General features: G+C 32.3%; 7 protein-coding genes, 1 long non-coding RNA gene and 1 pseudogene across 13 annotated transcripts; 3 read left to right on the forward strand and 6 right to left on the reverse strand.

The window, feature by feature from the left end:
- The first annotated feature begins 1,385 nt into the window (after positions 1-1,385).
- Positions 1,386-3,271, forward strand: LOC105646627 (HXXXD-type acyl-transferase family protein). The gene has a single exon (XM_012232512.4). The coding sequence runs from the start codon at positions 1,512-1,514 to the stop codon at positions 2,898-2,900; it is 1,389 nt and encodes a 462-aa protein (XP_012087902.1). The 5' UTR covers positions 1,386-1,511; the 3' UTR covers positions 2,901-3,271.
- Positions 3,272-4,377: 1,106 nt separating this feature from the next.
- SQD2 (sulfoquinovosyldiacylglycerol 2) lies at positions 4,378-15,576 on the reverse strand. Its single transcript, XM_012232511.4, has 11 exons — positions 14,982-15,576; positions 13,593-13,659; positions 12,956-13,026; positions 12,513-12,630; positions 12,358-12,431; positions 12,169-12,224; positions 11,993-12,076; positions 11,667-11,754; positions 11,500-11,577; positions 5,273-5,329; positions 4,378-5,055 (listed from the first exon to the last, which is right to left on the reverse strand). Exons 1-11 carry the CDS (start codon positions 15,341-15,343, stop codon positions 4,560-4,562), a joined length of 1,551 nt encoding a protein of 516 aa, XP_012087901.1. The 5' UTR covers positions 15,344-15,576; the 3' UTR covers positions 4,378-4,559.
- Positions 15,577-23,743: 8,167 nt separating this feature from the next.
- LOC105646625 (uncharacterized) lies at positions 23,744-24,775 on the forward strand. Its single transcript, XM_012232510.4, has one exon. The coding sequence runs from the start codon at positions 24,079-24,081 to the stop codon at positions 24,463-24,465; it is 387 nt and encodes a 128-aa protein (XP_012087900.1). The 5' UTR covers positions 23,744-24,078; the 3' UTR covers positions 24,466-24,775.
- Positions 24,776-24,993: 218 nt separating this feature from the next.
- LOC105646624 (S-adenosyl-L-methionine-dependent methyltransferases superfamily protein) lies at positions 24,994-32,009 on the reverse strand. Of its 4 annotated transcripts, XM_020684341.3 has the most exons (13): positions 31,790-31,995; positions 31,533-31,579; positions 31,211-31,257; positions 31,028-31,121; positions 30,846-30,895; positions 30,410-30,459; positions 29,240-29,348; positions 28,633-28,693; positions 28,458-28,510; positions 27,559-27,651; positions 26,934-26,997; positions 26,333-26,440; positions 24,994-25,488 (listed from the first exon to the last, which is right to left on the reverse strand). In XM_020684341.3, the coding sequence occupies exons 3-13, from the start codon at positions 31,235-31,237 to the stop codon at positions 25,247-25,249; spliced, it is 951 nt and encodes a 316-aa protein (XP_020540000.1). In that variant the 5' UTR covers positions 31,238-31,257; positions 31,533-31,579; positions 31,790-31,995; the 3' UTR covers positions 24,994-25,246. The 4 variants fall into 4 exon arrangements, with proteins under 4 accessions (XP_020540000.1, XP_020540002.1, XP_012087897.1 ...); XM_020684343.3 differs by lacking the exon at positions 31,533-31,579 and having other exon boundaries at positions 31,794-31,995; XM_012232507.4 differs by lacking the exon at positions 31,533-31,579 and having other exon boundaries at positions 31,790-31,994.
- Positions 32,010-33,408: 1,399 nt separating this feature from the next.
- Positions 33,409-37,221, reverse strand: LOC105646623 (26S proteasome non-ATPase regulatory subunit 7 homolog A). The gene is made up of 10 exons (XM_012232505.4): positions 36,920-37,221; positions 36,169-36,261; positions 35,989-36,070; positions 35,675-35,771; positions 35,369-35,444; positions 35,122-35,180; positions 34,860-34,982; positions 33,947-34,004; positions 33,773-33,858; positions 33,409-33,688 (listed from the first exon to the last, which is right to left on the reverse strand). The coding sequence occupies exons 1-10, from the start codon at positions 37,104-37,106 to the stop codon at positions 33,617-33,619; spliced, it is 933 nt and encodes a 310-aa protein (XP_012087895.1). The 5' UTR covers positions 37,107-37,221; the 3' UTR covers positions 33,409-33,616.
- Positions 37,222-38,547: 1,326 nt separating this feature from the next.
- LOC105646622 (BTB/POZ domain-containing protein) lies at positions 38,548-41,779 on the reverse strand. Of its 2 annotated transcripts, none has more exons than XM_012232503.4 (3): positions 40,072-41,779; positions 39,913-39,959; positions 38,548-39,666 (listed from the first exon to the last, which is right to left on the reverse strand). In XM_012232503.4, the coding sequence occupies exon 1, from the start codon at positions 41,700-41,702 to the stop codon at positions 40,302-40,304; it is 1,401 nt and encodes a 466-aa protein (XP_012087893.1). In that variant the 5' UTR covers positions 41,703-41,779; the 3' UTR covers positions 38,548-39,666; positions 39,913-39,959; positions 40,072-40,301. The 2 variants fall into 2 exon arrangements, with proteins under 2 accessions (XP_012087893.1, XP_012087894.1); XM_012232504.4 differs by having other exon boundaries at positions 38,548-39,709.
- A 1,176-nt stretch (positions 41,780-42,955) lies between these two features.
- LOC149498490 (uncharacterized) lies at positions 42,956-44,506 on the forward strand. Its single transcript, XR_016319689.1, has 2 exons — positions 42,956-43,525; positions 44,336-44,506. It is a non-coding gene; the product is annotated as an uncharacterized LOC149498490 (long non-coding RNA).
- A 7,450-nt stretch (positions 44,507-51,956) lies between these two features.
- Positions 51,957-55,532, reverse strand: GPAT6 (glycerol-3-phosphate acyltransferase 6). The gene is made up of 2 exons (XM_012232502.4): positions 54,824-55,532; positions 51,957-53,005 (listed from the first exon to the last, which is right to left on the reverse strand). The coding sequence occupies exons 1-2, from the start codon at positions 55,439-55,441 to the stop codon at positions 52,109-52,111; spliced, it is 1,515 nt and encodes a 504-aa protein (XP_012087892.1). The 5' UTR covers positions 55,442-55,532; the 3' UTR covers positions 51,957-52,108.
- Positions 55,533-68,623: 13,091 nt separating this feature from the next.
- Positions 68,624-70,439, reverse strand: LOC105646619 (aquaporin PIP1-2-like; annotated as a pseudogene). Its single transcript, XR_016319573.1, has 3 exons — positions 69,664-70,439; positions 69,109-69,249; positions 68,624-68,804 (listed from the first exon to the last, which is right to left on the reverse strand). The product of XR_016319573.1 is annotated as an aquaporin PIP1-2-like (transcript).
- Positions 70,440-70,967: the final 528 nt, after the last annotated feature.

The raw sequence follows: 70,967 nt of genomic DNA on the forward strand, positions 1-70,967 counted from the left end.
AAAGGAAGAATCAATCAAATCATGCATAAGGAACTAAATAAGATGATACTAATTAATGAAATCCTAAAACCTTACTGTATCCAGCAAATGCTCAAATGCCAACCTTTTGAAATTTTTTATTTATTTCAATATTTATCAACTATAATATTAAATTTAGTATTATTTCCAAGTATTAACTTATCTTTAAAAATGTTTTCCAAAATCAAATATTTGGTAATCGCTAGTGATTGATGGTAATTAATTCGTGATGATTGACTATCAATGATTAATGGATTAATAAATATTTATTTTTAAAATTATAATAAACTGAACAATGTTCAAAAAATATATTTTTCCCTTTTGAAAAAGAATATTTTCTTACATAATGACTTAATTACATATATAATATTTTATTTAATAAATTTTTAATTAAAGTAATTCTCTTGTCACACAGTTAATTTTCTAAATTAATATTTATAGTTATAATTTTTTATTTTATTTATTAACCAATAGAATTTAGATTTAAATAAAACATCAACATTATGTTGATGAAATTAAATTATTTTTATTTTTCTCAAACAATGAAATTAAAAACCTTAATAATATTTTTATCAACTCATACATTTATTCAGGTAGTTTTTGCTAAACTCTTAATTCTCCTTCGCCATTTTTAATTTTATATACATTATAGATTCTAGATTTTCATAATAAAATGGAAGAAAAAGATTAATATAGTCAACTCCAACTAATTTAAAATCATAAAAATATACTCCCTTCGTCCCATTTTGTTTGCTTGTTATTTCTTTTTAAAATGTTTCAAAATATTTGCAAAATTTCTAAATTTGTACATTTAAACAATTATTTTTCCTATAATAACTTTTATAATTATTCATTAAATGCAGAATTTTTATTAATATCTTAATGAGTTAAAGGGTAAAAATGATAAAATAATTTTTATTGACTAAATTTTAAATATGCGTGTTTTGTCAAACCATACATATAAAAATCAGACGAAGTGAATAATTATTATTGATTGTATTATTATTATTATTATTATTATTATTATTATTATTATCAAATTAGGTTGAAATATTCTCATATTGTAACTACGATCGTGCTTAAAATATCTTCAATAATTGAGATTTTTAAAAATTGGTAGATTTTTAAAAATTTTATTTTTCCGGCCTTAAAAAAAATCTATTGAGGAGAATAACCATACTAATAAGATGATAACGGCATCGATATATGTACTCTGTTTACTTAGCATGACATTATCCACGTGTCTTATTCCTACAGTTAGTTGACTCTTCTTGAACCTTGACTCTCCCTCTCCATAGGCTATACATCTTCTGTTGATAAAAAAGCCATAAACAAATATATAAAGTGGAACAGGATCAAGTATTAACAACCACCACGAAACTACCATCCAAGTTCATGAATCCTACCTCATTTCCTTCCCTATATATGTCCCCATCTCCACCACCATTTCTCACTCACCAGACACATAAAATCTTCGAATTCTAAAGAATTAAATGAAAATGCCTTCCTCTTCTACAACTATAATCTCCAAATGCACTATCTACCCAGACCATAAGTCCTCCATTAAAACCCTCAAGCTTTCCGTTTCTGATCTTCCTATGCTTTCTTGCCAATACATCCAAAAGGGTGTTCTTCTCTCTTATCCACCATATTCCGTTGATGACTTTATCACATCTCTTAAACGTTCTCTCTCTACCGCTCTTGCTTTCTTCCCTGCTCTCGCTGGCCGTCTCTCCACCGATCCCGACGGCCATGTCCATATAGTTTGTAACGATGCAGGTGTCGATTTTATCCAAGCAAAAGCTAGACACCTCTTTATCGACGACCTTATTTCTCCTCATCTTGACGTTCCTGATTGCGTCAAGGGTTTTTTCACTTTAGATAGAATGCTTAGTTATTCCGGTCACTCTAAGCCCTTAGCTGCAATTCAGGTAACAGAGCTTGCCGATGGCGTTTTCGTTGGCTGTACTGTTAATCACGCAGTTACTGACGGGACTTCTTTTTGGCATTTTTTCAATACTTTCGCTGAAATCTGCAAAGGGGCCAAGAAAATAACAAAATCGCCTGATTTTTGCCGTGACACCGTTTTTAACTCTCCGGCGGTGCTTAAGTTCCCCGCCGGTGGTCCTAAGGTTACCTTTTCAGGTGATGAGCCGTTGCGCGAGAGAATTTTCCGTTTTAGCAGGGAAGCTATCCTTAAGCTTAAAAGCAGAGCCAATAACGGTAATTTCTTAGAGATATTGGGGAGACAATGCAACGACAGTTGGAAAGTCGTTGATGGAGACACAAACAGTTTCTTAAAGAATAAAGCGGCAGAGATTTCGTCGTTTCAATCATTGTGTGCGCAACTCTGGCGTTCCGTTACACGTGCGAGGAATCTCTCCCCTACAAAAACGACTACGTTTCGTATGGCTGTAAACTGCCGGCACAGACTGGACCCAAAGCTCCATCCTTACTACTTTGGTAACGCGATACAGAGTATTCCTACCTTAGCTACAATAGGAGAGCTTCTTTCTCGGGATCTGCACTGGGGAGCTGACTTGCTGCACAAAAACGTCGTCGCACATGACGACAATACGGTTCGGAAGGGTATAGCAAATTGGGAAAGTGAACCGCGTTTGTTTCCGCTAGGAAACTTCGACGGTGCATCAATCACGATGGGTAGCTCACCCAGATTCCCGATGTACGATAATGATTTTGGGTGGGGCCGACCTTTGGCAATTAGGAGCGGTAGGGCCAATAAATTTGACGGCAAGATCTCAGCTTTTCCCGGTAGAGAAGGGAATGGGAGCGTTGATCTGGAAGTTGTTTTGGCACCAGAAACTATGGATGGACTTTTATCCGACGGTGAGTTTATGCAGTACGTATCGGTAAGCGAGTAAGTGATTACACAGTAGTAAAAACTCGAATAGAGATAAGAAAAAATGGGCAAGGCTGCGAACATGTTGGGTGCCGATGATGTGGTAGCTGTCCAAATCTCTGGAGTGTAATGTGGTGGTGATGGTTACAGGTCAGACATGTGGGGAAATGAATTGGAAGGTTATGATTGGGTATTTGAAATTTTCATTTTTGTTTTGAATATTAGGCAGGGTATAATAGGAAATAAAAAGCACCATTTTCATTTTGGGATTGTTTTGGCATAATTAATGTGTGTATGACCTTTGTAAATGGAAACTGGCAACTTGCATTTCCTACATAATTATCATTTATCAAGCAAAGAGAATGGAAATTTTAGGCACCATTATTGTGGAAATTTCTGATTTCATGGAGTATAATATTAGTATAAATCATTTATAAACAAGGCTTGGCCCTGTTGCCTGTAAATTAACGGGACCATGTCCTGTATACTTCAATTACATATTTGCATTACGGCTTTAGTATTATTATTATTATTATTATTATTATTATTATTATTTAATTTAGCAATACTTCTTATTTTATTTATTTATTACTTAGATTATATTTTATTTAGGGCTAATAATTTATTCTCTTGAAAAACGTTGTGTTCTTTTTATTTTATCCTAAGATTCTGGGTTGAATTTTGTTTTTGAGGTTTTGGATTAAATTTTACATTTATTCAATAGGCTAATTTGTAAGGTTTTTCATATACACTTTTAAGTGTTATTTTTTTACGAATCAAGAAAGAATTTACTATATTTTTACTTATTTATCCTTATTTATTGAATCAGCTACTACAGTAGAAGATGTTGAAATTTGATAAGGTAAAAGGGTATTGAGGTAATTTAAAATGAAAATTTTATATAATTAAAGATAAAATAATCATTTTCTTGTTATGTGTGAAAAATATGAAAGTTACGGTTTGAGTGGAACAAGGGAATATATTATTTTCTTAGAAAATTTTCATTATTATCAAATACGATAATTCAAATTTCCTATGCTACTTTCGCGGAATTCTACTTTCTTAAGAAAATAATTTTGCATAGAAAAACTAAATTCTCGCAACAAAACTGTTAAATTGATTCAAATTTAGTATTTTATGGCTTATTTCTAAAATGATTTGATCTGGCTTTTACAAACTATTTTTTTAGAACAATTTACTTTAAAACAGAAAAAAACCATGTCAAATAATTTCATGACATTTTTAGTACACACAGCTATTAAAATGAGAGAAATTTACAAATCCTTGGTCTTGCTTGAAAGTTTGTTTTGATGTTATACTAATATAATATGTATATGATTTTATTAATTGATGCACAAGTATTTTTTTACAGTATCAAACTGCATACCAAATTGTTTTTAAGGGAAAAAAAAAACCCCATGATACTACTTTTTTTTTTAAGGGAAAAAAAAAAAAAAAAACCACAGGCTAAATGCTATATTTTTCTTTGAAAGATATCATCACACTAATCTATCCAAACCATTTAAACTGCAAACCAGACCATAATTGATGGTCCAAAATATACAGCAAAAGAACAAATTCACAAACAATAAATAATCCACAACCCTTTTAGGTTCGTTTTCCTTTTTTTTTTTTTTTTTTTTTCCCCCTTATATATAACACTTTTTGCAGAGCAAATCCGTCACCTATAATTAACTTCTGGAGACGGGAAAATCCGCTTTACCAGCCACTGAATAGGTCTGAGTAGCTGTGCTCTCTTCTTTCGCCAGAACCAAATCGCAGCATTGTAATTTTCGTTACGGATTTTTCTAGTGGCTGCCCTCCAGTCATACTTTTCCATTTCTTGACGTGCTGCTTTACCCATGGTTTCTCTTAGTTCCTGGTTATTTAACAATGACTCTAATTTTCCCAAGCAGTCATCAATATCTCCTGGAGTGTACAGAAAACCAATTTTACCATCCTGTTCAGGAGGAATTATATCAGGAATTCCTCCAGCGCGGGCTCCCACAACAGGAATTCCTGAAGACATTGCCTCCAAAACAACAAGACCGAGTGTCTCAGATTCTGAAGGCATCACAAAAACATCCCCACTGGCATATGCCTGAGAAAGCTCTTCTCCTCCCAACATTCCAGTAAACACCGCAGGCATGCCAGAGAACATCTTTTCCAGCTCCTCTCTGCCAAGACAGGAGTTGTGATCCATAAAGTAAGAGTAGTGAGTTTACTGTTAAGGCTTTTATTTGCATGGAAGGAATTTTTTTTTTTTTTTTTTTGGTTTAACAATCCGCTTAAGAAATAAACAGAAAGAATTCAATTCTAAATTTGCAATCTGAAATTAGTGCAGACCAAATGACTAGCTTTCTTTGACTATTTCAAGAGAGTTCAAATGAATACCTATATGGCCCATCTCCAATAAAGGCAATTCTTGCGTCTGGAAGCCTATCCATGACCCTGTTACAATAAAATTTATTAAATCTGAATGTCATAAAGCCATGCCATGCTTTATAGCCAAGTGTATTAGAAAACCTGCATGCACCCGATCCATGTAGGTTTTCTAATACACATACCTGCCTGCTAAGCTATCAAAAGATTGCTAGATGTGCAAACATACAACCACGTCATACATCAGAAATAATATTCGTTGGTTGAAATTATGACGGTTACAATCACAGGAATAAGAGGGGAAAGAGGTAGAAGAAAAGGAAGATATGGTAGAGCACGAGATACCGTTGACAACTAAGATTGCGAATGAACGAAGTACAGAAAGTTTTGGCTGCATCAGGCTTGACTCATTTATGAAATGAACCGAGCTAAGTTGAGTAAAGGACTTGATAGAGATTAGAACGCAAGAACAGTAAGCAGAAACAGAATTGATTGAAGGACAGAATTTGTAGTAGTATTAGAAGAAGAAAGTTGAAGATAACAATGGAGAGTGACAAAAATGACTGTAAAACAGCCCCCAGGACATGAGCCCGAAGCAGATACTCTGCTCAATACAACAAAAGAGAATAAAGATGCCCTATACATGATTACTGCTAACATATATATAGAATCATTCCTAACAAACATGCTGAGCTGTCTCAATCCCTTCCTTGCTGCACACCGCTCCCCTTCGTTGCAGATTTATTCCTTCTATAATAAACCAAAAACGGTTTTGCACTTGATGATGTGGCATTCCTATCATTACCCACCCCTTCTGAAAAAGCCTTGTCCTCAAGGCTGAAATTCGGAAATTGTGCCTTCAAGTCAGACTCGTTTATCCAAGTTGCATCTGTTTCGTTTTGCCCCTGCCACTGAATTAATACCTGAGGTATTGGGCCTGAAGTGGAGTGCAGAGATCGTCGCTGGCAAACTTTATAGGGCTCAACCAATGGTCCTGCTTCTATGTCGAGACCATCCGGCAACTGTGCAATGATTGGATGGTTGCCAATTACCCTCTTGAGCTGAGACACATGGAATACAGGGTGTATTTTGGATCCCAAAGGCAGTTGGAGCTTATAAGCAACAGCCCCTACCTTCTTGAGTACTTCGAAGGGTCCGTAGAATCTAGCAGCCAGCTTGTCATTGACTCTATTGGCTACGGACTGCTGCCTATGTGGCCTAAGTTTAAGGAAGACCCTTTCCCCAACGGGGAACTGAACATCATGACGTTTGGGGTTAGCATATTTGGTCATCAGCTGCTGAGCTCTATGTAGATTGTAGCGGAGCTAAAAAGTATCTTATCCCTATCTTGGAGGTGCTGGGAAAGAGCTTCAACACGAGTTTCACCCGGTAGGAACCGCTGAAGGGTGGGGGGTGGCCTGCCATAGACTAGTTCAAATGGTGTTTTCTTAGCAGCTCCTTGATAATTGGTGTTATACCAATATTCTGCCCAGCAAAGCCACTTAGCCCATGATTTCGGATGCTCGGAGGAGAAACACCTGAGGTAGGATTCCAAGCTTCGGTTTAGCACCTCTGTCTGACCATCACTTTGGGGGTGATAAGCGGTGCTGAAGGACAGAGTAGTACCTTGCAAGCGGAAGAGTTCAGTCCAAAAGTTACTTAGGAACAATGGGTCGCGGTCACTGACAATAGTTACCGGAACACCATGGAGTCTCACAATCTCCCTCATAAACAGAGTGGCTGCGGATGCAGCTGTAAAAGGGTGTCGAAGGCCGAGAAAGTGAGCATATTTTGACAATCTATCAACCACCACTAAGATGCAGTCCACCCCTTGGGACTTTGGAAGGCCTGTGATGAAATCAAGAGCTATGTCCTCCCATATTTGGCTTGGAACTGGAAGTGGCTGCAACAGACCCGCTGGTGACTTAGCCTCATATTTGTGTGTTTGACAGATCAAGCAAGCAGCGACAAACTTCTTTATGGTGCCCATCATACCAGGCCAATAGAAATTGGAGGCAACCCTTTTGTAAGATCTATAAGCTCCTGAATGTCTGCCTAACGGAGTAGAATGAAACTCTTCTATGATCTTGGGTATCCACTTAGAGGAGGGAGGTAGCACCAATCGTCCCTTATAGAACAAATTCCCGTGGATGAGAGAATAGTGAGCTTGAGATGGTTTACCCGAAGAGATTTCTGAGATAATCTTGGAGAGAGTGGAATCTTGTTGGATTTCCTTAGAGATCGCATCCCAATCTATCCATTGTGGACCCGAGATGGCTTGAAATTCAACCTCATCATGACAGCGAGACAGGGCATCAGCTGCCCAATTGGTTTTTCCGGTCTTATATTCAATATTGAAATTGTATCCCATGAGCTTGGCTGACCAATATTGTTGGGCTGGTGTGGACACATTTTGTTGAAGAAGGTGCCTAAGGCTCTTTTGATCAGTCCTCACTATAAAACACCTCCCAATTAAGTATGGCCTCCAATGCCGGATTGCTAGAACAAGGGTCATCAACTCATTTTCATAAGCAGACCTGGACATGGCTAGGTCTCCGGTAGCCTTGCTGAAATAAGCAAGAGGCCTGTTATCTTGAAGGAGGACAGCCCCAATCCCAGACTTAGAAGCGTCGGTTTCGACTACAAAGGGCTTAGAGAAATTTGGCATTGCCAGTACAGGGGAAGTAGTCATGGCATGCTTGAGAGCAATGAATGCGTCTTGAGCATCTTGTGGCCATGTGAATTTGGCTTGGGCTTCCTTCTTGAGAAGAGTGGTGAGAGGGCGAGCTAGTTGTCCATAATTGGCGATAAAGCGCCTATAATACCCTATAATACCCAGAAATCCTCGCACTGCCTTGGTAGATTTTGGAATGGGCCACTGTAGGATACTTGAGACTTTGGAAGGATCCATAGCAACTTCATCCTTAGAGATAATATGCCCCAGGTATTCAACTGATTTCCGGCCAAAGAAACATTTCTTTTGATTGAGCTGAAGTTTGTTATCACAAAGCAGCTGGAGCACAAGCCTTAAGTGTTTCAAGTGAGAATCCCAACTGTTACTATACACCAAAATATCGTCGAAGAAGACTAAGACAAATTTCCGGAGATAGGGGCAAAAGAGATCGTTCATTACCACTTGAAATGTGGCGGGCGCATTGGTTAACCCAAACGGCATGACAAGAAATTCGTAATGGCCCGAGTGTGTCCGGAAAGCTGTCTTGGGAGTATCAGCTTCAGCCACCCTAATTTGATAAAACCCGGACTTAAGGTCTAGTTTAGAGAAGACCTGAGAACCATGCAATTCGTCCAACAGTTCCTAGATAACCAGAATGGGATACTTATGAGGAATTGTAGATCGGTTTAGTTGCCTGTAGTCAACGCAAAACCGCCAGCTGCCATCCTTTTTCTTGACTAGGAGGACGGGACTAGAATATGGGCTGGAGCTGGGTTTGATAATTCCAGCTGAAAGCATATCATGCACCAACCTCTCGATCTCATCTTTCTTAATGTGGCCATACCTATAAGGTTTCACAGATATTGGTCCCTGACCTGGCTGAAGGGCGATCCTGTGATCAGTGGAACGACGAGGAGGGAGGCCATAGATTTCCTGAAAAACAGAAGCATGAGCCGCAAGAAGTTCCTGTAATTGTTGGCTCTCAGAATCATAATTCTCTACCGTGGGGACACATGACATTGGAGGAGGATCTATGGACAGTTCCAGTAGGACTGCAGAGAAAGACACATCTGTGACCTAAGAGAATGATTTGGCGGAAATCGCTCCCCGGGTTAGAGATGGATCACCACATAATTCCACCAACTGATTTTGATGTAGGAACTTCATAGTAAGCTGCTGCCAATTCACCTGCACATCACCAAGAGTTTCCAACCATGCAACACCCAATATTATATCAAGACCTCTCAACGGAAATATAAAGAAATCACCAGAAATAGTGTAGGAACCCAATTGTAATTGTAAGTTGCTGCACACGCCGGAAGTTTTCATGAGGTGGCCATCACCAAGCTTGACAAGGAACGGGTCAGTGGGTTCAACTGCCAAATTCAGTGTCGTAGCAAGATCCGAGGACACAAAATTGTGGCTAGCTCCGCTGTCCACCATGACTAATACTGAGTGAGAAGCCAGTAGAGCCATAATCTTCATAGTCTTGGGTTGAGAGAGACCATAGGCAGAACATAAGGAAAGCTCAAGCTGCTGGAAATGGGTTTCATTGAGGTTCACGGGCAAAGGTGTGAAGATATCTGAATCTAATTCGTGTAGGAGCCCTTCATCTGTGAGAGTTTCATGCTCTCCTCCTATTATTGCCCGTAGGGATTTGTGAGGACATTCATGAAGTGGAGAGTAAGGTTGTTTGCAATGAAAACAGAGCCCCTTCTCTCTTAATTCTTGGTATTCTTTGTGAGAATAGTGCTTGAATCCACGGTTTCTGGGAGAGGGAGTGGAATTTTGAGGAGCAGGGAGAAAGGGTTGGCGAGAGGGAAAATCTGGAGGTCTGGAGGAGTGGGTTATGGTTTGAGTATTGGGTCGGGTCGAGTTTTGGGTGGGTGGTAGAGTTTGAAGTGGGGCGGGTGAGAAAAATTTAGGGCCCAGACCAAACTTACCTGGAGAATCGCTACTAGATGATCGCAGCGTGGGTTTCTGAGTATATGGTGACTGCAATTCTCGTTCAACCTCCAGTGCAACTCTCATCGCGCGATGCAGTTCCTGAGAATCAGAGGAACGTATTCTAACTCGGATTTCTTCTTTTAACCCATTTAGAAAATATCCCAATAGTTGAAAATCTGTGAGGTCTGGAGTTTGTGCGGCTTGGGTAATGAATTCATCAATGAAGGTGGACACCGAGTTCAATTGTTTTGTGGCAGCAAGCAGCTCGTAGGGATTATCCGAATTTGAACCACTGTATTTGATGAGGAGTTGATGAGGAGTTCGATTTTGAGTTGGGTCCATGTGAGGTTTGGAGTGCGGCCTCTAAGCCATCGTAACCAGTGGAGAGGATGGTCCTTCATACCCACGAGAGCCATGGCAACAAACCGGTCTGGAGGGGTGGTTTGTAACTCAAAATATTGCTCAGATCTTGCAATCTAGCCTAATGGGTCAGTTCCGGTGAAAATGGGCATTTCGAGTTTTTGAATGTAGTTATGGGTTGAAGATGAGGAGTGTGGGTGAAGGTCGGTGGTGGTGAGTGGGGAATGGGAATTGATGGTAGCAGATTGGTCTGGGTTTTGTGGGTTGGATGGTGAAGGAGGAGGATGTGTTAGATGAAGAAGCAGGGGATGGACCTGTGAGAAGAAGGTGTTTAAGCTCTTGGAGACCTTGTTGAAGCTCCGAAAGCTGGCGGGAATTATCAAGTCTGATAGAAGCAATAGAGTCTTCAATGGAGGCGACGTTCTTCTAGAGTTTCCACCCTTTGATCCATTCTGGTCTTGGGCATTCAGAAAAAATCCAAAGCAGGTCGGACCAAATGATAGAGATTAGAACGCAAGAACAGTAAGGAGAAACAGAATTGATTGAAGGACAGAATTTGTAGTAGTATTAGAAGAAGAAAGTTGAAGATAACAATGGAGAGTAACAAAAATGACTGTAAAACAGCCCCCAGGACTTGAGCCCGAAGCAGATACTCTGCTCAATACAACAAAAGAGAATAAAGATGCCCTATACATGATTACTGCTAACATATATATAGAATCATTCCTAACAAACATGTTGAGCTGTCTCAATCCCTTCCTTGCTGCACACCGCTCCCCTTCGTTGCAGATTTATTCCTTCTATAATAAACCAAAAACGGTTTTGCACTTGATGACGTGGCATTCCTATCAAGACTACTCATACATGGCTTGTCGTTAAACAATTTGTACAATAAAATTGTCACAAGGATTGTAAATTGAAAAAAATACACTTCTCTAATGATTTTGTTTTAGCAAACAGCTTCAAGCATGTATGTTTATAAATATTACAAGTGAGCTTGTTCATTAATAACTAAAGACCAGAGCTTACAAAATATTTACCAGAATGAACCAAAAAGTGAAGAAACTGTAATAACTGTATTTCATGAATTCAATTGGTTTTTAACCCAGCACCAAATCAATAGCACAAAGTGCCTTTAAAGCTAATTAAGACAGCCCCAAAAGTTCTATCCATATTTTTAAACTTTCAAGAGGTTGATGGTGAAAGTGCTTTATTCTGGTTCAGAGAGAGAGAGAGAGAGAGAGAGATAATGTTGTACCTTTTCAGGAAATCCAAACTCTTCTCAACTCCCAGCCGTCCAACATGGACTATTAATGGTTTCTCAGGTTCACCATTGCTGTTCAGAAAAAAAATAAATACATCATTCAGAAAAACTCATATGATAAGGTGTTATGGCTTAGGCATAAAGAATGAGTGTTGTCTTGCCTTAATCTCCATCGCATTTCCTGTGAGCGGAAACGAGGGTGGAAACTTTCAGAATCAACACCCTTATTCCAAAGGCGAATCCTATTAGCTGGAAAATAAACAAAACTGATCTGTTTAAAATAACGTTGAAGGAAATATTTGAGCAAAGAAATATTTATAAATGAAAAAGGTATTTGTTATAATGGGTACTAAAATGCCATAGAAAATTATTGAAAAACAAAAGTAGCTGGAAATTCGCGCACAGCCATACATACTGAATTTCTCTTAGATGAGAAATGAACTGTGGAAAGATGATCAGTAATTAGGTACTAGATGTTTGTGTTCACCTGCTGTCACCCTAGCCGCTTGGAGATCCCTCCCTATGGCAGCTGAAGGCACCAATGTAAGATCAGCTGCTCTATGAAGAAATTCTGATAACAAGGCAAATTTGTTGCTGGACTCAGAAATCTTAAAGCCTTTGACAAATGCATTGAAACACAACAAAGATATAAAACTCACATACTTATGATCAACCACATGGGTTTCACCAGCCAGCTAAAAGTGTACCTTGGGATGTATCTGCAAATGAAATCAAGAATCATGCTCAGCCATGGTTCACTACATGCCTAAAGAAATCTGGCCATATGTCTAAAGAAGCAGCATAAGTATGTGCATCCAAAAGTGTTAAAGATCAAAGAAGAATCAGACTCACACAGGGACATGGGTGTGATAAGACATCACAATGGGGACGCACAATAATTTCGCAATAATGAGGGCACCGAAAACCTTCAACACAGATTGCAACTGTCAGCCATCTATTTCCAACCAATTTCTGATATTCACTCCATCTTTGAATTTAAAACTTACCATTATCCCTGGTGAAGATGCATGTATTATATCAGGCTTAAACCGTGCAACCTCCGAAATTATTCTTGGACTGAGTGCCAGAGAAAGTGGAACCTTCTGGTACCAGGGGCAGGGAAAACTGTAAAGAGGGGGAAATTTGAGTTTTGTAAGAGTAAATCTGTCTTTTAAGACCAACATTACTGACAAAATTTCAATAACAATACTAATATTTAAATCATGCAATTGTACTATGACTACACTAGAGTACTCTATACATAAGAGCAATTTGAAATAGTTAATACAATATAAATGTAGCAGTATATTACTTATATGCCAAAAGAACAAAACAACCTCCAACTTGACAATATATTATAAAAATGGATCCCTACAATTTGCACCTATAGAAAATATTTCACTTAAATTATGGGTAAAGGGGAAAAACAGCTTAAGGTTACTATAGCAACCTCCGTGATCCAATCAATTTTGCTCCATAAAACTCCTGAGGTACTCCTTCATGTGTTGTCACGACCATCACCTATCCCATACATCAACAAAACAATTTATTAGCTATAAAATGCAATTTGCAATGTCAACAGAGGAAGCAATGTTCGTCGAAACAGAAATTTGCTGCTTTCTTGATAGTTAGACTGGAAACAGCAAATGGAAAATGAGCTGAGATCAAACATTTTGCCATGGTAAGGTGATTATTTGATAATTGTTGTTGAAGAGTTTTTAACTCTGAATTAATGCTGGTAACCTAAACAAAAATAAATAGCATCCCCAAGGGAATGCCACAATGGTTAGAACATAGAATTCCAAAAGGATATCTTATGTTCAAAATCAATTGCAGTTGGGTGAGGGGTTCCACTTGATGGGAAAGGACTATCCTTTCTTATGTGACCAAGCTTTCCCAATAAACTAAAATTGAAAATACTAGAGAGACAGAATTTGTACCATAAAGTAGGCAACAAGCAAACTATCCCCACCATATACTCAAGCTTGAGAAGCAATGGCAATTTCCAGCATAGTAGGGATATGTTTGGATTGCAAGGGATTTAAAACAAGTCATGCCCATTACTGGTGAAGACATTAGAAAATTACCTCATCCCCCATTTCACGTAAATATCTGATAAAATTCTGGAACCGATTTTTATACCCTGACACATATCTGCAAAACAAAAGGAATTAGATAACAACTAATGAGTGCCCACTAAAAATATTGAGAATTCAAAACATAAACTGTGTAAAACATTAACAAACAAAAAAACCAGGGTGATATATGTGTTACACTATAAGGCATTCCTATGATTGATCCATTTCAGCCAAGTTCATGCATGTGTCTTTTTTTTTTTTCCCCTCTCTATTTCTGAAGCAACTCAAAATGGTTGGGAATCACTAATCAAATACAAGCTACAATACTATAGTATATAATTACATACTCCAACTTAGTAGTCGTAATATTTTAAGTTGTGTTTGGATATATTGAAAGCTAGGAGAAAGATCAAAAGTGCACATGGGAGCAATCATCTGTAATAACGTGGGCAGATAGCTTAAATTATGGGAGGAACTTTGTACCTGATGAATTTTAGAGATTGTTGTGTCTACAACTATATGGTACATTTTGATGCTTAAGCTAATACTAATCAAATTCCCAGTACAAACAGAACAGCTGCCTCACCATTAGGCTAATAGATCAAAACTTTAAACCTTCAAAACCTTGAAGAAAAATATAACAGAACAGAGCAGACACAAAATAATACTAAAAAGCCAATACTTAGCTGGAAAAATCATTAAAGAGGAACAAACGGGTATAGTAGAATAACATCAATCCAAACTGACCAGCTAAGAATAAAATTGACAAAATATATCATATCTCGAAACATGTCAGTCAAGCACTCCTAATAAAGGATAAATTTCACATACCAAGAACCCACTGATTACATAACAATATACCAACGAGTAAAACATTAATTTTATCATAGAGCATTCAGCTAAGTAACAAATCAGAAGCCAAGTAAATGTGGAGCATATTCCATATAAAATCACAAACCAAAAAGGCAAAGACTATAAGTGTAGATAAAACATACTTAATCAGATTATTCTAAAATTGAAGGAACCGCCTAATTAGATGGATCCATATTTAAAAACATCTGCAACTGGCAGAGCACAGTGAAAAATGCCACATTGGCAAGAGCAACCTAAAGGTACCTTTCCTATAGAAAAACATCAGTCAAAAAAAAAAAAAAAATCAAGCATATAACTTCTAATTTTACTCTAGAACCATGAAATTTATCTAATCAGACACAAGCCAGTAACAGAAAAATCGAAGCCAATGGTTGGTCATACCCAAAAGAAAGATTCACAAAAAGAATTAACATATAATTGAACCCATCACTCCAATATCTTATTGAAAAAAAATCAAACATAAACCAAGACAGCAAAATATTTGCCGGCGCTGGGGGATGGTGTTGGAGGGAAGAAAGGACTCACGCAAATGGAGAAGGTTCAACAAAGAGAGCAATGCGCCGTGGCCTCGCATTAGTCTCGGCATCAAGCAAAGGAGGAGGATTCTCCTCCTCTTCTTCTTCTTCTTCTCTAACCTCCCTAATAGTCATATCACTATTATTATCTTTAGCTCTAACAAGAGGGTATCTTTTTAGCTTCCCAGATTCCCGATTGCAAGAAATAGTAAGGAGTCGTGTCCTAAAAGAAGAAAAACTTAAAGGACAGGAAGATACAGAACAACAACAAGAAGAAGAGCTAAAAGAAGAAGACAGAGAGGGAAAAGTGACGGTGGGGAGAAAGGGAGGAGAGAGAGCAGGATTTATAGAGAGAGATAAAGAGGTTGTCATGATAAGGCAGGACAGTCTAATATAGTTGGCTTGGGTATTTGTTGAATGATTAATTTAGCAGTAGTTGCTTATTACTTGTAGAGTTGTAGTTGCGTTAAAAAAAGAGAGAAGAAATTTTTGAAAAAGGAATCTTGGAAGGAACAAACGCGATGGATATTCTCCAAAAAGGCGGGTCTCACTGTCTGTGCGAGGAATAAGAAGGCATCAAGAGGTAGCCATGTGAGTATATGCCCATTTTCCCCGTTTCGGCTCTCTGGCAATGCCTGTGCTGCCTTCTCTGTTTTTTACTGTGTGTTTGCTGGGACCTCCTTACAGGTCAAAATTTTTAAATATCTTTCTCCTTTCTGTTTATCTTTCTAATTTTTAGTGAAAATTATTAAATAATTAAATAAATACACTTCCATAAGTATTTTCTGATTTTAATAATCCATTTGGAATAAATGAATTATAATTATAGAATTCATTTATAAATGAATTTTACTTAAAATTTATTTACGAATAAAATTATTATGTTTAGTGTGCTACAATTTAAAATAAGAAATTCTTGAATTCTACAAAATTACGTTCAGAATAAATTCTTAAATAAAAATTTATTTGTCTTTATTTCTTATAACACCCTTGATATAATAATTTAATAAAAATAAATAACAAATACCAATTACATTATTATGTATAATATAATAGCTTGTCATTTTTTATTAAAATATAAATAATAAATTTCATATAAATAAATACACTAATATTCCATGCTAATTAAAATTATATAAACAGTAACATTTATCATAATAATTTTTTTAATAGATGTAAACATTTTTGTTGATTTAGTAATTAATTTGAAAATTAAAAAATATTAAGAATGTTATTATTGTTTTTAATTGCATTTGGAAACATTCGCTCTAGACTTCAAAAAGAAAAAACAAAGTCATTATTAGTTTGAAATGCATAGTAGCTACAGAGTTTCAAGTTAATCTCAATTTATGATTGTTTTTTTTTTTTTAATTGTTATATCCGTGTTAATTGATAAGCTTTTTTTTTTTTAGGATTAAATTATTTTTGTTGTTGTTTCATAAAAATGCAATTTTATAATTATGATAGATTGTAATAAATTAAATTTTATATATATATATATATATATATATATATATATATATATATATATATATATATATATATCTTTAAGTTTTTATATGTACAATATACCTAATAACATTGTTTTTTATTTTTTTATATTCTCTCACAAATAAGTTGATTATTATTATTATTATTATTATTATATATGTGCAAATATATGTTTTTTTTTTAAATCGGTTTGAAATAAATGAATTTCACAACATTTTGTGAAGTGTGTAATTAAGCTTTGTTTTTGTAAGTTCTTCTCTGCTATGAAAATCGTGCATAATAGTATACAATGCACTAGCTAAAAGATTTAATTTAAGTAGTTCGTATGTATTTAGGTTTCAAACTAAATATATATCAATTAATTATTGTTAGAACATTTAGAAGGATTATCCAATGAAAATAAAATGCTAAAAAAAAGAAAAATGTTTAAAAAATAGAAAATTAAAAAAAAAAAAAAAAGAAAAAAGGAAAGCCAAATCAGCTTTGTGATTTTCTTCTTCTATTTGCTTCGGGATTATCTATATCTATATATATATACCTAACCAGTGCCTTTCATATTACCAAAAAAAGAAAAACTTCCTTTCAAAACTTCCGTTCAATGAGAATTTTTTTTCCGTCATATACGTGAGATATGAATTTTCATCATCTATCTGTATCGTTGGATATTTGTCACAATCTAAGTATATAAAGTAAAATTCGATGGAAAAAAACCACGTGACAAGTAAAATTCCGTCAATTTAAGATTTAAGATGAGGTGAATCTGGGTTTGAAAAATATGACTAACTTGTCTAGAAATGAGAACATTTTATTCACGAGTACAAAAAAAAAAAAAACAAAAATAAATAAAAAAGGCTAAACTGAGAACAATGCTTAAAATATTTATATTTTTATTGATTTGATTGATGGACGGGTCTAAGGTCTGGTTCTAACCAAACATTATCGTTAAAAAATAAAACCTCACATCCATAACCTCTATTCTATTAAAAAGGATAAGGTGAGAAAAATATTTAAGATATTTTTATTTTTATTAGTTTGGGTCGTGGATAGGCTATAAATCGGGTCTAAGCAAATATTATGGTTGTGTCCGTAATAATTTTTTTAGATAGCTTTTAAACATTATTTTTTTATAGTGTTTTATAACATTAAGTTTAAAATGGTTTTTAAAAATTCACATAGCATTTTGTAAAAAGTTAACTTGTTTTAAAGATTAAAATAACATTTTGTAAAAAGTTAACCCATATATCATCCTTCAACCACTCAAATAACAATTCTAATTCTTCTAAAAAAAAAAAAAACAATTCTAAACATATATGGAGCAAGTCTACAATATTTTTAAATACTGAAATATACACAAAAAGAAAAAAGATAAATTTATTAATTAGATAAAATCTCAATTTGTAAATAATAATTCAAGGCAAATATTTTGTGGTAGCATAAGAATTAGGCCATATGCATATTTTGGACCCGGTACGTTTTCAAAAAAATTCTGCGGCCTTTATACTTTCTGAGGTCCTATAAGGTATCTCTATTTATTTTTTTTATATTTAATGGGTACCTATCATGGGGAGATGAAGTGCGTGCAACTCATCCCTCACCTACAAAAATGTGATGACATGTGAGAGAGAGAAACACATCATATACCGCATCAGATTAAATGGTCAAAAATATACATTTGGTCAAAGCCTTCCAAGCCCCCCTCCTTCGTTCAAACCTTCCAAAGAAGTAGGAAACTGTTACTCTCCTACTCCTCCACCACTGACGCTGCCACTGGAGACGCCACCATCTCCTCCTTCCTCCACCACCACCGCTTCCGATGTCGAGGCCGCCATCTCTTCCTCCCTCATCTTTCGTCTTCCTCTTATGCTTCTAAAACCCATCAAATTGGGAGAAAGGAAAATAAATCTTCTTTTACTTCTTAAAAGCATTTTAATTTATTTTAATCACCTCTAGAGTACAAAATCAAAGAAGAGCAAAACTTGATCTACTATAAAAAGAAAGCTAAACTAGAAAATAAAAAAAAAAGGGTTATTGTTATTCAAGATAAAAAGGAGAAGAAATGGTTTCAAGGTGCAAAGTAAGAAAGAGGTACCCATTTTTTACCATCATCACCACTTTTACCTCCCACACCTCCACCTCCTCCTCCACCGATGAGTCCTAGATCTGACATATGAACATTGATAACAAGCTTCTTCACTACCCATCCTCATCCGCCGCCACCATCTCAGTCATCAAGCTGAGACTTCTGAGATTCCTTTGTTCCACCATCTCCTTTGGCATTATGGTCGGTTACTGAGGAGGAATGTGAAGAGGTGACAACATGGCAAATAAACAAGCTTTCACTCTTTCCACACTTTTAGCGTGGCGAGATACATATTAAATATGAAAAAAAAGTAAATAAAGGTACTTTATAGGACCTCTGCAAAATATAAGGGACAACAAAATTTTTTTAAAAAAGTACATGGTCCAAAATATGCATTTAGCCATAAGAATTATCTGTCCAATTTGGACCATAAGAATTATCTGTCCAAGTCTTTGGAAGTTATGTCGCAAGATGAAAGTGTGTTGAACATGTGAGATTGAATAAATAGTACCATTTGGGCACATCGCATGCTTGTCCTTTGATGGACATTATATTTATATATCACCTTTTGGTCCGTCACTGTAGAAATGGTCCTATCCACAACTCTCCACTTCCCATTTTGGTTTTAATTATGGTATCACTTTATGTTATGTGTATTACAGTGATGAACTCGGATTTTTTATTTTTTTTCAAAAAAAAAAAAAAAAAAAAAAAAAAAAAAAAAAAAGACTGGAAACGTCAAACTAATGCGGAAAGGATTCTTAGACCCAAACAACATTCCCAGTCCAGTGCACTAACAGAAGCCCAAGGCCCAAAGTCCTGACTATAGCGTAGATTTTTTTACGTCAACTTAGGTAAATTCAGTCGTCAACTAAAACGTTATAGTCTAACATATAAATACAGCGCTAGTGTTAAAACCGTCCATGCGCGAATTTGTTTAGATATAATATTATTTAAGTATTCGTTTTCGAGCCCGTTTAAAATTTTATTATCCATATTCATCTAAAATCGACTCAAAAATACTTATTATTTTATAATTGTGCTAAACAATTTAAGAGACTTATCATTTAAGACAAAATTTTCTGCTTTTATATATTACTCTCTTCGTCCCATTTTGTTTACTTGTTATTCCTTTTTTGAAATCTCCAAATATTTGCAACGTTTCTAAATTTAGACATATAAATAATTATTTTTCTCATAACAACCTTTATAATTATTCATGAACGAAGAACTTTTAGTATGTTAATGAGTGATTAAGGATAAAGAAGGCAAAATAACTTTTGTTAACTAAATTCTTAATATGCATGTTTTGTCAAACCAAACAAATAAAATGGGACGGAGGGGTATTATATAGATTTGATGTTTGGGGTTAAAATAAATAATAAATAAATAAGGAAATGAGTTGTTTTTTTTTTTCTTTTGAAAAAAAAAAAAAGGGTGGTTGTTAATTGTTGATTTGTTAGAAAATGACAACAGAGAGGCATTCGTTTCTATAAAAAAAATCTGAGGATCAGTATTTATGCCACTGGATATACTTTTTTATTTTTAACTATTTTAATAACGTGGACGTCTCTCACTAATAATTATTCATCCAACCAATGCTAATTAGCAAATTAACTTCGTTAATATTGATAACTGAGGCGTGTTTAATTAAGTAATGAAGATTTAATATTCGCTGGCTTCATTAATTATATTTATCTAATTATCTTGATCCAGTGGCACGTGGTTTCTTTTTCCAATTTTGCTCAGAAAAACAAAAAAAAAAAAAAAAAAAAAAAAAAAAAAAAATTAAGTTTCCGTCTTTCAGATTACTTGCAAGTAAAAGAAAAGAAAAACATAATTGAAGTTGACAAAACAGGTGAGTTTGAAAGTTATTGAATCCTCTTCTTTAATGGTGGATATATTAGGAATGATACAGTCAACAGATTAAAAAAAAAAAAAAAAAAAGGCTCCCCTCAAAAACACGTTCCTAGTACTTATCTTTAAAATAGTTATATTAATTCATGTATCATCCTAAACTTGAAACGTATTATTATGGATAACGTGGAATGATCAAATGAATCGACTCGAATTGACCCGAGCTCCGACGAGCTTAAGCTAAACTAATTTAAACATAGTCAAGATTTAAATGTGAAATTAAAATTTACTTGTCATTGAATAAAATTTATCGCGATAATAATTATTTAATTTGTATGTTTCAAAGTACCTGAACTACAGTGTGCAAAACCTCAGTTTGGCGTTGCTTTATTGATTATTCAAACAATTCAAAATGTTTGTGATGTCTCAAATTAACTACTACTGGTGGCAGTGATAGGCTTTAAGGAAAGACGAAATGAGAGATTTAGGGTAAATTACTAATTTTCACTTCATTTTTCTTTTCATTTATTTAGATGGCTTTTGTTGTTCAGTCCGATCAACATATCTCTACAAAATATTTCTCTGCCTTCTTTAATAGCTTTACGTTGCATGTATGGTTCTTGATGTTTTTTATTATTAATTCTTCATTAGATTTATATATGTATGTGACGTTTTTTCCTTCATCTTCCTGTCAGATTATATCATCGGTATATCTGCAATTCTTCTTAAACATTTTCCTATCTTTTTTCATAGTTTTCTGTTCAACACTAATTGTTGGTATTCTCAATTCTTTATAAATTTTACGAGTTTCATCTTAGTTTATCATTTATCTGAAATTATTACTATTTGGTTTTATTTAGTATATATATATTTATGAATAATAAAATAAAATGTATATTACATAACCGTGCAAAAAGCTGTCTTCTTTTACAGTAAGAAATCACAATAACCTGTAAAATGAGCTGTCAATTAAATTACATAATTCCCTGAATGGAATTAATTTTTGACATAGCATAATATATTAATTTATAAATGTGTATTTTTTTTCTATATATCACTCTTGTTCTATAATATTTGGCATGTTTAGAATTTCACGCTCCTTAAGAAAATCATTAAATTTGTTTAAATTATAATAAATTATTGAGTAAATTGACTATATTATCCTTGCTTTAATTCTAATTCTCTAAAAAAAATATTAAATTAAAAGAATAATTACTGATTATATATAAAAAATAAATATAAAAAAAAATATTTATTAAAACCACAGTGTGACGAGTATTTTATAATAATCTATTTTCTCTTCCGAGATCATTGTGAAAAGAAGGTAATGTACATATTTTTCTAGGTTTCACACTCGACACTCCTGTGTAAACAGCCCCACTAACAGCTCATAGCCAATCCCTATAGGAGACAACACGACAAACAGGCAAACCTATTAATTGACGTTTTGGAGGTTTTGACAGCATATAAATTTTGCTAGAGTGATACTTTTCATTGTTTTTCATTGCCATGTGGAAAAGAAAGCTAGTTTAAAATAATGTACGTGACTTCAATAATTCCAAAGTTTTGCTGTATAGTTGATTGCCACGTAGTTACTAAGTTTGGCTCAAATACATTAATAAGGATTTCAGTTTTTCAAATTATACTATTTAGTTTTTGAATTATAATTATTATTATGAGATTCAACGATTAGATTTTGCATTGCATTAACAGACTGAAATATCAAAAGTAATTTTGAAGATAATTATTATTATATAATCCTTATCGTTTACTGAAATATACTACTAAATACCTCAATTTTCATAATTTTACATTATTCAATCCCTATATAGTAATTCTCCTTAAGGATGTTTTAAATATTTAATAAGTACTTAATGAAAAAATTAATCATTGGACTTAATAGTATAACAAAATTTTAATGTAGTGACTAAATAGTATAGTTTGAAAAATCTAGGTCTTTACTAGTGTATTTGATAAAATTATAGGGACTATATAATAATTGCCCCTTCACTTTGTTTAGATTTGATTTAAACTATGTTCATCTGAACTTAGTGATTCAGGATCATGCACTCTTAACTATTATTTATTTAGTCAATATTCGTCGATTCGAACAGTGACCATGAATAATACCAAATAAATATCCTGTAGCATATATATATTATATTCTATCAACTCGATCGCGTATTTCAAATCAAGATTATGCTTTTTGAAAAGAATATTATGTTTTTTTTTCTGTTCTTTGTATAAGCCGTTTATTGTTAAATTTCTGATAACAAATATAGAAACTACTTTCTTTTAATAAATAAAATGAAAGCTAAAAAAAAAAAAAACACAGAAGGTATATAAAAGAGATATGTATCCTAACTTAAACTTGAAAAAGGAGAAGATAAACTAGACAAAGAATAGTAATATACTCATCTCATCTATATGTTATCCAAATATCAATAAGGTTAGTACAAAAGAATTTCTGTATAATACCAATTTCTATAAATGACAGAGTCAACTGAATCAAAGTTGATGCTAAAGCTAATGATATTACGATAACATAACCACGTGCTACCCCCAGCTTTTATATATACATATATTTTTTTTATTTTTCTTGTTGATTACTTGACCAACCAAGAATGCAATTCCTATATAAGAGAGAAAGGAGACATAAAACTGGGGCCTTTTAGCTCCCCAGTCAAAAAAACCTTACCAGCATTCTGATTTTTTCAACAGTAATTTTCTTCTGCTAAAGTGACAAAAACGAAAGGAAAGGAAAGGAAAGGAAAGTCATTGGGTTTGTTGTTCATATTTCAGAAATGGAGAACCCCACTGTTCCATATTCAAATAGATTCCCTCTAAAATGGACCATCATGATCATCACAAGTATTCTTTTTTATCTTAGTAACAGAATCAAGAAAAGAAGAAAAATAATGGGTCCCTCTCCCCACCTCAAAAGAATAACTGATAGGAAGAGTATCATTTTTTGTCTCTCCCTCTTTGTTCCATCTTCCTCTTGTTTCCTTCCCCTCCTCTCTCTCTCTCTGTCTTTTTTTCCCTTTATTTTTCTTTTTTTTTTCCTCCCTATTCTCTCCTATAAAACTCTATCTTTGCATATATGTAAGCATATAGTGAAATTTAAACATGCAAATTCTATGCTTCTAATATGACTTTTATTTTAGAAAATAGCATAATAAGCAAAAAAAAAAACTAATTCAAAAGCTGTTGAAACAGGGCCGAACTAAACAAGCGTGAGAGTAATAGCATCTATCTAGATATAACTAATTAGTACTATTAAGCTATTGAAAATAAAATAGTAAGCTACCTGTTAGATTATCCCAGGAGTCAAATATACCACATGCATGGCTCATGCACGTATATACATTAGGTCTGTAGCTATAGTTAGTCTCTCTGCGCGTGAAGCAAGCTTGGAAAACAGTCAACCTTATCAGTTCTGTATTCCTTATTTCAATGATAAGCCCTAGTCCAATTTTTCATTTTACCTTTTATCTTTACTGTCTTTTTTTATTATAATAATAACAGCCATTATTTTTATTTTAAATATTTTCCCCTTCCCTTCTCTTTATGTCACATTAATAATTCATCAATAAATACTCCATACACTCTTACCAACTGCCTCTTCTTCCTTGTTCCAAAATTTCTCTCTGATCAGAAACAATCTCTCTGTTCAACAATGTCATGTAAGGCAAGTAAGAGAGTGAGTTTCAGTCCTGATGTCCATGAAAAGCCAATATTTCATAAAAATGAAGGCGGAATTAGAGTGACAGCAAACAGAAAGAGGGTTACCGGGATTTTCAGCTTTAGGCTACACAGAAGCTCAAAATTTTCACCGGCAAGACTACTCAGGCGACTCGGTGCTAAGGTAGTGAGAGCTGTTCGTTTCATCTCCATAAGAAGGAAATCTTCGCGGAAAGTTTCATCAGCTAGCTTAGCAAGATCAAGATCGCTTGCAGATGCAATAGATTCACAAAGAGCTGAAGCTATAGAAGATTGTATTGAGTTCTTGAATTCTTCCTCCTCTTTACAGAGGTCAAATTCAGTTTCTGCAAATTCTTGTTAGAAATTTCAAAATCATGGATAATAGAGTAGTAATATGTAAATGAAAGGAAACAAAATGTCCATGATTCATTGTCATAACAAGTTTATGATTATGCAAATCACAACAATATATCAAGAGGAAATCATCACTTCACAATACAGGTATATACAGGTTAAAGCTGTAAGTTGAAAGGACAGTAATTTTCATTCAATGTAGCATCACATTCTTGTGAAAGTCTAACACACGACATAAATTTCATGTATGATAACTCAACATTATACAACTAATAGAAACAGACCACTCCAAGGGTGGGGCAACCCTAGGTGGTTGAGCCCATCCAACACTCGAAAGGTAGGGTCACTATCACAGCAATGACACCAAAAGCTTAGAGAATATCCCACTTGGTGTTACTTTTTTATTTTTCTTGAACTGCACTTCCAATTCACTTTATTTCTATTGTTTTTACTCCAATGGCACAGCCCAACTTGCACTAGATACTCAAATCACAATAGGCACACGAGTCACAAGACTTAAAAGAAGAGGGAAAAATTCTGCAATGTCATCATTCATACCATTTAGCTAATATAATTGTAAGTTACACAAAATTGTCTCATGTACATATTCCAGACAAATATGAAAAATATATAAACTGCCAACAACTTAGACACAATAAATAACAAATCATCATGAGAAATAGTTCTTAGGACATAATAATCATTGTATGTCTGCCAGTAATATGCAAGTCCAACACCCTTTGAAAATTGTTTAGCTCCTGTAAAGGGAAAAATATTGAAATGCAAGTTCAAGAATCCAAAGAGAGTTTTTCAAGCTCTCGGATACCATGATTAGAAGCTTTCTTCATTTCAAGAGCTCTCTTATAAGGAGGGGCAATTGGCGGTTGTACAGGATCTAAACTCTGATAAGTGCCCTCAGCAACTTTTGGTAGCGGATATGATCGGTCAGAGTCGTACCCACTGAGGTCCCCACAAGCCAGAAATGGGATATACACCTTATTCGGTCCTTCCAACCAACCACTACCGCAATCTGTAATGTCTCAAATGCAATTACCACAAAATTATTATTATTTTTTTTTTGATAATAAATTACCACAAAATTATTGAAAATCCAGCAATGAAAAACAAAATATACTTCAAAGACCTTTAGAAGAATCAGTAACCAACAATTTAACTATATTGTATAATACCGTGTACCTACCACAAACTAGAGGCTGAACACAGAATAGATTAAAAAAGAAAAAAGAAAAAGAAAAGAAAGATTCTGATAAATGATTTCATTACTCTAGAAGATTTTAAAAAGTGTTATATCTTTATAAATATCGAAAAAGGTACTTTTTTAAGTCTTAGCCAAACGGATGGCATTCCCTCAAATTAAATTGGAAAGCATCAGGCTATAATAAGACAAACTGCAGAGTAGGGTGGCAGCTAGCACTGATCATGCAAAACCAATTCAACGTTCAACATTCCCTTGATGGATGATTGCTTATTCATTCTGTGCCTGCAATTCCACTATTATTTCCAGAAAAGTTATGTGTTCAATCATTTATTCTTTACGGCAAAAGGAAATTAAATAATATAAGCCACAAACTTTGCTAGTTCTGCATCAGTTGTCCCATAGAGGATTAAAATACGAAAAAGCTTTATGATATATTCTTTGCTTTGTGTGATTGGTCATGAATTGCAAAACATTTGACATTTGTCACATCATTCGGAAGATGTCTCTGTTTATAATCCGCCAGAAAATATAATTATTCAAAAATAGAATAGAGCACTAAGCAAAAACAACAGTTCATATGGAAGTACATATAAATGCACATGTACATAATACATAAAATAATAATTTAAATTCACATATGAAATAGTTAAATTACCTAGATCATCCATGCCTGAGGGGCTTCCCACCTTTTCTAGCAGACGATGCAAGTCTTTTGGATTAAATCCCCCAGGAGGGGAATAATTTTCACAAACTGCAAATGCCTCTGCATTAGAGATGATAATAATGTTAGCATTTAGGCATTTCATCCTGTATTGTGCACAGCATGTAAGATCATCTACTGGTTTCATGCCCATCACAACTGATCGCGTTGCCCTGATTGATCCACCTCCACTGCTTCGTGGATAAGAATGGTGGTTCCCACTTAAAATTGCCCAAAATATCCTTTCACTCAGTTGCATCTACCTTAATGGTTTTTGGATTCCTAGAAAGATCTCTCTTGCAAAAGTATGCATGTGAAGCAAGAAAAATCATGGAAACCAAGAATTTTCTAGTTTATTAAGAATCAACTTGAATTGAGTTTCATAATTTATGTTGGACAAGGAAAATCATTTTGTTCACATGGTTATCTTATATATTGGCAGCATTGCAGCAGCTCAGTCATATAGAAGTTTTTTAATTCAGTCAACAGATTCAATTGTACATAGAACCATATAGGTGGATTACCAAGTAAAAAAGAAAGAAGAAAAAGAAAATACCTATGCTGGAATTGCGGCTACTTTTTGGTTTTGCAAAAGTTACAACAGGGAAAAATAACTTCAGCTGCGACAGAGAAACAAACAACATAAACAGTCTATTTGAGTTCAGCTAACAACAAGAACATTTCATCTGATCATGGTCTTCAAGCACATTGACGAACCAAATGAACAAAATTGAAAAGGGAGGAAGCTGAGGTGGGGACATCCACTAGCATTTCCAATTATATGCAGAGGAAACTGATCATTCAGTTACCAATCTGCAGTCAACAACTCCACATCATATAAGTTTAACACTTTACATCTGGCATCTATAGACCTTACCAAGGAGCTTATTTTCCATCCCAGAGAAAAAAAAAAAAAAAAAAAAAAAGCTACTTGGCTTGGGGTTAACAATTCAATTATCCTTGGTTTTGTTTTTATCGGTCCAACATACCTCTGCTTAGTGATCAAACTTACATCAGAAACTGAAATGTTAGCCTCGCTAATTGTCTACAAATTTCCAAACACGTAACACAAAATTACCATAATACAATATCTGCCTTAGAATGTTGGGAAATGATTGAAGTAATAAATAAGTTCACAAACTAAATCCTAAAATGGGGATTATAACAAGCACTTTAAGTACCTGGCAGTAGAGAAGACTTGTATCTTTTCCTCGAAATATCTTTGCAATAAACTTCCCACCTTCCCTGAGTACGTGTGTGACAATTGTCAAACCCTGCAAACAGTATGATTCAGCACGGATACTTCCAGTCTAATTAAAGAAACCAGAAAAAGATTCACAAACAACTCAGGAACAAACACATGAATAAGAGACATGGGAAAAACCATAAGGTGGAGAACTGCTAGATGCTTTAGTAACTGAGCCGTTGGGAAAAAAAACAACACGCATTACATTCTTCTCAAACATTTAGTTCAAGGTAATGATCGGTAAATTCAATTGCAGGCCTGCAACTCACTTTGGGTTGAGCAGTCTCTAAGAGATATTACAATAGAACAATATCTCTTGATTGAAACACTATGAGAACCAAATCATTATCATTGACTCAACACTTTTGTTCTGTTTGGAACAGTTTCCTCCTCAATCAAATCATCAACTTGTATAGTCAGCACATATGAAAATAGATTTCATTGCTGGCCACCTTCAACATCAGGCCATCAGCCAACAGCCACAGTACTGAAAAGTTTTGGAACTAATTCTGGTGAGATTCAAAATAATAAGCGAGAAGTCCATGATTCTCAAGATTATTTAGGATTAACATAGACATGCAAGTGATAACTGTAATGAAGCAACAGGGAAGACCTACAAAAGTGAATGAGGTAAACCTTATAAGAAAACATTATCATGATTGCCAATGTCTAATATTTGGAATTAAAAAAAAAAAAAAAAAATCAGCGAGACTGTAATGTGGTGCAGATATTTTCATGTGCATCACAGGTATTCAGATTCCTTCACGAAAGGAAAGTACAATGGTTAAGCGAGTAGGAGTGAACATCCTAGACCAAGGAATATAAAACTCTTACAGCTAGTATGAGTTGGGACTGTACAAATTCATCCATGTCATGAAGACCAGTGACTGCAAAATAGAGCAGAATAGAGCAAGCTTAGGAAGTATAAATAATACTTCACTGTATATTAACCAAACAATAAGGTAATTAACCATTTAATATGAAGTTATAATTATAGTGGTTATTTTACCATCTGGTGCACCATCACACACAACCAGGTCAGCCTTGCAGCCATCAAAATGTCTAATGACCTGTAAAAAGAACAACGACCAATGAAGAACCATCAATTATGTAACAATGACAAAGCAAACTGACATATTTATCATACTAAAGTATAAGTATGCACATATCAAAAGAAACAAAATGATAGATAAAAGTGGAAGAGCATTCAACAAATCCAACTAACCGGCAGAGCCTGAGACTAATTATATAATCATTCTACTACTCTATAACATTTGGAGCTCATATTCCCAATGTTTTCTTTTTAGCATTCCTAGAGCCATTTAAGCATGAGTCCAACACATGCTACTCATCCAAGAAAGGAGCCTTTGGAACTGTACACACCAATGATAGACTATTACCCAGTGATTCAATAGACAGCATCAGTACAGAAAAATGATCCCTTGGGGAGAGTAAAAGTAACAACGTCTGCTCATGAATGTTCGATTATATTCTAATCAAATTGAGATAATTCAATTAGGAACCATTAAATTTAAAGCAAGAGTGAACTAGACTTTCTACACAAGGTGAACAATGCATGTGAATATTGAAGTAAATAACTATCTTCAGCTCCTCACCACTTCAGCTGTTCGGGCATTCGTGATATCACCCTGTACTTGGATAACACCTTCGATTGGAGCCATGGGTTGCAAGTCAATAGCCACAATAAGAGGAAGATCACCATCACTGCAAATCACAAATGAGAAAGTACCATCACATGAGTAAAGAATAACTTTAATTTTTTCTTTCATTTTTTGGCAATAAAAGTTTTAGTTTTAAATATTTCTGTAACACAATGATATGTGAGGACTTGTGTATGGAGGTGTGAACAATTTGAGCCGAGTGTTAAGGTGTTCAGGCTTGCCAAGGCTTATTCTAATCAAGCTCAAGCTCAAATTTCACTATTTAAGCTTGGTTGGAATATCAGTCACCAATGTTGAACGAAGTTCAATACTGTAAGTGAGTCTCAAGCTAAGAAAAGAATTCTAACTGTTTTTCAATGATTTATTTACAATTTTTAATGAAATATAAGAACCACATCAGCAAATCCTACAACATACGGAATTAAATAGAAGGATCAACGGTCACATATTTTAAAACAAAAAAAAAAAAAAAGAAAAAAAGAAGAGTATGTTTACTCTTTAGCTTATATAAGCAGCTAACCAAAACATAAATAAACCCATTACCTGTTCAAGAATATGACTTCAGTCATGCTCACCTGTGTTCATATTTGTTCATTTATTAAACCAGTCGTAAGTTTCTGCTTATATCATTCATTTAACTTTACAAATGAAATATATAACTTCTAGCAAGCTCGTTCTTTTGCCTACACCTTTGTGCAATCACGAGACACAAATAAACTAATATAGTATACTTGACTCAATTAACATGTAAAACAGATAACAAGCAAGTAAAACGTCAATTCACATTTAAAAGAGATCATCTATAGGCAAGCCTTTGTCATGCATGCCAAATGTGCAAGGTTGTGGCCAATCTAACTCTCACCTGAAAAAGCGGAAGTTTCAAAATTAAGACGAGCTACAGCTTCAATGTAACTCAAGCAACCAGATTCAGATATGATAGATCTCATAATGTACATATCCTCAATCTCTTTCAAATTTTTCAACAGGCAAGGCATTATTAAAGCACTTAATTTCGAGTGGAGGCTTAACCCCAAGATTGATATGTGGCCTTCTATACATTTTCATTTAAACATGTAGTTCAAAGTTAACAGATTGAAAATTAACCTTGAATCTTGTGAAAGCTTTGCTGGCAGATATAATTTACGACTCAAAACCTGCAAATGAGAAGCACCAAAAAATAGTCAAGTTGCTTTATGCACGACCGCCTCAAACAGCATAACTGTAAGGTAAATATAACATATGATATGATGGAATATCAATAAAGATTTACTGCTGCCAACATGCCAAAATGAAGAGAGTTCCAAACTTCATTCAGTAAGACGAAAATTTTTGGTACCCAGAATGAAAGAGTTTTAGCTGACAATAGGGATAGAGAAGATAAGAGGGCAAGAAAAAGGCTGATAGTAAACCACTGAAATTGATTTATTTCATAGCTTACAGCTAAAATATCATAGAAAGAGAGATACTGTTTCATCTTTCCATATTCAGGTTTTTAAATAACAATGATATCATGGATGAACATCATTCAAATGAAATATACCTGACTCCAGCTACCTGGCGCAGCACATAAATCTACTACACGCTTCACCCCTACAAATCAAATCATGATCGGAAAACAGAAAGAGAAGAACAAACCGCTACCTGAATTAGCATATTCTATTCATTGTGACTATTGAGATAGAAAAAATGAACCAACTTAGAGAAAGACAAAAGAGATTGAACCTTCAAATATGTTGAATTCTTCATCTATCTGAAGAAGCTTAAAGGCACTTCGAGCACGCCAACCTTCTTCTTTTGCTTTTCTATAGTAGATATCCTGCAGACCAACTATCTCATTCTCATAACTCGCAAAATGTAGTAACTTTGGACGAAGAAAAGATGAACTTTAATATGAGCTTAGCTTACCCTTTTATCCCTCGAGGCCTTTCCCATGTTTTAAGCCTTCACTACTTCTGCAGATGCCAAACAACATTACAGCAGGGTTAGTTGGTTAGATAAAGAATTGAAAGAAAGAAAAAAAAGACAGCATGATATCGTATATCGTAGACATAATAAAGCAACAGTTTTCAAATGCATTTTCGAAGTCCATTATTAAACAGCTAAAATTTTACTACTGAAAAAAAAAAAAAAAAGCAAAAGAAAAGAATTATTGATTTTTTTTTCTCTTTTTATTCTGTTTCCTAGGACCAGGAGTAACCAAATTCGAACCAGACATTTCTTCAAGCACCTTATGTGCAAAGCTAGAACTTAGATAGAAGACGGCGTAGGCAATTCCTTCAGTCGCCCAACAAGTAAACATAAACAAAACTTTTATCATCACATGATAATGGGATTAAGAGAAAGGAAAAGACGATATGAACGACAACGAAACTTCGCGTATTACTCACAGAAACCAGTTTTGACAAGAGGCAAAACCGAGCAAATATTGGTTAAGAGAGGGGAAAAATTGTAAAAAAAACCGAAATAAAAGATACGAGAACTAACTTGCTTTTGGTTTTGGCTACTGTTTCAGATTCAGGTCTGGTTAACTATCAGGCGGTGACTACGGATTTCTTCCCGGGCTAAAAGAAACTCTGTAACGAGCAAGAAGCAAAGAAATAAAAAAGGAGCCAGAACAGAATTCTGTAGCGTTTGCCGGTATAACGTTTCGGCCTTTTCCAGGTACTGAGTTCTGTTACTCTCGAGAAAATCTGATTGGGCCTCGTTGCCTTGGGCCCTCATTTGCCTGCTATGCATTAATAAATTTCTATATGTAGTATGACCAAATTTTTTTTTTTTTTCCCTTTCAAAAAAATTTTTTTTTTTTAAATTGATTGTATACCTAATGAGTCGAAATAACACCGCATATTATATAATAAGGATAATTTTCTTCTTATATCACAAAATTGGTGAAAACAATTTAGTTGATCAAATTCACATGAGTGAGAAAATCAATCAGACCACTGTCTGACTGGCAGTATGATTAATAATTATAATTAATAATTTTAGTATGGTACATTAACTATATTAACAAAAATAATAATATTATAAGTAGTTTTTCTTTGTTTTTAATGTTTATTTATATAATAATGTAAAATAAAAAAATTTTTACATTCACTTATACACTTATAGAATTCAATTATACACTTATAGAATGTTTGGTTCAATTGATATTTGTTTTACAACTAACAGCAAAGTTGTTAGTAGCTGATAGTTTTTTGACGAGTAGCTGATGAAATTAGTTGCAACTGTGTTTTAAAAGTTTTTCATATTAGGTAGTAGATGATTTTTATTTATAATATGTTGTACTTTATTACTCTCGTTAAAGTAATTACTAATAAAATTTTATTTTTTTCAAATAAACACTTTTTTTACATTCATTTTATTTATAGTTATTTAAAAATAAAATTTTTATTAAATACCATTTAAAATTTAATTAATATTTTTATTTATATAATACATTAAAATAAAACATAATATATTCACATTAAATTTTAAAAAAATATACATATATATACATTATACATCATAATATATAAAATAATTAAGTCCTTAATGATCATTTTATATTTTTAATAACAACCGCTATCAAAATTACACGTGTATATATGCTATGATCAACTGAATGTATATATGTGCTATGATCAACTCAATCAAACGGAAACTTATGTATGCAACATCATTGATTTAACACTTTCAACCTTTCAAATTATCTTTTTCATAGTTTTCATGAAGAAGAGTGTTCGGTCACATGAACATATATAATATGTTAACGAGCACATTAAGAAGTTAAAAAAATATATACATAAAAAAATCTGATTTCTCATTATTGCTAAATACTTTGTTGTAATTTTCTTGAAACTCAATACCGTGTCAGCCTCTCTCATTGAAGCTTGAAAGTTGAAATTTCACTGCTTTTCAGCAAAGTAAAAGGTACAAAGTCATTTTTCTGGCCGTACTCGACCCAATTAAGCATCATCCTAATAGGGACAGTGCTTCCTTAATCCCTCGTGCTCCAAGCTATAAATTAAATGGGTGACATGAAAGAAGGCCAAAGGTGCTGCCAGTGGCCAGGGACTCGATGTGATAGAATAATAGTTTCAGGTCAACGCATAAGCGCATCATTGAGAATGGATTCTAATTTTAAATGGTTTGCAATAATACCGAGCAAAATGTATTTTACTGTCATATAACAAATCAAGATCGGTAGGCGCCTTGTCAGTTTTGATTCCAGTATTAAGAACACAAAATTGCCTAAATGTCACCCAACAAAAACTATTACACTCTATGCCCTAGCAGTTTGAGCTCTGTTAATGCCTGAATAATAGATTTTCAGCTTCCATTGGCAGTTGGAACCGTTGCGGGTTTTGCATCCTCAGCTTTCTCATGTTCTTTGTTGAGCATCTGAAAACCAATTTGCAAGTAAATGACAAGTCAGGAACATTCACAAGAACATTTATTACCTATTTGCATGGAAAATGCTATTACCTTGTTATTAATTAAGTTGTGGAGTGCAATGACACTTCGGATGAGTGACGAGAGATATATAACCAACATCATATCATTTGTCTTGACTGCCAGAAGGGATAAAAATAATCAATGACCTATGAAGTAGATATTGTTAAGGAAAAAGAATATATGCTGCCATTGACTTGTAATTACCGGCAAAAGCCTTGATCAGCTCGGTCACATTAAGATTTGGCAGTAGGTTGAACACATCCTGAAGAAAAGTCGATCATAAGAAAACACGGTCAACAAAATTGAAAAAATTGAGTGACCTAACAGAACTAGCAGAGTGAGTCTTAATGCATTAACAAAATTAGTCAGACTTTAATTTTGTTACAACAAAAACAATGTTGCTAGGCTATTGAGATATGATAAGCAAGTAAAGTTAATTATAAACTAGTTCTCTAATTAAAGATAGGCTATTCATAGTCCGCAAAAAGAAAAATGGCAGCAGTGACCTTATTAAAACAAAATAAATGTTGAATACTTCTACTGATGGTATATCAATCGACCATGCTGAAATTTAGTAATAAAATCAGAGGGAAATTCTAAAACTAAGCCTACCACCATATAACCAAATGCACATAGAACATAAATGACAATCTAACAGATACTGTTGAACTATTTCATAAGCAGCTAAAGACTAAACTCAAACCTCATTATGCCTCTTAAGAGTCATCAACAAACTTGATAAAAATATAAATGTATTTAGCATTCTAAACAACTCGACTAAAACTTGATCCTGAACTAGTTAGGGTTGACTAAACAGACACATTTCTTCCATTACATTTGCTTTAGGGATAAATGCATTAATTAGCAATTAATAGAAACTTGATCAAATTGCCATGTAGTTATATGCTCAAACAATTCAATACCCAAGAAATTTGAGCATTTTATTTCAATAATTGAAACAATAAGTCTATTCTATTTAGGGTGAAAAAATGAAGAATCATTTGGCATATGTGATGAGAGTATTATATTACATATTATGAACAGATTAGTACCTTTTATATAAAAAAGGAAAAGCAAATGGTAAGGTGCAATAACAAATATTTAGTAAAACACAAACCTGTAAATGGTAAAGTATCTCATGATTTAATGGAAGCTTTCCATCAATGACAAGATCAAGGTAACCGCGTATTTCTCGTAATCGTGCATCCAAGCCCTTCAAGGCTGTAAGTTTTCCAGTAACCTAAGCAGAGAAAAGCAAATAATGATTCTTCCCTCTCTTTGTTCAGCTATAACTTCAATATTGATAAACTCAAAAAGGTAACTAAAAAAAGAAGAAGAAAGCTCAATTATATCACAGAAAATTTGTGAGAAGAAAAAACCTCGGTTGCAAGTGTGCTGATAGTCGTATCCTTCACATCCCGTAGCAAGTGCTCAACACCTGTTGATGGATAACAAAAGTATCAGAAATGTAAATCAATCTCATACTAATACAGGTGAATCTTAACTGCATATTAGTCAGAACCATGAACAGAAAGCAATAATAATAATAATAATAACAATAATAATAAAAACAAACAGAAAGCAGACATCCTGACAGGAGAATTTAATTTCCATATGAAACCATACCAATTTCCTCAACTTCGTGAGCAGCAATTTCTGAAGGCACATGAACAAAAACCTTCTGGCTCTTTTGAGTGGCATTCTGTTATCATAATAAAAAAAATGTAAGGGAAAAATAGAGCAACCATCAAGCGATATTAACATCCCTTTTGAGGACATCTGACAAAAATGATACGTAGGGGATATTAAATAACTCCTTGAATTTTTAACCTTTCCTTAACATCCTGTGAAATGTCCTTGACAATTAAACCAGTCATATCCATTTTCCAAATAATGCATACAACTACCAGAGAAAGAATTAACTTTTATTACCTCTTTAACCTCTTCAACATCATAGTACGCCTTTGTGGGTATTCCCAACTCCTTAGGCTGAACATCAATAATGACCAAGACGGGATTTTGGACATAGCTACATAATCATACATCATGTAATTACAAAATGTGGACCACAAAAGAATTACTGTGATCTAAGTAGAAGTCTCATCCTAATTGGAAGGCAGAAGCCTGAAGGAGTGATAATGAACACAAAGACACGGCGGTAGAATAGAATAGAATAGAATAGAAAGTGAAAAGAAATAGGTGTTAGAACTTGCAAAACGACAAAGTAAAAGAGGGCATTATCTCACTTGTGGAACAACTGGTGAATATCTAGATCATTCTCCCGCAGCTTGGGGCCTGTACTATACCAACCTACAACATGCTCCTTGGCTGAAAGAATTGATGCCACGGCATCATAACACATACATGGAGATAAATAACAAATCAAAATACGAATAACCATTTACATAAATCGAAACATGAATTACCATTTATCCTTTTGAACATTGAAAACATAGATTCATGGTAGTTATGGTCAAGAAACCATATACTTGGATCCTTGTCATCTTCTTCAAAGGGCACTGAAAATGCAAAATGCTACTATAAGAAAACTACCAAGAATACTCATTTTAACAATCCATATCCACTATGTTTAAAAGATACAGTATGATCTAAAAACACATCCTTATCTGAGCAAGCTACGTTGCTTTTTCTCCTCATAACCAAATCTACAAAATTTTACAACTTCTGATCCAAAGAAGAGGAAATCCCTTTGAAAACAAAATAGCCATACGGCTCCTCATGACTATCTCATTAGCATGGACTCCAATCTTCTTCAGCTAAAAGTTCATTGTCTAAGAAGGAACTGGGTAACAAGGTAGGTAAAACCACAATCGCTAACACACTCAATTGAGTATTTGGCAATCAATATTCTAAAGTAACACAATCAGAAATTGAACCTTACAACCAAAAGTATAAACTCTCCATAATTAACCACACAAAATAGGAACCAAAAAACAAACTAATAATAGCTCTGGAACCTCACTATCAAACAAGGTCCATTGCATAAACCCTAATCCACTGTTCGAATAAGTAAACTGAAAAACCCTAACTAACTCTATTACAGAGAACCTCGAGCAAAAAAAATTAGATCTAGCACGCAATAACAAAATTCAACAGTGAAGCAAGAACTAAAAGAGGATATTATCGAATTGAATATAAATATATTATTTATAGGACCTGCATAGCTGTTCGTGACATCGACGGTGCCCTTAAAGGAGCTACCGAGTAAGACCCCGATGACTCGCTTGCGAGTATCCTTAGCAACTCGGGTGTAGTTGTCGACGATGCTCAGCAGAACCAGTGGATGCACTATCACCTTCTCTATTGGTCTTGATTGAATCTGCTGTGTCTTTATCACGTCCATTGCCAAATTCTTTTAGCTTGCTCTCGAGAAGATGATTGCTCTGTCACTTGCCTTGCAAAACCCTTTTCTTTTTCTGCTTTCTACTATTTCTACTTTCTACCCGCTTCTTCTCCTACCAGCAATCGTTTCGGTTCTTCGTTAACCGGTTAACCCGATACCATATATTTCGGGTCTAAAACGTTTATTTTCAAAAAAAAAAAAAAATTCATAACTATTTTTTATTTGTTATGATATTAAAAAATAGTTTAACATATTATAATTTTCAATTTATAAGACAAAAAATATGTAGGATTATAAAAATTTATATTTAAAAATTAATCATTTAATAAATAATATAAATTATAATAATCACTAATGATAAATATTATGACTTTTTATAATATTGATAATCTGTGTTGGTCAGTGATAATACGATAATGGTTCTCAATGAGCAGTGTATCAATAAGTATATTGAATAGGTGTTTATAAATTATAAGTTTGATATTCTATTATAATAAATTTACCAATATTTCAAAAATATTTTTCTTTATTAAGAGAGAAGTCATCTTTAGTTCTGAAAAAATAGTTTTTATAATTAATTTTACTTAAGGCTTCAAATAAAAGAAAATCCAAAAAAATTATCTAAAATTATATTTTTAGAAAAAACCGAGCCCCAATTTAACATGTGATTTTCCTCGGATTTCTTACCCGCTTTTGAAATTTTATTTCATTTTATCTTTTAGAATTTTTTTTTTGAAGGTTAGAACAATTTCATTTTAAGAGTATATATTTTACTACTTTTAAAATTATGTTAATATACAAATCATATAAAATAAATACATTAAATATTTAACTTAAGATTTAATATATAATTTATTTAACTGAAAATTTAAAATATAATATATCAAATCACTACATTGACCTTGAGGTTTAAACATTCAGCTATGTTCTTTTGTACAATTTATCCAATGAACACAAAATCTATCTCTCTTCGATGGAGTAGTTTTGAATTGTCTTCCATATTTTTTTTTTTCTTTTCTTTGTGCATCCAATCACTATAGAATAATAAATTCTCACATCGTCTAAAAAGCCTTCTAAAAATTGTCTTTTAAATTTTTTTTGTCTTTTAAAATTTTTTTTGACCCGTAGGCTTGACATACCAAATAAACAATGACATTAGCCCATTCAATTCAAGGCTATGATTTCTCCCACCATATGATTTCTTTTACTTAAAATTAAATTAATCAACATTTCCGATATATACTAACAATCAGGTATTTTGCCAGTAGTGTCGGTTCAGTGCGTTGTTTTCAATTCTTCCATTCCAACCGTCGCTCTTAGGTGGGCAATAGATGAACTTCATTGGTAACCCTAAATGAGGTTGGTGCTATTCCCTAGCCTTCGATTGGGAGAGCTCCTGTCACCTAAACTTGCCTTCACCAAAAATAAAAATAAAAAGTACTTTAAAAAAATCAATTTCTTTTGTACTTTGATGAAAATTCAAGCCTTTTCAATTCCGATAGTCTTCATTCTTTAACACATAGATTATGGAGTTGTTAAGCAAGAACTGACTGGCAACAAAAAAAAAAAATATTCAAACCAACCAAAATAACGACTGATCCACAGTTGAGTTTACTCCGTAAAATAAAACGAAATCAATGTTACTTCTAAGGGCAGAGGAGACCATTATATCATCCACCTCAATTCCCAGTCGCAGATCCCCGCATTTTACATCTGATAGTCCATTCGCTAAAGCTTTAATCACATTCTCATAGTAATTTCCAACCACTAAAGTCAGTTCTGAAAGGTTAACACAGAAGTCTTGGTATTTAATTGAGGGTTATCAGAATCAATGAATCGCTGTACCTGAACCCTTCTCTCTGCGAAATATTCAAGTCTGTCCAACGCAGGTACTGTCTGACACTCTCAAAAAGCTGTCACTCAAAACATCCCCATGTGCAAAAGTCCATTTCACTACTTCGCATGAATCGCCGATTGCTGTCCTAGCAGCCAGAGTAAATGATAATGATTGAATTTCTTCATTGGATATCTACTAATCTCAGTCTCATCATCAGACTTAAGACGGCAAAGGACATTCTGATGACCTGACCATTCATTAAGGCATACCCAGCAAGTGTCAACATGCACAATACAAACACCCAAAGATTTTCCCAATCCGTCACTTGCAGCAAGCAAATTTCCTGTTCTCCACTAATGAATCATGGTTAGCCTTCAAATTCCACTTGTATGAAGCATCAGATTCAACTGAACGATGAGCTTCCTTGTTACAAGTCCAGCAAAAGCTATGAGAACCAGCACAAGAAATATCAAAACCTTGATATTTATCAACAAGTTCACTAGCATTATCACAATTTTCACCAGGTCACCACTTTCTCGTCTTGTAGTCATCCACACAAGACTTAAAAGAAAATGAGAATACTTCTCCTTTTCTTCAAAGGCAATGCATCAAACACCATATCTTCACCACCAGCAACTCCACTAGAACGTTGAGGACATCATGAATTCAAACGTTGAGAACCATAGTTTACAAACCAAGCTAATATAATGAACCCAACAATTTCTACAAAAAGGATGACCACAAGCAACAGCATTAATTTCCTCTCCTGAATAGGTAAAAAACAAATACAACAAACAAATTCGATAGAGCTCTCATCAACAGAGACATTAAATTCTAATGGAGGTATATTAAAGAGAAACAACGGGTTACCAACACAATTCAATTTTGTAAACTCTTAACTTCTTATTTAAGTTAGTGACAACAGATATTGACAAGAACATGCTAAAAATTGGCAAAATATATTATTACCTGCAATTTTGACAAATGATGCCATGCCTGCCTATCATGACAGTTATCTGGAAAAAGAATCAGTCACAGAGATAATCAAGCAAAAACACAGTAGCACATCCATTTAAACTAGAAAATGAGCAAAGCAAATTACAAACACAAAAAGGAAATTCTACGAACCTCCATATTGAAGAGACCCACTTCTTTTGAAGAGTGAACATTCCATCTCTTCAACATCTATGAGGATTGAGTTTGAGCTCGAGAAGATCCTATAATAACACAATAACTGGAAAGGCAACGAGTTTTAATCCAAATTTAACTTCAATTTCATACGTTTCGAGTTAACTACTAGATTATTACAACCAAAGTTCTCACTTTCATCTGCAATAATTTACACATGAGGGTTACAATCACAAAACCGAAATTGCACCGGAAAAAAGAGAGCTTTCCCACACTTCAATACCCTCAACATCTTCTCTACTAACAAACAGCCTATTTCCACCTCCTTCGATTTTCTTAATTATCCCTCTTTCTGAATCCTCCATTTTATTCACGAAATTCCGTCTATACAACTCTTCACCTATCAAATTCTCACTCTTTATTCCATTTTCTTTCTCTACCACTTTTGACCAAACCTCTAAAGACCCTTCTCTTCCCACAAAAACCTGACCCTTATAGCAATGAATCACACTATCAATTAACCCGCCAGTGAATCTCATACTTGGGTTTTTATCTTTCATATAAACCCACGGATCATCCCCTAAATTACGTAAATCCGCCATTGCCAAATCTCCAGACTTAGAACAAATCTTGAACAGAGTCGAATTCTCTATATCGACATCAACGTCAGCAAACGAATCACCAAACCTGCTACTCCGGCCCGAACCTGGTTCATTCGTTTCCCAAACCACAGCGTCAGCCCTTGGGTCCCACAATCTAATATATCCTGTGTAACCAAACGCCCCACTTGTGACCGCCGTTCCGACTAGCAGACCGGTATCGGGAAGCCACGTCAGCTTTCCCGGAACCATATGCTTAGCTGAGCTGCCAGATTGCCTGGTGATCTCACGGACGATCTGGAGCGTTGATTTATCTACTATTAATATGCAATTCTCTTTATGTTGACACTCGAAGGAAGCAAAAACTTGATCAGGTGAATCAGTAATTGAAGTTACTCTGGCTTTATAGATTCTAGGATCGGAGGGATCAGTCCAGTGGATTGACCCTAGGTGGCGAGCACCGCAAAAATCATAGAAATGAAGTCCAGCGTCGGAATCGGATCCAATGGCCGCAACTTCAGGCAAGACTCTTCGGATTGAGGTGATATCATCAAGATGAGTACGAATAGTGCCGGCATGACTGAGATTCCAGTCATAAGATGAAATTTGGCCACCGTGTGCAATCCAGACGGAGCCGTCGCCAGCTGCGGCAGTGAAAGTAGAAGGAAGGCCATCAGAGGCGGGGTGGATGGTGGCGACTTGAGAAGCATCGATACCAGATAGAGGCGGCGGAGACATAGCCAATCGAAGCTGAGACTCGATTCCATAGTAAGTAGCCTCATCGGCGAGCTCTTGCTTGGAGAAGCGTTGAGCAGAAGAGGGTAAGCGATCAGAGCGGAGGAGAGACAGAAGAACGGAGAAGATCTCAGGGTCACGGTCAATGAAAACAGGGTCAGGAGAAGGGCGGGTGGAAAGGGCGGCTAAGAGAGAGTCTGGACCCCCGGATTGGAGAGTGGAAATGGTGGTTTCGAAAAGCTTGCCCCCGACATTGAGCTTGATACGATCGGTGGGATTAGGGATTTGGTTCTCCATTAAAATCTTTTCCCGTCCTTGTCTTTGCTCAGAACTTTAATGGTGAAGATTTATGTTATCCATTACTTGTATTGTTGTATAATACTGCTGCATCTATGTTATTGAACTAAAAAGACAAAAAAAATAAAAAAAAATAAAAAAAATAAAATAATAAAGAATACTGTTACTAAAAGAAGGAAAAATATAACTTGCTACATGAATTATGGTGAAATAATGAAAAATTAATATATAAGCACCTTTATTTTAAAAAATTAAGAGCTTCTTAAATTATATCTCGAGTAACAATTTAGGTATACGTGATTTATTTAGATGAAAATATTGAAAATGGGAGCCATTGACAAATGAGAGTGTTGTTCCTCTTAAGCGATGAGGAGATGACAGTGAAAGTGTGAAAGAGAGATTTTCTTTTTCGTAATTTAGATATTATTCTGTTGATGTGTATCTTCGAGCAATGGAGTCTGATAGTGCGACTTATTTCTCCGTTTATGCTATTAATGCATAGTTTTTAACTCGTCCATATTCATCGTACACAACAAGTTTTTGAAAAAACAACCCAAACATAGAAGATTTAGAGAAATTATTTTATCGTCCAAATCAATTAAAGAATCAGTTGCTGCAATGAAAATTTATATCGGTCAAGATTATCTTCAACTGGAAAAATCCAATATTATTTCTTTTAATTTTAGTTTTATTATTTAAAAGACTATAGATAATTATTTTATTGTTTGAAGGATCAACGAATTTTCTATTAATTATGATAGTAAGTTCTGTATTTAGTCTAATTTAGTATTTATAATACTTGATTTTATTATAATGAATTATATTTCTCCAAAAAGAAAATATTGAGAGGACTAATTGTAATTTCAAATGTACGGGACTGTACTGTATTTTTTTTTTTTCCAGATCAAAGTGTTAACGAAATCATAAATTAGAAATTTTATAATTGATTTTAGAAAACAGATGTATTTATGTATTAATTTGACCGTATATGTAATACCTTGAATTTTTATTTTCAAACATTATCCAATTAAATTTAATGAACCGACAGCTTGGAAATTAATATTAATATTTTAGTGCGAATACTGTGAGAAACCGAACCGAAAATCGATTGAAAAAGCCGAAAACCAGTTGAAAACCAAAGATTTGGGCCGAATCGAATCGAATCGAACCGGTTCGACCCAAAACATCTAGAAACTTCCTCCTCTCTATATTCAACGCTTATCTCCCTCACTCATGGAGTCCTGCGCCTCCAGTTCACCGACAACCTCCCCAGCCACTGCTCCTCGCTTCTTCTTCTTCTTCTTCTTCTTCTTCTTCTTCTTCTTCTTTTTTCTTTCCTTCTTTTCCCTTCACTGCGTCTGTGTTCTTGACGAGGCAAAACAGCAGCAGCGTCGCGCGACACCCCCAGCTGATCGGACCTCCTCGCGCGCCACCGCTGCTCCCCGCGACAGCTCGACCTCGGCAAGCTTGCCGTTCCGCCCCTCCCTCCGCTCGAACCAAGCGGAGACAGCAGCCTAGAGAGGACTGCATCGCGCCTCAACGGATCTGTCGCGCCACCGCCCTGTCGCCGCTCCAGTGTGCCTCCGACCACCAGGAACGAGCCTGTCCAGCTTCTTCGCGCCGTCTCCGCCTCTCTCCGGCACTGTCAGTCGGATCCGGCCACTGGCAGCTACTGCTCTTCGATCTGGCACGTGTAAAAATCTCCGATCTAGCGAAAATTCGACAAATTTATATTTTGAGAAACGTATAAAGTCTCGGACTGTGAAGACAAAGGCTGGGAGCGCACAATAGGAAAGGCAGTCCTTTTAAGGACAACAAAAACAGTGAGTAGTGTTAGATAACTAGTATCATCCGCCTGCATTCATGCATTCACGGCTAAATGTTATCATGCATTATTTTATTGAATTGCCATATTATGATGCACCATTTGTTGATATTAAAAATTGTTTGATTACTTGTGCTGTGAATACACTGTGCCTTGTTTGTGTGGAATTGGGATGACGTGGACCACCATGGGTTTGTGAGGACGGTCTGTGATATGGATCCTGAATATGATATGATATGAAATTTGACCGTCGGCCGGAAAAATGGGAGATCGGCTCCCCCGTGTGCACCTGATGATATGGATTGTATGGAAAACCACAGGATGGCTTCTTGTTGTTGCGCACCTGATAATCTAGATTTGATTGTAGCCCGCAGGGTGGCCTCCTGTTGTGAGCACTTGATGATCTAGATTGGATGGAGACCACCGGGTTGCCTCCTGTGGGTATGGAAAAGAAAAGAGAGAATGGAAAAACAATGAGAGGACTGGTCAGTGAGGATTAGACCAGTTGGCCGTATGGGGGATCGGCTCCCCGGTGCACATGTATGAGAGGGCGAGCCATGTGTGAGGACGGCTCGTTGGGGTTTCAGGTGGTGCCACTGACTAATTTCCACGTGATGTGATTATATGAAGGTGATGATACTTGTGATTGCTGTTGTATTGCCATTTGTGTGACAAACTGCATGATCATATAATTAAACGGTAACTAGATAAAAATATTTAGCATCTGTGTGATTGTGTGGGGTGAGAGGGTTATCTAACCCTACTCATTGAGTTTGGCGCTCACCCCTGCCTACTATTTTTTTTCCAGGTAATAGAAAGAAAGAAAAGCCTTGTAGAGTTGAGACACTTATTGTAGAAGACTGTTAAGGATAGAAATAACGATGTAAATATAAAGGTAGAGTTCCGCAATTGTATTCCAGTTGGGTTGTAAATAAATAATAAAGTCCATATTAAATATATGAATTGTATTTTGAATGCATATGTATAATAAGTTAATGGGCCTGAATCCATAATTATGAATAGACTGTGAGATTTAAATAAGTTAGGCTTACTACGGGCTTCGGGGGCCTTAAGCCCACCCAGGTCCTAGTGCCGATCCGACCCACGGAAATGGGTCATGACAGTATATCAAGGACAAATTTATATTTTTTTCCATCTTAAAAAACCTACTATTTTATTTTTATAAGGAAAAAATTTGCTGAGACCGAGTCTATGGTCCAAGCCAATGAAATTAAATATTTTTTTAAAAAGAGTTTTATTTTATCCTTTTCCCCCCTAAATATATAGTGAGAAATATTATTATTTTAATAATAGTCCTTAATTTCATTGATTCCGTATATAAGTTGGGATACAGACTCGGTCTAAGCAAGTTTTTTTTCCCTTTATATAAAATTGATTTCATCTTTTATTAGTCAATTAATAGTTATAAGAGAAGTTGTGATTTTGTTGGTTTTTTCACTTACGTGAGGAATGAGATGTCTTGAGTTTGATTTCTTTTTACCACATGTGTTTTCACCATTTCGGTGAACCAAGGAGAGGGCTACCCCTGTTTTGCAGCCCACTGTGTTTTTTTGTCCATAAAAGCCTTCAATGAATTAAAAAAAAGAAAGAATATAATTCATTAAATATATATTTTTTAAAAGGCTAAATCATAAAAAAGGGCATGATTTTGACAATTTTTTTTATATTTTAGAGGCTAACTCACATTCATGTGGGAATTTTTTTTTAATTACTTTTAAAATTTTTAAGTTGAAAGATTGCGTAGTTGAGACAATATCCTTTCGTCCCACTGCAAGTTTGAAAGGATTTGATACAGTTTTATAATTAACAGACTTTTGATGTATTCAGCGAACAACTTGTACCGTTAGCAACCTCAAGATCTAACGAGTAGATATTTTTTTCTCATAAAACTGCATCACTTGACTGCACCCAATCAGACTCTGGAAGGGGGCTAAAATTAATAATATAAAATAAATACACAATATTGATTGAAAGAATTAAAAATAGTGGCGAAATTAAAAAAAAAAAAAAAACTCAAACATTCAGGCTTTTTTTTTTTGTGTGTGTGATTATGCCTTTTCTAAATCTTAATAGAGTATGATTTATTGCAACATTCCAAAGATGCTATGACTCCAAAGAGAGTATGAGATGCTCCTGTGGAGCTTTTAACTAAATCAACGAAGCAAAGTTGCAATGAATTAAGAATGCATAAGAAAATGATGGCAATTCGCAAGCAAACATGTCAATTAGTCTGTTAAATCCATATGTACTGAAATTTTGAAACTTGATCTGACTAATAAAATTGGTGATGCAATGCAAGGAGATGGAGAATTATTTATTGTTCATGGTTTAAAATTAACCTGAATGATATGTTCTACTCACTACTACACACAGGGTTGGACTCGAGAATTCGATTTAACCAAGCAGGGTAGAAGTGGGCCTGATTTGTCAAGCCTAATTCAGGTTTTGGGTTTTGATCATAACCCAAATGAGTTGAGTGATTAAATGGGCTTGCTTGCACCCAGGACTCACTTTCATTTTGTCGAAAATTCAATATTCCTGAAGCTTAATTAATTCACTGTTTATTTTGTTAATATTAAAATTTAAATAAATTTATTTATTAATGTAAGTTTATGAGTATTTAAAAGGAACACTTTCTATGTTGACCCTATGCTGGAAGAGATTTATGGGGGGAGGCTCTGGAGGAGAGGAATGCAGGAGTAGTGGTGCGAGATAATGTTGAGAAGGAACTTGTTGTCGCTGATGATTGGCAGAACTGTATTGTGGGGCGATTGATGTTGGTAAAGCCGGTTAATTCGCTACATTTAAACAAACTATGGCGTCTGTATGGAGGCTGGTGAAAGGGATGCTGGTGAAGGAGCTTGGCAATAATGCTTTTGTTTTTCAGTTCTTTCATCTCATTGATCATGAGAGGGTATTGTAGGGAGGACCCTAGGGTTTTGCGCAGAACTTAATCCTTATGCAATCTTTACAATCGGGGGAAAATCCCAAGAAAATTGAGTCGATAATAGTGGATTTTTGGGTTAGGGTGTATGACTTGCCAACTGGCTTTATGTGTGAAAGAGTTGCGAAGGAGCTTGGCAATTTTATTGGCTTGTTTTTGGAGTCAGATTCAAAAAATTTTGTTGGTATCTGGGGAGAATACATGCGTATTCGGGTTCGGATGGATATTTGCAAGCCATTAAAGAGGATAACTCAAGTGAAGAAGGAGGGTGGTGAGTGGCCATGAGTGCACTTCAAGTATGAACGCCTTAACACTTTTTATTTCTTTTGTGGGATGCTGGGTCATTCTGATCGCTTCTGTGCTAAGTTGTGTGAGTACCCTTCCATTATGAAGGATCAGTTTGTGTTTGGTCCATGGATGAAGGTGGAGACCAGGAAGCCATTGACGATTGGCGAGCGGTGGTTGAAGTCGGAAGCGGAGGTGGTTGCAGGTGGTTCGACGGCGGGGAAGAATTCCCACTTTTCTCCACCGTGTTTTGCGCAATCTTCACCTAACCTATAGTAGAATTTTGTGGACTCAGCTCGTAAGAATAAGGCAAATTATATGGAGAAAAATAAGGGATTGGATGGTACAGAAGATGTATCTCAGGAGATTGTGGATGATAGTGAAGTATTCACAGAGGCAACACGGCGTAGCAAGAAGAGGAAAAGAATAAGGGTGCGGACCCGATGTCTATATCAACTCAGGATATGTCAAAAAACTCCTTAGAGGTGGGTGCTGGTTCCCAGGCCCGCTAAGCCCAATGAGTTCCTTATATTGGGACTGTCGTGGGCTTTGGAACCCGCAGACAGTCAATGAATTAAAAAACCTTGTGTCTTTAAAGAGGCCCAATATTGTTTTTTTGATAGAGACTATGGTAGGATGAGATGGTATGGACTGGGTGTGACAATCTTTAGGCTTTATCAGGGTATTTTTATGGTACCACCTATGGGACATGGGGTGGGCTTGCATTGCTTTGGAAGGAAGGACAGGCCTAGCTGTTCTTTAATTAGCTTCAACTATAATGATGTGGATGTGAAGGTTATGATAATTAGTGTCGGTCCATTTCGCTTTATGGGTTTCTATGGCTGTCCGAATAGAAACCGACATCAACAGTCTTGGCTTTTGCTTCGGTCTCTAAACAACAATTTTGATTTGCCATGGACTAAGTGTATATATTGTCTGTCGATATATTCAGATTAAAATCACACTCCCTCAATACTCTCAAAAAAAAAAAAAAAAAAAGTGAGATTTATATTTCACTGTAAAAAATTCATTTGCCAACAATTTTAGATTCACGCCGTACAGAGTCATAAAAAGAGGCAAAGCGCTCATTCCTAAATATGGCCCACATTATTTGTTATCATGAATTGATATTATCAGATGTTTATCTGCCCATCGATCAGATTGAAATTATTTTCAATTTTGATTTGTTCTAAAATATAATTTACTTTCATTTTTTTTATTGTAATTAATTCTTAAATTGTCTATTACATTCTTATTAAATTTTATTATTGATGTAAAAGTACTTTGATTGTTAATCATGTTGAGATTGTCGGAGATATAAAGATTTTTATTATTAATCATGTGATAGGGTATTAAAAAATTAAACTCAATATTAAAATGCGTGTAGCCGGGAGTGGAAAGGAAATAAAATTGAAGTCAATGAGTCATTTGGATTATCGAAATTGAAAGAAATCATGGATTTAACTTTTATTATCGTACATGTTTGGAAGCTGCAATTCCAGACTATATTTAAGAGCATGGTACTTATAGAAAAGTAAGACAAATAGCAATTGAATTTTGCAAGGGGCCCCAATATGGCATTCAGTAATGTCCTGTTACTTACTATTTTGGTTTATTTGAATGAAAATGTTTCTGAATCTCTGTACATTCCAGAAAAATAAATTTTGGTTTTTTCATTCAATTTAAATTGTTGTCCTGTCAGATCCGCTTTCTATATTATCAATAGGTTAATTCTAACAAGTCGAACGTTCCAGAAATACAGAAAAGGAAAAAAGAAAGAAAAAAAGAAATTTCTTCATCGAACTAATACAAAAATGATAGAGCGAAAAAGGTATTAATTTTTTTTTTTAAATTGTAAGAAATTCCACTAACTAACATTGCTAACTACTAACTATCGCAAACAAATTGATACGAAGTGCCTCTTAATAATGATGGGGTTTGGTTTGGTGAATAAAACCAAAAGAAGTTCAAAAATTCTGTGATTGGATCTTTTGGATTCCATGAATGAGTCTTTCAGACGTGTCAACGTATTTTTACCCTAATTATATAGTATCGTTTAATGCATTAAAGCCATAAATGTATCCACGTGCCCGCAGGATAAGAATCGCAAACAGGTTGTTGCCACGTAGGCATGACCTGCGTTTTCAAAGTGTGTGGTTTTGATTTTTGAATCATCGATGCCATTTTGATTTTGGTTGAAAATTTTTATTTTTTATTTTTATTTTAGAGCACAATAGAAAATACTAATATTGATAAAATTATATAGATTTAATAACTATTAAATTTATTTAAGAATTTATAAAATGGATAAATTGAGAGTTTAATTAATGATTTTTAATTTCGCAATTATTTTTTTAACAGTTTAAATGTGAACCATATATCTTAATGTAAAAAAAAAAAAAAGGAAATCAAAATTGACTTATAAACATAGGTTGGTTTCATAGATGGAAGGAGACATATAGCATGACTAGTTGAAAAACCGTTGGCGATTTAAATATTATTTTATTAATTACTACATTGCTTTATTATAATATTATTTTATTAATTATTATATTACTTTGTTAAACTATTATCAACTATTAAACTGTTAAGAAGAAGAAACTAAAATCCTATTTAAAATAATTAATAATGATAAATGACCATAGTTGAAATGGAACTTGGAAAATTTCATTATTTCAGATATTTAAATATTTGAATTTGATTTTAAATAATAGGATATTGTAGAGAAAATTATTAAATCTGATAAATACCTTAACATATTTTGATAATAGTATGAATTTCTACTTCAATTTTTCTCGTAGTATATTAGAATTAAATTATTAAAACATATAAATAAATTTAAGAATAATTATCCAATTCAAATATTTCATTTAGATAAATGAAGGAATAAATTTTAATAGATATAGGATGTACATAGATAGATTTATAGTTAGACTTGCAGTTAGATACTAACATTGAAAAAAAAAAAAAATACTAATTTATCATTATTTTATATTAATATTAATATAAATTTCAAATAAATAAATTAAAAATATATAAAATAATTCAAAAGAAAGGTTGGCAAAGGAGTCTACACCTTGCAAATATGTATGAAAAAGATGGTTCAACCATAAATAAGTTGAATTAGGAAAGTGAGAATTTGTGTTGTATTCAAGTTAATATTTGTGTGATCAATGTTTATCTCAACGAAAATTGAATTTTGAAAATTTTAAACAGTTTAATTATCTATGTATTGATTTAAAAATTTTGAAAGTTAACTTTTTAAAAATATATATCCAATTGAATTGTAAAAAAAAAATAAAAATAAAAATTTAAAAATTTCTAAAAAAAAAGATAGTGCTATAGCTTTGAATCTTCTCTTTAAATTTTAAACTTTTATTAGTTGGATTAGGTTTCAAAAATTTATCAACATCCATATTAAATACTAAATATTAAATTAAAAATTATTTAAATAGACGAATCAAATTTCAGAAAAATAATAAAAAATTTCAAATTTTCTAAAAAAAAAAAAAATAGAACGGTAAAGAAAGAGAACGCCTCAAAAAAAATATCAAATGAAAATTTAAAATATATAATGAATAAATATTTGACGAAACGTTACTTATTTTGAAATAACTAAGCAACGCTCAGTTGATTTTCAATAATGTCAGTATCGCTTCTTATTAAATTTCGATTGCTACTTGAGCTTGGGATTACCAATTATATTTTACATCGATGTTCACCAAGCTTCTCTCTTCCAACTTTGGCAATCATGGACTTCCTTTCCTATTCTTTCTATATTTCCTTTTTTTTTTTTTTTTTTAGTTGAATTATTTGTCGAAGGGAGGGAAAATTGTGCTCCATCGACTGTCACTATCTTTAGCTTAATGTGTCGAAGTATGGACTCACATGCTCAATTAATATCTGTAATGTCACTCTAAATTGAATGATAAATATCATAATTGTTAATAATTTTTTTTAAAAATATCGAATAATAAAATTTAAAAATTGGTCAACATTCAAATGATTCAAATTTAAAATCTTTTGTTCTTAAAAAAAAAAATCAAAATTCTATAAAATGCAAAATGCAAAAAGCGGATGACTTAGTGGTCTATATATCAATGAATTTAAGATGGTAGATCGTAGTTAGAGGAAAGAAATAATCATTAATAAATAAATAATTCACAGTATTAATCAATAAAATTAAAATAATAAGTGCAAAAATTATTTGGCCTTTAGTTATACTCTTTCTATCCCAAGATAATTATTTTGTCTCTATAGTACTTTTTAAATATTTTAAGAAGCCATAGTTTTTTTTTTTAAATTTATCATTATTTATATTAGATATAATAAATTATTTTTAATTTTAAAATAAAGAATAATTTAATTAATTTATATTAGATATATGTAATGCTAATTAAAAATGTAACTGAGTCGACTCGTTGTCATCTCTCAAGCCTTGTTTGGCAGCAATTATTTTGTACGCCTATAAATCCGCAGCGCAATAAAGGCAGTTTTATCAATATCTTCTGAATTATGCCATTCATCACATTTCACCAACCACCACTTTTGTGGCCCCAATTAGGCGGCCACCGTTTACCTCAACATTGTCTCCTTTACAGGACTAATATATTTCAAATTTGAATTTAAACAGAATCAACTTAATAGGGGCAAAATTATAATTCGAGTCTTGTAATTTGCGAATACAACTACTCGTGTATGTCTCTTTTAAAATATATTAATTTCTTTTTATATTTTGCTTTTGTTACATTGTTAGATTATTTTGTCTAATTTTTGCATCTTTTACATTGTGTCAATAAGAAAATATAGACGTTAAAGGAAAGATGCTCAAATATTATACCAGAAAAATTACAGTGCAGTTTCTATGATTTAAAAAATACAACTAATTTGTCTTTGTATTTTTAAAAATAAAAAGTATTTTCGTTATTTCATGAGGTATTTAACGGAAAAGATAGTAAAAATTGGACGGAAGGACATTATAGTCTAACGAAAATACATTATAAGGAAATTTTAATATATTTTCTAAGATAGGGACAAACTAGTTGTATTTCGCAAATTACATAGATCGTAGTGTAGTTTTCTCATTGATAAGTAAAAAAAAAGTTACAGAAACAATTCGTGATAATACAATAAAAATTAATTCCTATATCAAAATTAATATTGAATAGTAAATTAAATATACATTCGAAAAAAGGGTTCATTTAATTAATTAATTATTTGGTACCAATTAAACATCATCAACCTCAATGTTTATTTTTATAATAAACTTTAAATGCATATGATCACCAAAACAATATAACTTCAAATTTAGCGAATTTTTTTCGCCACTTCTTAATTCTTTTCCTTTTCTTTTTCCTTTTCCTTCTTAGCTGTTGGACTGGGAACGCGACCATCTGTGCCAGCAAGCATAGCATACTTATCCTTTCTAGTGAAATTAGTACACTCAAACCCTAAAGTACCACCGAGAACCCTCTGTATGTAGTTAGCAACTTCAATGGCAGATTTCCCTCCTTTGCAAGTAAGCTCAGCAGGCAACTGATTCAAGAACGTAATTTCGTAAGTCGGCATTGGATTCATGAAAACAAAATAAGGATCCAATAGCTTATGCCCGCTAACTGAGGTGCCATAAAAAACAGTCTGTTTTGTATTAATAGCAACCGGAACTATTCTATCAGTAAGTTCTGCAAAAAGAGCACTAAATCTTAACAGAAATGGTTCTCTGCAAGTAGTTCCTTCAGGGCAAATCACAAGATCACCTTCTTCTAATAATCTTTTGATATTTGCTGCGTCCTTTTCTCTTTCCCTTGATAATGCAACAGCTTTAATTGGAGAAATTATTTCAGAGAATTTGCTTATACTATAAGTAACACAGCTGATTTTTCTTTTCAGGGCAACTGCTGTAACTACTGGGTCTAAAACTGTGCGGTGGTTGCAGACTAAAAGAACACCGCTTTGGCCTTTCCTTGGCGGAGGCGGTGGTGTGCCTTTAACTGATACTTTAATTCCCAGTAGCTTGTAATTGTACCATGCAAGTCTTTCTGGTAAAGGGATGTTTGTGTAAACCCTAAGAATTGAAAGAATAATACCAATTGGAAGCCATAAAAAGGTTAAGAGAGCTACTAATGGTGTAGGTCTTTGAACTAATCTTCCTTCATGAAATATTACAGGGCTTAATAGCTTGTTTCTCGGCAGTGGCTGACATTTTGTTCTTGGCACCATATATCCTTCCTGCAAATTTAATTCGCAAATAATTCATGTCAAATATATATATATATATATATCTCTCTATATATATATTTTCTCTCAACCACATGTATCTATAATCACTGAGTTAGAATTAAATCATGTTTGAACCGGATCAGCCTACAAAATGATAAATTATTCTCAGCGAGTGTTTTCTCTATTTATGAAGATTGAACTTACGACCTTACTAAATACTTACACTTACATAATTAGTGTGGCAATGAGTACTAAAATAAGTTGACTTTAATTAAAATTTCAATTGTAATTTAACATTAAGGGGATGGAAAAAATTTTCAAACTCAAAAGGGAGAAAGTAAAAAGAGAAAAACATATCTATATGGGATGTAAATGTCACCTATACACCAAATTAATCATAATTTGTGTGTGCTTTAAATGAGAGTACTTTTAACCATAAGCTAGAATTTAAAATATCTTTTTTTTTTTTTTATTGATTTGGTGTATGAGATCACCTACACTTTATAATTTTATTTATATTTCTGCAAACAACTCTAATGCTATTAATGCAAACCAGTTATTAATTTAATTCATTTTTTGTATTATTTATTACAAATTATTATTTCCATTGTTTTTTTTTTTTGAACATGTTATTTTTTTATTATAATGATAACTATCTATTTAAGTTTTAACATGATAAGACATTAAAAGAACAGATGTAAACGTATCATATGCTTGATGAATTAAACGAAAAGTGGGACCCAATTTCTTTTGTCAATTAGTTTGTTATTATAGACTATGAAAATTTAAAAAGGACTGTACTAATATTTTTCTGTGCATAAGCGCGTACCAAATTTCCTTACCATCACCCTGCCAGCTAGGATAATAACTATATTTTTTTAAAAAAAAAAGTGAATAAAATGAGACGGTCTCATTCTAGAAACATGAACAATAAACCAAGATTTCTGTTCATTTGTTTTTCTACAGTTTTCCCTCTTTAATTTCCAAAAACTAATTAATTTATAAAATAAAATATACATTTAGACAACGTTAACGGACATCATATAGCGTAGAAAATTAATTTTTTTTTTTTTTAAATCAGGAGATCTTAATGCATTTTTAACTGTAGAGAGTAAAATAATTTGTCCAGTGGATGAAAACCTTAATACCCTATTTAAAAAATAAAATGAAATAAAAAAAAAAACGTTTCATTAGGTCATTAGAATATTACATAATCAAATATTAGAAAATATACTAAACATAAAGAACGCATGACACCATATATCAAATTCGGTTGTTTAGACATAAAGAAAGCATGGTAGTGTTCTAACAGCTTGAGAAATGAGAAAAAATGTTTTTTGGTTTGTCAATTTTTAATTGAAAAAAATACTTGTGGGAGGCAGTCATGAACCCGAAGTAAGATCAATCTCGTGTCAAAGAGGTGTGGAAATACTCGTGAGAAAACTTAAAGAAAAAATAGAAATAAAAAAATAGAGGAAAACAATATTAAAGACCTTCAAACATGGAAGGCGTTAGCAAATTTAAATGTTCTTGGTGTTTGTGTGTCTCTATATATATATAATTAAAAAATCTATTTATTTAAATAAAAATAAAAGTTCAAAGAGGACACGAAATTAGAGGAGTTCATGGAGAAAATAGAGTCGCCATAAACACTTTCACCAAAGAGGAAAGCTCACAATAAATACAGACAAGTTGTACACTGTACTGGTTATTTTGAGATAAGAAACAGCTCAGACATTTAAAAATTCATTAAAAAGCAACAAAAGAAGATAAAATTAAAACAAGAAACAAAAATGAAGTGAAAGAAATTAGTTCTTGAGATCTAACCTTGCATATGGACATGAAATCATGATCAGTTTCTCTGTCACCCAAGGCTAAATCCGGCAAATTAGTCCCAAATTCTTTCAAGATTGCATCTCTTTTATGTTTTCCAACAAGAATTCCAGGTTTCTTGACAAATCCAGTTGCTCTTCCTGATTTTGACACCTCTAATTCAGTTCCAAGAACTTTGTCAGCTCCTAAAAAGTTCTTGACAAATGGCTCAACCATAATTCTTGGGTTTGCAGTTACAATATATCGTTTTCCAAAAGAATTAAATACTTTCCAAGATTCTGGATGAACATCATCCGCGTAGAATCTTGGCAAGACCGATCTAGAAACAAGCTCTACGTTTCTTATTTTAAGTCCTGCAAAAGTAATGAACACGAAAATCTTGATAGCCATTGCTTCAGATATGAACAAGTAGGTAAGGTAAACAAATGGAACAGTTACTAATAACATTATAGCTCTTAAGAGACTTCCTGCTTCAAGTGCAACAAGCAAGTAATAAGGAAATGCACTTGTTGACACAAGAAGAGTGCCATCTAAGTCTGCAGCTATAGCCTGGTTCGATCTTCCCTCTTTGTTACATTTCGTGATTGGCTCGAAACGCGGACGAGCCCCCATGATTGTTTTAGGGAGAGAGAAGGAAAGGGAGGGAAGACTGCTTTTTTTTTTTTTTTGATCTTGCAGAGTGTGAGTTATGTTATGAAGAGAGAGAGGGGTTTATAAAAGAGGAGGGAAAAGAAAAATGCATGGTCATTATGTTGTTTGTGACAGCATCGAAATGAAAATATTATGTGGTTGTGAGAGAAAGTGAGACTATTTTTTCTAAGGTAATTAAAAGGCAGCTCTGATAAATATATTTATCTAATTTATTTTTATATTATTTACAATTAAGAATATTTTTAAATTAATTTATGCGGAAATATTATTAATATAGGGCATCATGAAGTACAACAATTTATGTATACTTGAAACTAAGTTTTCTTTGTTTCAGTGATTTTAAAAGCATATTCTTCGTATCAACCTGATATTCAAGAGTGCTGTGTAGTAAGATTTAAAATTTTGATAATGTGGATGGAGAATTAATTAATATTAATAAATTAATAAGTTCATTAAATAATATGTAAAATTTTCTTCTTCTTCTTCTTATTATTATTATTATTTCTTGTTTGGACATGTATTTTTACTCCCCGGTCAGGATTGTATTCAAGTGCAGCCACTTCAGAATTTAAACCTCTAATTTTGATAGTAAAGTTCTAAAAAAATAAAAAAAAAACAGTAAATTTGCACTTATCCAACTGCTTTTAGTTATTTTGTGATACTAACTTACCTAGATCCGATTTATAGACACATCCATAAATTAAACCAATGAAAACCATTAAAAGGAAAAAAATATATAAAATGCGAACAATTTTTTGAAAATCTCTATGTTGATTACTTTAATTTAAGGGTGAATTCATAAACCGAGTTTAAGCAAGTCTAATTCAATTATGTGATTGGAAGGAAAATTATATATTGGGTTAATCAGTTAATTAGCAATGCAATTAGTAAAAGACAAAGTTATAGTAGTATTTTGACATATAACTTAGGGCAGTTGTGAAGGGAGGTCTGAGTAGTTGGAAGTGGATGGCAACACCTGCATTACATTTAATTAGCCTACTTTTTAGTTTTTGAGCGCCGACCAATGGCCATGCCTATTTGCTTAATTAAAAATTAACAATTTTAATAGTTGTTAGCTGTTTTAACAGCATTTAACTATTAGCTTTTTGAGTAATTTTTCATAAAACGCTAAAAGCTAGACGTTACATAAGTTAATTTTTTATGAAATGTTACTTTGAGCGGTTAAAGCTAATTCAAACGCTATATTACCCAACACGGTAAAAAAATAAAAACTACATAAAATAATATTATCAAACACAACCTTAAACTTTACTTTAATATTTTAACAAAGTTTGTTGTTGACGACATTCGTTTACACCACTCAAATTTCCTATTCCTTCAAGGCATAGCTAAAAGTTTTTTCTTACCTATATTTATCTACAATGTCTTGAAGTTGAGTTAATTAATTGGATTTGGAATTCTTTATTTATTATTAAATTAACAAAGTTTGCATACCTCTTTGTAAGCTAAGGGTCCACTTTTCTGCTCTTCCCATGCTGCTTGTCCTTGGATTGAAGTAGTTTAAATTAAATAGTCTTTCACAATATTATAGTACACTCATTTAAATTTTTAAATACTTTTTATTTTAAATATTTGCAATATTTTCCACTTCAAAAATTTCATCGCATCAATTATTTAATTCTAATTCAAAATTAAAAATTTCGGCATTTAATTTTCAATTTTATTGAATACAATGTACCGGCAGTAAATACAAATTTAACCTGGGCAAAGAATCAGATTCTACTATTTTATTTATCGATTCTGTGTTAATGCTCAAAACATAATATTAAGTGGTAATGGCAATCCATTGTTTATTTATGTATTTTTTTTTTTTTTTATAGTTGATTTGATTCCAATTAGGGTTTGAATTTGTAAAGACAGTTTGAAAAATAATTTTAATATTATTGTGATTTTAAAAATTTATTTTGACTGAATAGATAAATTTACCTCCAAATTTTACAATTTTAATCGTATAACACCTTAAATTTCTTGGATGACCTATTATGCATTTAAAATTGTAAAATTTGATAATATTGCGCACATTTCCATCCTAATAACAATAGTTTTTATGATTTTTAATTTTTATACACAAGATATTGATTTCATATATAGTTACCGTAATTTTTGGAACACTAATATTCACCTTTTTTAACTATTTGATATATATTTAATTGATATAATTTTGTAAATTGAAGTACTCAATATTATAAGATGAGATGTTTAATATGTGTAATCCTATGTTAAGAGTTTGAAATATCAAAATAAAAGTTGTAAATATGAAAAGGTTAAAGTAATCAAGTTGTATCGCCAAATATATTTATTTTGGCACATTTCCTTATAAGCTTTTCATCTTAATTCATTTATTTTGCCAAATATATCTTCCTTTCATGACACGTTTGTATCGCCACGTGATGTTAATACTAATAGTATTAACGTGTGTTCTAATGGGTTTAATGTGTTTCTTTTAGAGCATAATACTATAGGTGTAGGAAAAATGCTAGGAATGGGTATATATTCAATTCTTGTCGAACCAAAATCAGCCAATAATTAATTGATTTTTAAAAAATTATTACCCTTTGTTATTATTTTTTTTTCCGAAAAGCCTTCTTTATTCTTATTTACGTGAAGTTACCTTATTTGGACTTTTTTTTTTTAAAAATGAAATGAAAAGTAAGTTTATTTAATACGCTAAAAAAACACATGGTGGATCAAAACAATAGTATGATCAACATGCATTATATTACACCTTTTGTCACACTCTTTTATTTGTCAGCAATAGTTATTACAAAAACGTTGTATCTAACATCTTAATGGAAAAACAAATGTTTGTATAATTTCATACTTTTGAAACAACTGCACAACTCATTATGTAAAATTAATTGTTTTATGTACAAATCAATAAGCATAGCGAGTCAATCAACAAAAAAAAAAAAAAAAAAATCATCCATAAGAAAGGGAAAAAAAAAAAAATTCAATATGACTTTTGGATTTCATGACCCGCTATGAGTAGGTTTATTTAGTATTTATATCAGAATCGAACGTATAATTTAGTGTTTAATTATATCATATAAAAATGGAAAAAAGAAAATTAGTAGCCATATTAGGGTTTGGAATACAAAAAAATCCCACATGGTACATCAAATAATAGCTGAAGAAACAGAATTTTACACTGAAAATGCAATTAAGAAATAGAAATTTTGTTGACAGACAAATCAAGTGTACTATTTAATCCTCTTTGACAAATTTGCGTTGCTCGCACCGCTACCAAACTTTGAACAAAAAAAAAAAAAAAAAAGCTATATTGGTACTTGATATCAATTTATAGTAACAAAGCATTTATATTTGTTTTGTACATTTAAAATTCGAAGTTTTATACTTATTTCATATATTAGATTTCATTTTGTGAAAAAATAATTTAATGAACAGATGACTTATTTTTTTTGTTTTTTAGTTGAAAGTAACTTTGGCATTTGAAATATTATAAGATTGTTAAACTAAAAAAAAAAAACTTTATATTATTAATTTATTTTTGTGTATCATGATGAGTAAAAAGGAAAGAAAAAGGAGAAATTTTCAAGAGTTGTTGTTGATCGGAGGCTCATAACCAATGCGAAGTAAATATGTAATGGGAAAAATTTATTTAGATTGAGTCTCAATTTCACTTATGGATCAAATCAATAAAAATTAATATCTTTTATTGAAATGATAGTTTTTTTTACTATATACTTAGAAAGAAAGAATAAAGTCAGAATACTTTTTAAAAAATATTTAATTTCATTTGTTCGTTTCAATAGTGGGAATATGGACTTTCAACACCTAAATTTATGACGGAGCTTTGCAATTTTAACCTTGTAACATTTTCAACTTTGTGGATGTTGATTAAATTTAGAAATTTTAGTAAGATTGCATAACTTTCCACGTTAATAACAACATTTTTCGAGTTTTCAGTTTGTATATGTAAACTATTGATTTAATGTGGAGTTAGTATAACTTTTGAAATAATTATTTTCATATTTTTTTTTAACTATTTCATAAGTATTAAATTGATTTAATTTTGTAAGCTAAGTGTTAAATAAAATAATTTTACAAATTGAATATATATAATTTATGAATTAAAGTGCTTGATGAGTTAAAGTAAAATTTAAAGATGTTATCAAATTAAAAATTCAAAAATAAATTTATATATTCGATAAATAATTCAGGAGTGAATTTATATATTCAGCAAATTATGCATCATTATGTTTTAAAATCCATCCCATTCCGATGAATATCATATGTCAAATATAAGAAAATGATGTCCTCCTTTGAAAGGTAAAAGTCATTTTTCATTGATTAGTTTTTCAACGTGTTCCAAGGATTCAAAATGAAATAAACATTTTCTTATAAAATATTTCTTTATAGACTTTATTTGTTTTAAAATATTTTCGAAATTTCTACACTCATGCATTATTAAAGCAAAGAAAAATACCAATTGAAATTACATTTTACAATATTCAGAATTGAACCTTAACCTAAAAACCCCATAGTCTCATAGCATCACTCTTGCCACTAGACTAGACTGTAACAATTATTTAAATATAAAAAATTTGTAGAATTGATATCATTCCTGTCTATTAAAAATGTGTCATGTGTTGACCCGATCAATGTGTGGTTGCTCCTATAGCAAGTTTGAAGAAGTTTTAAAGCCAATCAATTAAAAAAAAAAAAAAATGCCCATCCAAATTTGCAGCCCTATTTAATAAATGACTAGAGATTGGAAAATTATTTACAAAAAAATGGCAAGAGAGATAGCTTTTGAGCTGTAAAGCAAGGTGGTGAGAGGCAATATTAGTTTTGACTTAATGGAAAGCCTACCAACCAATTGATGCTTTTATTACAGATCTCTTTAATGCCTCCACTTAGCAATTTTTATGTGCACAAAATGTAAGTTTTCTGAAGGTAGATATTGACATCAACAACACATATATTTTCTCTTGCTTAATAAGCAACACCTAGCCTCAAAACCAAAGCAATCAAAACCACATGCTTGCATGGGATTGCTTAGCTAAGACTTAAATGCTTCTTGGTATATGTTATTATTATTATTATTATTATTATTATTATTATTATTATTTTATAAAATTCAAATCCAAAGACTTTGAATTAATCCTTTTTAATCTTAGAAATCATTCAAACCCGAAGAATTTAAATTCATTTAAAATGCAATCATTTTTATTTATATCTATGTATATCAAATTATTCATTTTACTCCTAAAAATAAAATTTTATGAAATTTAATATACCTAAATGAAACTTCTAGTCTCCTTCCGTTCCAAAAAATAATACTTGACTTAGATTTTTGCGTGTAAATTAAAGTTAGGGAAGACAGAGATGGGTGATTAGATTGTGTAATGCTACTTTTCAACATTTTAGTAGTAAAAAATAATTTGTATTAGGGGGAGCTAATTAAGACAATAGGAAACTTCTTCATAAGATTGATTATTGGGCGTCACAATTGAAGTTCGTGCATATATTAGTAGTAAATTAATATAAGAAAGAAAATTTCTATAAAAAAGAATAAGTGACCGAAAAGAAAATGTATTAAGTTTTGGAAGCCACTTAGCTAAAAATTGATATAGGTTCTGTTCGGTAAAATTAACTGTTTTAATGGCTGTTAGTTGTTTTAGTATGTTTAACTGTTATTCATTGAATAACCTTTTATGAAATGCTAAAACAGTAACTTTTCTTAGAATCCTTGTTTGTTTGATAAAAGAATTCTCTCTTTCTTATTTTTGTCATTGTATTCTTATACAAAAAATTTTTCCTAATTAGTCTAATTATAATAGTTGCAATCCCTTGATTGTAGGGATAATTAGTCTAATTACAAATAATTGCAATCCCTTGATTGCAGGGATTCCTGATGCTGAATAGAAATTTTCCTTTCCAGGTTAATTTCCTTTTTCTGTTTTCCAATAATCCTAACCTAACATCTAACAGCTAATCCAAACGCTACGTAAAAAGTTGTTGCTGAACACGTCCATAATATTATGCAATTACAATTAAATTGAAAAATGAATTTTCAGCTTTAATAAAATAAAAACGAATTACATATTTCATTCGATTAATGAAATGAAAAAGATTTTTGCTTTGATAAATTTGAATGGTATTATTTAATTATTAATAATTTAAGCTCGAACATTGAATATTTATAACTAAATGAAAAGCAAATCTACTTAGACAAAATTATGAATTAATAAAACACTAATCCAAATTTAGCTTTCAGTACAGCCCTTGTAAGCAAAGAAAGTAAAGCAAGGTCATGCCTTTAGTTAGGTTAAGTGAGCAGATTAGTGGCTAATTAAGAAGTTGCTTCTAAGAAAAAAAAAACCCTAATCCATTTGCCTATAGTCTATATATCCTTTTGGACAAGTTAATTAGCTCCATTTGCGGGATTACGAAACCATCAAACCGATTTTTATAAATTATAAGGAAAAGTGGAAAACTGAAGACAACATTTTTTTTTTTTTTTTTAGTATTGAGAGAGAGGTGGATTTGAACTGGGATCTATAGTCGGATTGTATATACGCTTATCACTAGATTATGTCTTGGTGTACAACTGAAAACAACTTTTATTTCAAAATAAATTTTATAAAATATAAAGAAATATAATTATTTTATAGTATAAAAAAATATTAATTATTTTTAAAATGATGAAATTAGACTGTAAAAAGTATTCGCATTTCAATTTATATTTGGGTATTTCCTTTTTCAAATAAGTTTTTACAAAATTAAACTCGAGCCAAGTTCGAGCAGTCTGTATTATTGTTTCACAATATTAATTAGTTAGGTTTAAGAATAAGACAAATTTATCAGTCAGTTTGTTTTTTAAAGAGGATAAGACTAATTATATAGACATGACATTATAAAACATTACAAATGGCATATGCAGAATATGAAACGATGCTTCATTAAAATATAGTAGTTGTTATGTCCCTTCACAATAAGGGCATAAGCCCTTCAATCTTGATCCAGCCCTTATTATTGGCACCTAATTAGTCGGTTTGATCATAAGTATGTATCTCCCACTTTTGAAGAAATTTAAATTTTGAAAATTGCCCAATTACTCTGTTGATCAACAAACAACACAGAAAGCAATTTGGATAATGGAATTGAAATATGCCAAGCCTAAGAATGACCCTGTAAGAATTATTCCAAGCTCAGTTATGAGTCTACCAATCCCTATTCCTATGGATAATAAATCACCGAATCTTATATATATGGAAAATAAATATTAATCATCATCCCTATTAGTCTTTTTCAACCATCTGTATAAACGGTCCCTTCATTAATCGTAGCCTCCAAGAATATTTTTTGTTTTATATATATACAGGCTCTTGTTCTCAATAGTACGTACGTATTAGGTAAGAAAATCTAATTGGCCCCGAAATTGGGTTTTATTCTTTTAATTATTGTAAGTAAAAATGTTCTTCATGGTGGGTGTTTTAATTATATACACATCACCAAATTCAAAATCATAAAAACAATAAAATTAAGTGAGAAATTTATCTTTCAAATTATATCTTTTTTTTTAAAATTCAAATGTTGGAGAATTATCTCTTTGAATGCAAACCCTAAACAGTTAAAAATCGAGTTTTAGTCTAGCAATGTTCTTCTCTTGTGATTTATCACGTAAGGACATTCTATGTCCACTTCATTTCTACGTCAAAAGGTTAATGATGGTAGACAAATTTGTTTCGTCATTTACCAAGTCTTTTCTGCTTTTAGGTTTTTGGAGTCCATCAACCACTATATATATATATATATATATATATATATACATACATATATGATCGTAAGACGTTGCTTAGTTCTTGTCCAGATATTAATGTTCGTTGGATCCGTAGACAGGTGAATAGTGGGACCATTGTCTTGCCCAATCTATTCTGGATGTACTCATTTCATATTTTAATTAATTAAAGTTTTTGGATTTTCCCTTTCAATATATATATATATATATATATATATATATATATATATATATATTCTTCCCTAACATATATTTGATGTGTAAGAGTTAGAAGAACAAACGGTGGACAAAGAGATTCAAAGATGGATCTATTGTCAACTCGTAATGCACTTACCACTAAACTATGATTTAGTGTGCAACGGTATTGAGTTATGATCGAGAGTTTATTGCGTGTTAAACAAAATGCTTTGTAGAAGTTATGTGATAATTACTTGTTTTTGATTGGAATTGAAAACACAAGAAGATTCAGTTGTCCAAATGAACAAGATTTATACCGTCAAAAAATAAAGTTAAGCAGTATCTTTAATTTCAACTAGTTTTTCTAAATATTGATATCTTTACTCCAGCAGTGGACCAAGCCCAAATAGTAGGAGAGTGAAAAATAATTTTACTTAATTATAGATGGCAAAACTAAAGTTTATTTTAAAAAAAAAAAAAATTTTGCATTAGAAATTGATATTCTTTTTATATTGGGGGGCACAGCCCCCTGGCCTTGGCTTGCGTCCACCCTGCTTTATAAAAAGAATATCAATTTGCCAAAGTGCATACATGAGACTAAGGCTCTATTTCTTTCTACAAAATAACTTGCACAAAAATATTTTTCATAGGTTTTATTATATAGCACGTTTAATAATAAATCAACAAAAATTATTTTCCTAGTTAAAAGAAAACTAAATCATTTGGAATGAAATTTATTTCTCATTTTCAAGAGAGCAAAACATTTTTTAGACATTGATAAAAATATTATAATCTAAAAAATGTAATTATTTTTAATTTATTAATCACAGGTAGCTATCACATTAGTCATCAGTCACTGTCTACCATCACCATCAGCCACCTATGACCATCAGCTACCATCAATAATCACCAACGACTTTCATAATTTATTATTTTTTACATTTTTTTTCTCATATTTAACAATCTATATAATATATAAAAGCAGAGAAGTCTAACTTGAATGACAGTCAAGTATAAATCTCTCAAATTACCAAGTGTATGGAGAGCAGTTATTTAACATAATTATAAGAAGATAAGTTGTAATGAGCAACTGTAAAAAGATAAGTTATTTTATTATTTTCAAATAACATTTAGAAGGAAAAAAAGAAAATTAAACTAATATTAATAAGCAAAAACTATTTTATTTGGGAATAAGAAAGTAATATAAGGAAAAGAATTTTGATAATTGTCTCTTCAAATTAGAAAGAAAATAAAAAACTATAAATAAATTTTTTTTAAAAAATCAAAATTATTTTTCTTTTATATCCAAAAAAAAAAAAAAAGTAACATATATAAGTTTTTTCCAAAAAAAAATTTTAGTTCACTCTTATTTTTCTTAAATTTATTTCCGAAAAATGTTAGTATTCAACAAATTGGCCATGTCTAATTTTTTTTGTTCCATGTTCATGAGTTTTCTAATCCCATAAACTCTCCCTCTTCCCGTTTTAAGTTACCCTTTAACGAAAATTGATCATCGAAAGAATTGGCTTCTAATCTCAACTCTTTACTCTTTGCATTTTCTTTCCTTTATTAATTTTATTTTTCTTCTATTTCCAAAAAAATAAGTATCATAAGTTTTTTCCAAAAAAAAAATTTAGTTCCTTCTTATTTTTTCTAATCATTCATTAATAAAAAAAACACAAAAATAAATTTGAAAAAAACACTTCACTTTTTCTTGGTAATTAAAAAAAACATTGGTTGATTAGTTTGATGTATGAAGTAGTCTCATATACTAAGAGTTAGATTGCACGGACACGGGACACTAGATACGAGAACGTATCTGATATGATAATATTTAAAAAAGCAGGACATCCACACGCTTATGACACACTATGCTAAATAAGTATAATATATTAAAATTTTTAATAAATAAACAATCATTTATAATAAATCATAAACATAAAATAAAAAATACTTAATTTCTTATTTCAATATAATTAGTTAATTCTCAAAATTATTATCACTATTGAAAAAATACATTAATAGTATGTGTGCTTTTTTTCATTCAGGTCATACTAAGTGTGTCAAAATGAATCATGACACATGAATATGATTCGCTAACATGCGAAATAAATAGGTTAGGGTTGAGGTTAAACTGGTTCATATCATAAACGAGTCATCCATTTATGATACGAATATAAGCATGTCATGTCGCAAGTTGACATATGGATTAGGCAAGTGATCCGTTTATTTAAGAGTATATAGGTAAGTTTAGTGTTAGGTATAAATATTCTAACTAAAACCTATTTAAATTTTATTGTTGTATTGCTTTTTTATTTTAGTTATGAATCTTGAAAAATTTATGCATTTTATATATGAAAATTTATTTTTAAATATGATCGGAGTTAAATAAATTAAAATTTAAAAATATTATAATATGTTAAGTGGGTCGTATATAGTTCAACATGACTCACTTAACATGTTTATGATATTATGCGAGTTACACGAGTTGTATATGCGTCAACACGACTCATTTATCTTGTTTATGATATTAAGCAGGTTAAAGGTATCGTGTTCGTATTACCTGTCTAATTTTCGTATCGTGTTCATATCGATAAATTTAATAAAATTATTAAATTGGTAGTGTTCGTGTTGACCTTAATCATGTCCCGTGTTAGGCAAATTTGTATCGAATCTAAGACACCAACCCATTTTGACACCCTTAGATCATAACATGCATGGCTTTTGCTATCGCATACTTTGGTAAAATGCTTCACATGATATTTAATTAAGAATACATATCTTAGCATTGTATTTTTTTTTTAACATATCTCAATTAAATACAATTTGGTAATACATTTCATGATCATTTTATTATACAATTTTATTATTTTTGAACGATGTTATAAAAGATTACTTCATTATTTAATATTGCTTCGCGCATCGCACGGGTTCTAACACTAGTAATTTTTTAAAACACGAAATTTTTATTATTATAAATATTTTTTATGGTATTATGAGTTTAAGATTTTAGTATTTTTAAAATTTTTAATATCACAATCAAACAACTGAAAATAAGTTATTGGAAAAAATTTTTGTAAGAAAAATATTTTTCAAAAATAAGTTCTTCTCTAGAGCAAACAAACCTTAGTTTTTATATTTATTCTTTTATTTTTTTATCTATTTATAATATTATAAATTATGTCTATGTTATTAAAAACCTAATAGCATAGTATAATCTACCAAAAGAATAATAGTGTAATATTAATCGTATATAGTTTGATTGGTTCTTACCTTTTGACTCTTGTAAAAAATTAAGGAGGGAAAGATTTCAAGTTTCAGAACTTATAACGGTAACTTGTAAATAGTTGAAGCAAAACATACTCTTCAGATTTGTGGCTGATAAACAGGCTCGAGCCGGGCCCAGTATAGTTATTAAAATCCAGCATTTAGTTGCTTTAGGCCACACCAACTTGATTACAAATTTGACTTTACTGGTTTTTCTTCTAACAATTTAAAAGAAATGAAAACTCGATTCGCAATCTCTTGTATTAAAATTTTTGGTCTTGAGTTTTGATTTTCATTTCAATTAGGGAAAATGGAAAATAATTTCCATAATAACTTCATATAAGAACTTGAATTTGGGCACTTCTGTTTTGAAGGGAGTTCTCTTGAAATGTATCAAGTTGGCTTAAAATTGAGATTACATTCAAAAAATAACTTATAGAAAAATATTTTCTATGAAAAATATTTTACAGGAAAATATATTATTTTTCGACGTTTGGCTTTACATAAAATATTCTTGAAAAATATTTTTCAACATTTGATGTAACATTAAAAAAATTAATTTCCATTATATAAATAATGCATTTATATCTATTATATTATTCATAAGCAATCTATATTGAGATAAATTTAATAATTAGATTTGCTATTTAGAATGTATTCTCATAGTATAAATACTATAATGATGATTAATTTAGTATAATAACGTGGTTTAATTTTTTTAACTAAATTATTTAACAACAAAGTGCATATCATGTCAAGTTAATTTAACAATATAAAAGTAAAATCATTACTTTAAAATATATAGCTAAAATATATATTTTAAAAGATATGAGCTTTAACATATTTTAAAAAATATATTGTTAAAATAATCATGTTTCAAAAAGTATCATGTAAAATATATTTTAAATAGTATGAACCTATTAATAAATTATTTTACACATTTCTTTCAAAAAAAAAAAAAAAAAGCCACCTTGCACATTTTTGACACTTTCAAAGAGACTGCGGGCTTACATTGCACCTCTTCAACAGGTGAGTGTTTCTTGGTGGACCAAAAAAACTAGTTTTGGATTATGAAATACTAAGTTAGGAAAATGTTTTCCCATGTAAACAAGAATAAGTCATTTTCTTTGATTACTAACTTATTTTTTATTGACCAACTTATTTTTCTTGACTTATTTTTTTTAATGAATCCAAATAATGAAAAATTATAAAAAATATTTTCCTTCAAATTATTTTATAAAAATATACGAATCCTGAATGTAATAATTTGTTGGAAGCGGAGCTCCTTAAGAGAAATTCGGGGTGTCTTGAGTCAAGTATGTTTGGTAGTTATGCAAATTAAATATTTTTTTTTGAGTTTAATTAAATATGTTCCCCTACATTTATCGTGAGTCTAATTTTTACGCTAATTTAGTTACGGTATTTACTTTATTCTGTCTGTGTCCATATGACAAAGTTCCTTTGATTACCCAGAAGATAGTATCATACTTTGGTATTCCATACTTCATGCAGATATCATAACCAAGATTGTGAAATAGTTAGCTTTTTTTTTTTCCCCATTTTTTACAAAAAAAAAAAAAAAAAAAATTAAAATTAGTCACTAAAGACTATGTTAGATTTATTGGAAGCCATTTGAAAAATTTAATAATAACAATATATATATATATATATATATATATATATATATATATATATATATATATTAAAAATAAATAAATCCAATCTAATATGAGTAATAATTTATTTATTGTACATCAGGACATATGCTAATTGTAAATCATATTCAACTTAGTGATAGATCTACATTCGAATCTCCTTCCTTTAATAGTCAAGGAAAAAAAAAAAAATTACTGGGACAAAGAAAGTTATCATGATAGAGTAATCACCGTTGGCATATTATCAAAGCACTTATCATGTTTTTTAACCATTAATGTTTACCAAAACAAGAAAAAGAAAATAAATAAACTAAAATTTGGACTTTTCAAATAAGTAAAAACATTTTCATTTGGATTTAAAAGGGATGGCCCTTATCACTATTTGGTGGTATAAGGCTGCAAGTGCTGCTCCAATGAAGGGTCCTATCCAGAATATCCACTGCATACAAAAAAAATAAATTAATAAAATAAAATTCTACTAGTGAGTATACCATCATATAAATGAATTAAGGGATTGATTTGTGTATAATAGGTTCATGGCTCCATCTATAAAATAAATCAATGAAAAAAAAAAAATTGACAATGTGAGCAAAAAAAGAATAAGGTAGGAACAATTTTTAAAAAATTTATATTTTTATTAGTTTGGTCAATATATGGAATCATGGATTCGGTATAGATAAGTACAATTCGTGTATTAAAGATAATATATATAATTAAAATGAGTAAATTAAAGATAGAATTACATGATCATCCCAGGCCTGTTCCTTATTGTAAATTAGGGCAGCACCAAGACTCCTAGCTGGATTAATACCTGTCCCTGTAATTGGAATGGTTGCCAAATGCACCAAGAACACTGCAAACCCAATGGGTAATGGAGCCAAGATCTGGATATCATTCAAATTTTCAAATTCAATTCTCATATTAAAATGCAACATGTGACGACGTGGCATATGCTTAGAATTCAATTTCCAAGTGATTAAGCAATAAATAAATGGTAAATAAAGCAGGACATTTTTATGTAATCCAAAAGTTCAAACCCACAATTTTAACTCTTGATTACTTTAAATATTTGATCCCTTAATTTATTTATTTGAAGATTTCTTCGATTTAATATTCTCAAAATATTCTTCTAAGAAATTCATTCAATTTCTCTATCTCATATCCTTCGAATAGAAATGACCTTTTTCATAATCTAATTTTAACACCTAGGTGTGCTTAGCTTAGGGCAAGTGTAAGTGCATATCTCTAGTGTAAGTGTTACGGACAAAAAATACATTAAATGACAGATTTTTGCTTACCGGAACATGGGAGTCTCGTGCATTTCGCTTGGCATCAGTAGCAGAGAAAACAGTATAGACAAGTAGGAAAGTGCCAACAATCTCAGCGCCAAGCCCATCGCCTTTGCTGTATCCAGCGCTGATCGTATTAGCACCACCACCAAGCCTCTCATACTGATTCTTTTCAAAGCCCTAAACAAGCCAAGCACCACAAATGGCGCCAAGGCACTGCATTATTATATAAAACACTATTCTTGTCAATGACAGTTTCCTCGCCAGGAAAAGCCCAAAACTTACGGCTGGATTAATGTGACCTCCTGAAATCCCAGCAGTGCAATATACCAGAGCAAAAATCATGCCGCCAAAAGCCCAAGCAATGCCTTGAATGCCAACAGTGGAACATTTGGTGGGGGATTTCGCTACACCGATTACAGTTAAAAATGTAATGTAAAGGAACAAGAAGGTGGCAACGAACTCTGCGATTCCTGCCCTGTAAAAGGACCATGAAGATAACTCTTTTGGCTCGAAAAGAGGAGCTGGAGGTGGCTCAATGTAGTCTTTGGCTTCTTCGTTGGAGCTGCTGTTCCTATTGGTTGTTTTTCTCTATACCTATTAGCTCCCATTTTCACATCTTCTTCTCTCCCCTCCATTTTGATCTATACAGTGGATCTTTTTTCTCTTTTTCTTTACTTTAAAGAACTTAAAAAACTTTCAGTGAATGATTGAGTTTCAGCAAATATTGGATCCGTTGAGAGGCTCGCAATTCACGAGATAGTACTGAGAAGTGTTTGAAGAGTGAAATGGGGCACAAGAGGTTGGGATTTGCGAATTATTTTTTCTAAAATATATATAAATAAAAAAAGAGAAAACTTTAATTTTTTTTTTCTCTTTTTCTTCAATTCAAGAACTTAAAACCCTATAGTGTAAAGTTGAGTTTGAGAGAACATTGTATCCATTTGAGAGGCTAATTCTATTTTACGAGAGGAACAAGAAATTGGGAAATGGGAATTGTGTGCTTATTTTCTCCAAAATATATACACGTTTAAAAAGAGAAATATTCTTGTATCAATTTATACGTTTGCCATTCCCATAAATATAAAATGTCAAATACATAAATGCAATGCTATATTTTTTGCAAAAAAATTTATACAACCCTTAACTTTTACTTTAATAAATTCAAAAATTCTACTTATAAAATTACACCTATTAAACACTTATATTTGAAAATTATTGTATTAAATATTGCAATTTATAACATTAATTTGATTAAATACTTATTTAGTAACTGAAGATATAAAAATTATCATTACAAAAGTTGTATTTAC

The sequence above is a fragment of the Jatropha curcas genome, chromosome 2, assembly GCF_041381405.1.
Source record: "Jatropha curcas cultivar XTBG-Jc1 chromosome 2, XTBG_Jcur_1.0, whole genome shotgun sequence".
Taxonomy (NCBI): Eukaryota; Viridiplantae; Streptophyta; class Magnoliopsida; order Malpighiales; family Euphorbiaceae; genus Jatropha; species Jatropha curcas.

What these genes read in the sequence shown, in the direction of transcription:
- LOC105646625 (XM_012232510.4), top strand. Translation starts at nt 24,079, where the DNA reads ATGTCATGTAAGGCAAGTAAGAGAGTGAGTTTCAGTCCTGATGTCCAT.
- LOC105646624 (XM_020684343.3), bottom strand. Translation starts at nt 31,237, where the DNA reads ATGGGAAAGGCCTCGAGGGATAAAAGG. An exon ending in AGAATTCAACATATTTGAAG is followed by an intron (nt 30,896 to 31,027) that starts GTTCAATCTCTT and finishes TTTGATTTGTAG; the next exon opens with GGGTGAAGCGTGTAGTAGAT. An exon ending in TAGCCGCAATTCCAGCATAG is followed by an intron (nt 26,441 to 26,933) that starts GTATTTTCTTTT and finishes TCTCTAATGCAG; the next exon opens with AGGCATTTGCAGTTTGTGAA.
- GPAT6 (XM_012232502.4), bottom strand. Translation starts at nt 55,441, where the DNA reads ATGGGGGCTCGTCCGCGTTTCGAGCCAATCACGAAATGTAACAAAGAG. An exon ending in ATTTCATGTCCATATGCAAG is followed by an intron (nt 53,006 to 54,823) that starts GTTAGATCTCAA and finishes TTAAATTTGCAG; the next exon opens with GAAGGATATATGGTGCCAAG.
- SQD2 (XM_012232511.4), bottom strand. Translation starts at nt 15,343, where the DNA reads ATGACAACCTCTTTATCTCTCTCTATAAATCCTGCTCTCTCTCCTCCC. An exon ending in GTTGAACCTTCTCCATTTGC is followed by an intron (nt 13,660 to 14,981) that starts GTGAGTCCTTTC and finishes TTTGTTTTGCAG; the next exon opens with ATATGTGTCAGGGTATAAAA. An exon ending in AAATTGATTGGATCACGGAG is followed by an intron (nt 12,631 to 12,955) that starts GTTGCTATAGTA and finishes CCCTCTTTACAG; the next exon opens with TTTTCCCTGCCCCTGGTACC.
- LOC105646622 (XM_012232503.4), bottom strand. Translation starts at nt 41,702, where the DNA reads ATGGAGAACCAAATCCCTAATCCCACCGATCGTATCAAGCTCAATGTC.
- LOC105646627 (XM_012232512.4), top strand. Translation starts at nt 1,512, where the DNA reads ATGAAAATGCCTTCCTCTTCTACAACTATAATCTCCAAATGCACTATC.
- LOC105646623 (XM_012232505.4), bottom strand. Translation starts at nt 37,106, where the DNA reads ATGGACGTGATAAAGACACAGCAGATTCAATCAAGACCAATAGAGAAG. An exon ending in AATGTTCAAAAGGATAAATG is followed by an intron (nt 36,071 to 36,168) that starts GTAATTCATGTT and finishes CAATTCTTTCAG; the next exon opens with CCAAGGAGCATGTTGTAGGT. An exon ending in TCACGAAGTTGAGGAAATTG is followed by an intron (nt 35,181 to 35,368) that starts GTATGGTTTCAT and finishes ATCCATCAACAG; the next exon opens with GTGTTGAGCACTTGCTACGG.